We start from the raw sequence: 66073 nt of genomic DNA, 5'->3' as shown, positions 1-66073 counted from the left end.
GAAAATTTGATTTCTAAACTTAAGCCATATCAAACACAATCTTTTGAACGAATGGAGCGCGATGGAATAATAATTTTCAATATGAAGCAATAAGCTAAAGTATGTACTAATAATCATCAATAACCAATAAATACGAATAAATAATATAATACATATGTGGGCCATATTATCCAACACACATCATGCAAACACAAATATCAACATTCAAAAATCATAAGCATTAACAATCAACCCTAAAATACATATTAAAAGACAAGAGAAGGAATGATAATCAACAAATTACAAGCACAAAATTTTAAAATAAATTCATATGAATTCATAATGATTCAAAATAAAGTTAATAAAAGCAGACACTATATAAGTAATGCTTTTAAATACATTTTAGAAGAAAATCAAAATTTATAATCATACTAGTACACATATTAATTTAAATAAGTAATAGCTATAGAGAGAACAACTTGATATAAATAATATATATATAATAATAATAATAATAATTTGAAATAAATAAAATATATAATAAAGTAGGATTAAAAATATAAAACCTAAAATATATATAAAGTGATAAATTTAAATAATACCAATATACATTGAGTTTCAAAATAAGGATACATGATAAATCTAAAAAATAAGATATGTGATAAATTTATACTATTAATAATGATATATTATAGAATTTTAAATAAAGTAATAATACCTAAAATTTAAAAAACTTGAAACATTAATATATATAAAACATGAAACAATATTAGATAAAAATTTAATTGTAAAATAACATTAGATTTAAAATAATGGTATTAAAAATAAAGGAATATTAAATAATTAAATGAAACAAGACGCAACATTGGACCAAAACGAAACAAAAGCAAAATATGGCGCTCAATTGAAAAGAATAAAAAACGATTTAAAAAAACATCAAAAATATATGGACCGATCGCGCAAATATCCCTCTCCATGCCAGGACGCGCGGATCTAGCCGCATCTGGGTCGAGTCCTCGGGTTGTTGCCTAAACGGCGTCGTTTGGATGCTAGGAACCCTAGCCCAGAACGACGTCGTATGATATTATTATTTAAACAAAATTTTCTAAAGAAAACATTAGCAGCCTTGTTTTTAAAAAAGAATTTCTTCTTGTTTCCTCTGCTAGGGTTTCGACCCTAGCCTTCAGCGCCGTCAGGGACTCCGTCGATCCTCGCCGCAATTACACCGTCAACGGTGGTCGGAGCTGCACCCCTAGGGGCTTTTTAGCTCCTCCTGGCGCAGATCCGAAGGCATTACCAGGTAAGACCCTTTTTACCCTTTTTGTACACGATTAAAAAATAAAAAAAAGAAGAAAACGGTAATGAAAAACCGAATAAGAAAGAAAAGAAAAGATCACCTTCCAAACTCTTTGATTTTCTGCTGTTGTATTTTTTTTTTGTATTGATTTTTGTGTGTGTGTGTGTGTAACCCTTCACAAATTCTGGAAAAATGGCTTTTTATAGGCGAAAATACAAAATGAAATCAAAAGAAAATTACAAAAAAATCTTCACTATTTACTGTATTTTCTTGCTATCCTTTGCTGTTGTTTTGTCTACTTTTGTTTGTTGCAGGTATGGAGGCCAGCTGGAGTGTACGGAGGCTCGCGTGGATTTGGCGCGGAGGCGCTACACGCGTGCGGACGCAACATGCGCGAGGAGGAGGCCTGGTTCTGCTGCGGCGGCTGAGGCTGTTTCAGAAATTGCTAGGGTTTCTGCTTATGTTCTGGGCTCAGAATCGGGTCTAAGTTTAGGTATTGGGTTGAGATTTGGGCCATTGGGCTGGTGTTGGGTTTGTATTTCAGGTTAATTTGGGGCTTAATGAGTTTGTTGTATTTTGGGTTTGGGTAAATTAACTGGATCTGCTATTGTAACAAAACTGGACATTTATTTTTTCTATTTTATTTTATTATTTGTTTTTTTTATGAATATGGGCCGGGCATAAATTGTGTATTACAACCGCTCTATTTAAAAAAAAACATACAATTACAAATATTCTAATTATTCTAATTATTTTCAAAGTTAACATATTATTACAGAAAAAAATAAATTTTTAACACAATTCTAAAGTATTAATAATTATACTATAGAAAAGAAATACATATCTGTTTTTTGGACCATCCAAATATTTGTAATATATAAAAATCAAATATGCAAAATAATTAGCATTAATCATTTAACACAAATAATATACATTAATACTAAACTACTACTAATATAATTAATTATACTAAAAAATAAAACATATCTTTCTTTTTAGTATTAACCTTTTAATAAAATAACATACCTTATTACTGAACTAAAAAAAAATTAAATATATCTTTCGATTTGCGGGGGGACCTTCAGCAGCAGCTTCTGATTTTTTTTTTCTTTAGAGTGATATCTGTTGGGGGTTTGGGAGACCCCCTTTTATAATAATAATAATAATAATAATAATAATAATAATAATAATATTAATAATAATAATAATAATAATAATAATATGATTATTATAATTATTATAATAATTTTTATTAAAGGTGAATTTGAGTGGACGGTGCATTTACCTAATATTAGTGTAAAAATAACGGTAGTGGTGAGATTAGAAACTGTAATGATACTATAACGTGAGACAAAAAGTAAGCTAAACGCACCGCATCCCACCGTCCATCCAAACTCACTCTAAAGTTGAGATTGATGGGTCCGGATTCCAATACCCGATAAAATTTCAACTTTTTTTAAAGCTTAAAAAATATATTTCATGATAAAAATATTAGAGTACTGCTTGACACGTTGGCTGCACCAATAAAAAAAATATTTTTTCCGTTTTATCAATATAAAAATACCGTGTATTTTTTGGTATAAAATATTAGTCTTGCCTATTGCTCAGACGGTACCCAAAATTTTTAAAAAAAAATTTCATTATTGAAGCAATTAGTGGTGGTAGGGGAAAGGGGTGTCGCTGATTGCTCAGACGGCACCGATGGTGAACTATTCATTTTGCCTGCTAGATACGTAAAAAAGGTGGTGTTATCCTATTTCAATATTTATTTTATTATTTTATATTATTTGGGTGAAAAATTCCATCAATTTATTTTATATATTAAATAAATATAATTACTTGTGTATGTAATATGTAAATGTAAAATAATTTTATACTGATAATTATAAAAATGATTTGTGAAAATTAATTCAAATAAAAATTGTATGTATAAAATTACAGGTAAATTTTTTATATTAAAAATTGACTTTAAAAGAGTTGCCTCAATTATTGAACATTATCTCGAGTTTGTGCTTGGAAGCTTACGAACTAAATTTTAAACTGTACACACGTGAAAGTTAATGTATAATTGGTCACTTTGCAACTATAAAGAGATGATATCATAACAATGGAGTTTACACATTAAAGAAAGGGTTCTTTTGTTGAGAGCTATATATGATGAGTAGTCCTGCTCAGTCTTCGGTAGCCAAGAGGTAACATCTGTTTTTAATTTCCTTTTTCGATTCTAAATCTTATTTTTATCAATATAATATAAAATATTTTATTGAATCAAATGTTCAAACATGATTTCTTTTTGAAAATTATACTTTATCTATTTCATTAATATATTATTTTTGAAAGGAAACATTTCCATCTAATGCGTTAAAGTGATGAAAAGAAATTGGACTTACTGAAAAATCATATAATAAAGTTTCTTTTTGGTTTTTTTTACACTTCAAATTAACAAAATCTGTAATTATTAGATATAAATATTAGCTAATGAAATCTTGAATATATTCGCAAAGGGCTAAGATATGAATTTAACAAGTATTTAGCTTTGAGTTCTAATCTATAAAATTATGGTAGAAACAAATGCGAATTTAGAATAAATTTTTAGGAGCACGGAGTTAAGTTGTAGAATTTAATGAGGGCTATAATGTAATTTCATAATTTTAATAGTTTATATTTGTTGAGTGTTTTTTCTGTCTCCTTTAAGTAGTGGTATCTTTATATTTATATGATATAGATACTGTTTATTGACATGACATGCTAGGTAGACTTCATGCATACAGACACATATCCTACTCTAGATTCAACATGTGTTTATACAGTATTATGCACGTGTAACCTCGCAGGAGAGCAAGCTCGACTTATGAGCTTGGTCTATGAGCTCATCCTGCGAGCTCATTAGGATCCGGCCCAAATCCCAACTCCCAAATGTTGAGTGTTTTTCTCTATCTCCTCTAGGTAGTGTTGTCTGCATATTTATATTATATGAAAACTGTTCATTGACTTGACATGCTAAGTAGGGTTCATGCATATTAACACGTATCCTACTCTAGACTCAGCATGTGTTTATACAGTCTTATGCACATGTAACCTCGTAGGAGAGCGAGCTCGACCTGTGAGCTTAGTCTTCGAGCTCATCCGGTGAGCTCATTAGGATCTGGCTCAAACCCATTCGAATTTTGGGCCGATGATAGTAATTATCCTAACAATATCTTTATAATTTTTAAAAAATTAAATAAAAATTATTATTTTTAGCGGCTAAAATACAATTTAGATCAAAAATTGAATTTCTCGTTTTAAGAGAGCTGTGCCCAACCAATCCCCTTGCTGTTGCTGCCCTTGGGTTGGGGCCTCAACCCTTCCGCCTCGTATTACCCTCAAAAATTTCAATTTTCTTCTGATATTTTTTAACTTAAAAAAGTTTTTTTTAATCCTTTCACAATGTATAATTTTATCAATTTATATATTGCACAAATATAACTTTGTAGGCCTTGCCCCGTTTATTTCATATAAATTTTGATACGTTGATATCTTTAAGTCGTGTTGATACTATTTTTCTTATATCATTAATTACTTAATTCAATTTTAACTTTAAATTTGTTTAATATATATCATTGTTTGTGTATATATTATTAATAGGAGATGGATCCATCTACACCGTATAAAATTAAACTATTTTTACACCATTTTTATATTTTTATACTATAAATATTTTGATGATCCAACCGTTAAATTTATAAAAATAATTATATTTGTTATGCATGTAAATTTTTGAATTAGTCTAATATTTCCAATATATTGATCTAAAATATTTTTATATTAATATATATTTAATGGTTAAATCTTTTCACAAAAAAACGAATAGTTAATTTTTTTAATTTATGTCAAACTTGATATGCATGATTTACATGATTGGAGTATGAAATATGATGGCTAGGTTGTTAAAATATTAGCATATAAAAGTTACCGAAAGGTGTAAAACTACTTAAGTTTTAATCCAATATAAGTGAATCATTCCCTAATAATATATATGTTTTATGCAGAAAAGATTTCGATCTAATTGGTTTTTTTATCCATAATTAATATGTATATACGAGCCAAATGCTATTCAAATATATTCACAGTGATTGAGACAAAGAATTTATGTTTAAGTTCAATTAACACGGGTTTCAATTTGATCTCGGAACATGAATCCCTACTTCTTATAAGAAAGAAAAACACGAAAAAAATTGAGAAATTGTATTGCACGGAGGGACCCAAATGGCCAAAATCCATCGTAATGAACCCCATCTTCGCTTTAATGCAGGTTAGAAGGCAAGGTAGCATTGATAACTGGTGGTGCAAGTGGCATAGGAGAGAGCACAGCTAGGCTGTTTCTCAAGCATGGAGCCAAGGTTCTTATTGCTGATATCCAAGATGAATTAGGTCAATCTCTCTGCAAAGAGCTCGGAACCCCAGATATCATCAGCTACATCCATTGTGATGTGACGTGCGAAACCGATGTCCAAAACGCCGTGGACTTAGCGGTCTCTAGGTATGGTAAGCTTGATATCATGTTCAATAATGCCGGTATTGCAGGGGAGGATGAGGTGAGAGCCATTGCTTCAGAAGGAGATAACTTTAGGAAGGTCCTTGATGTCAATGTGGTTGGTGGTTTCTTGGGTGCCAAGCATGCTGCTCGAGTGATGGTTCCGGCCCAAAAGGGGTGCATTCTCTTCACCGCTAGCGTCGCTTCATTGCTTTACGTCGGCGTTCCTCATGCCTACATCACATCAAAGCATGCTGTGGTGGGATTGGCTAAGAGCTTGAGCGGGGAGTTAGGGGAGTATGGGATACGAGTCAATTGCATCTCACCTCACGGCATTGCGACTCCTATGTTGTTTAAAACGTTAAAGACATCGGATAAGAGAAAGGTAGAAGAGATAATTTTGAGAAACGGAGTGTTGAAAGGGACCATACTCGAAGCAGAAGATATTGCGCAGGCTGCCCTGTTTCTAGCTAGCGATGAGGCCAAATATGTGAGTGGTGTCAACTTGCCAGTCGATGGAGCCTATAGTATCAATAATCAAACATGGAAAAGGGTCTGATGGAAGACTGTATTGCTGAATAGATGCTGCCTTTTGCAATGGGGTTTTAGGGTTTAATGCTTCATCCATATATTTGACAACTCCAAAACACCTTGCCTTAGAATTAAATAAATGAATCGTAACATGTCTTAAATAAATGAGCTTTTGAATTTGGATGAAACTCAAATTTGTGGCAATGTTATGTTTATCGGCTCTAAATGAAAACAAGTTAAAAATTATTAACTCAAAATTAATATGAAATAAACAAGATCCGAATTAAATTATCTTGAATGGTTGAAGAGATCCAAAAAATCCATTCCAATCAATTTGAAACTATCCCTACAACATGACACAAACACCATCATACAATAACAAGACATGACTTGGTAAAAATACGATAATTAAAATAAATAAGATATTTTTTAATTTAATTCAATTTCATGTATAAGATAAACTTTATTTTTATTTTTCATATCAAAATTCTTTTTAATTGAATTATTTTAAGGAAAATTATGGCATTTGTGTATTTGTGTCAATTCATGTTATTTTCACTTTGTGCTTTAATTATTTTCTGGTGTTGTTTTCATAGCGTGTGTCGAAACCATTTTTTATGTATTTGAAAAATGGGAATCGATTTTGAAAAATGGAGTTGCCACCGATCCTTTATTGAGGTGTGATCGGCTCACCTTAAAAATGATTTTGGTCTGCGAAAATTTGAGAAAATAGGTTCGGGAGTTGATTACGCACGAGCAAGGGATAGCACCCTCGTAACGCCCAAAATTGGTACCGAATTGATTGTTTAATGTCTTAATGTCGAAATTTGAAAAGATTTTTAAATACGATCCCATGAAATGAAAGCCTAAATAATTGAATTAGCTAATAAGACGTACCCATTTCAAAGAAATAAACCGCCACACTTAGTGAGTTAGAGTGTAACAGTTCAACCATCGAAGTTAGATTTGTCTTTTAAAAAAAAAACATATGTTTTGAGAAGGATATTTGATTATTTAGGTCAATCGAGAAATCAGAATCCAAGTTAGGGTTTAATTTCTCGAAATTCCTAAACATCAAACATTGCCTTTATTTTAAAATCAAAATAACAAAATGTCATGTCCAGTAACTTAGGATCCAACATTTTGAAATCTTAAAAAACTTTAAAAAAAATTGTATGGTTTTAATAAAATGAACACTTGATTATCTAAATTCATCGAGAAGAATTGAAGCCCAGTAAGTTAGGGCACAATTCTCTCGAGAACTTATGAACACCAAGCTTTTTGAAAATTATGAAATTGAATGATTGTAGTGCTTTAATAAAATACAATTCTTACAAATGGAACATGATTGAATAGCAATATATAACGCAAAAGATAAATAGCAATCTAAATTTACACTAAGGAGCAATCAAGCATGTAATAAAAATACAAACAACGATTTTAATCATATTGTACAAACATCAATATTAATAATTAAGCATCTAATAAATTAATAATCAATTTTCTAATGATACTTTGATTAAAAATAAAATAACATAAAATAATTAATATGAAGATTTAAAACAATTTGATAATAAATAATCAAAATAAAGTAAATGAAATAAATAATTTCTAAGAAATAAAGTATTTATGTATAGAAAATATGTAAAATTTTATAATTCAAATTAATAATATATTTTATACACATAAATGTACACTAAAAATAGTTCCATATAAATTATATATACATATATAAAAGAATCATGTAATATTATTGTGAAAATAAAAATTTGAGTTATATTCTAAAATACGTTATTCAAAAATATAAAGTAACATATCAAATTTTTATAAAAATATATCAAGAATGATGGAACAAATAATAATATATCAAGTTGGGAAATAAAAGTGTACAATAAAAATTTTGAAATAATGTTTAATAAACTTAAAACATATTGATAATAATTTGAAAGAATTGTGTATTATATCTTAAAAATTGTATTAATAATAAATTTGAAAATAATATCAAGCTAAATATCAAAATAATGTTAAAAATAATGAATTGAGATAAGAATTAATTTATCTAAAAAAACTTTTAAAGACAAAATTAGATATGAAAAAAAACAATTTTGAAATTGATAACAATAATTATAATAATAACAATAAATTTAAAATGGAGCTTAAATAAAACTTGAAATAAAAGGAAACACAAAATTAAATAAATATATAATAAATTCAAAATATTAGTGTATAATGAATTTAAAAGTATCAAAACTAAAATAATAACTTATTATATTTTAAACTACAATAATAGTAAATTTAAAAACACTACCAAAATTAAATATTAAAATAATGTTAAATTTGATAATATGTAAAAATAGGACTAATTATATTTAAAAATATTATTGAATTGAAAATTTTTTTTTGTATTAAATTGAAATCTAATTCAATATTGAAGGACTAAATCGGCAATTAAATGCAAGCATTTGAATAGTTAAACACAATCGCAGAAAACGACACAGTTTAGGCTGGGACCCAAGTGAAAATAGAATCAAATATACAGTATAAATTAAGAAACATTAAAGGAAATCAGATTGAAACTAATCAAAACAAAGAGGGACCTGATGAGCAAATAGGGCATTTACTCCATCATGCGCGGATCCTACCCCGGACCGGGTCACCGCTCAGATCTGATCTTCAAAACGACGCTGTTTCAAAGCCATTATATTGGCTCTAAACGACGGCATTTTATCCCTGCGTTTAAAGGCTAAAAACCTAAAAAAATTCTTCACTTTTCAAAAAACCTAAAAAGAAACAGACGACCTTTGTGCCGTTTTGATGATTCGTCGTCCAGGAGCCCTCGATCCTCGCTTCAACTCCGATGACCGCGGAGAGAGCAAGAACTCGGCTACCAGGTACATTTACACTCCTTAATCTCTTTCTTTTATTCCTTTTCTACTCAAATAAAGAACTAAACACTCATAGGAACAAAAAACCGAAAGAAAAAAGAAAAGAAAACCAGATGCGAAGGAAAATTTCAATCACCTTTCGGACTTTTTCTTTGAGTGTTTTTTTTTTTTTGCTTTCAATATCTGCCTCTGTGTGTGTAAAAATTTACATTACTCGAATGGGTTTTTTATAGCCAGATTTAAAGAAAAATAAATAATAAAAGAAAAATTCCCCAAAATCCCCTCCGTTATTCTGTTATCTCCTTTTTGCTGCTTATTTTCGTGTGTATTTTGCAGGTTCTCAGCCAGTTGGAGGCGCACCCATGGGGAGAACGTTGCACGCACCTGGTGGTGATGCACGCGCGGGTCCGAATCTACGGTTGCGGCGCTAGCGAAAACCCTAGAAGCTTCTAGGGTACTCTACCGATTCGGGCTGAATTCTGAGGCTTGAGTTTAAGGTCTATCGGGTCTAGCTGATTCGGGTTTGGTATTGGGCTGTATTATTTGGGTATTTGTTCGGGTTTATGTAATGTATTTTGGGTTTGGGTAAAAGGTTTAAGCCATTATTGTAATTGGGTTAAACAAAATTGTAGCCAAACTTTATGGACTATTTTTATTAGACCTTTAATATTATTTTTTATTTCGCTTTATTTTTATTTATTTATTTATTTTTGAAATGTATGTGGGCCGGGCAAATTTGGGTTATTACAGCGTGTCTGAGTTCATTTCATATTATTATTATTTTCAATAGCTACCAATAAGTGTTGGATGCAATAGTAAGACACATCGCACTCTTAAAGAGAGAATGCAGATTCGAACCTTAAAGACAACATTGTTGAGAGGGACAACCATGAACCTCGAACATGGATTGTAAAATGGACATGAAAGATACAAAAAAAATTATTTTTAATAGCTTATTTACATAACTCAAGCTCCTTTAGGATGGGCGATGAAATTGACTTGAGTGAGATTAAATGTCACATCTCGAAATATAGGGGATTAATCATAATGAATAGATGGTAAATAAGATATAAGCTTAATGGTTAAGTGATATTGCATTCATTTTAGAAGTCCTAAGTTCAAACTTTATTCATCCCATTTTTTTTCTTTTATTTTGAGAACCAATGAGTAAAAGTTAAATAAGAAATAGGCCTTGGGCCTAATGGTTAGCTTGCTAGTTCCCTTCCTATTTACTCAAGTCCAAGCCACACCTTTCCCCTTCCATTCCTTTTTAATTTCGTTCAAATTTTTAAGTAAACTACTCTTGCTGCCCCTAAGGTTTACAAACCCTAGCTATTTAGTCCTTCCTACTCCTAATTTGACTAGAATAACTATCCTTTTCATAACTTTAGTAAAATTCCTCTACATCTTCTATTTATTTTCTTCTTCTTTTCTTTTCCTCCTCCTTCATTCAAACGTTTTTCTATCGGTTTCGTAATTTCCATCAATAGCATCCCGACCTTTTCCAAGAAACGATAAGTACATTTCGTTCTAAAGTTTAGACCCTAAATTTTAGTAGTATTTCTAATTAAAACTAATCGTTCATTCAATCTAATCAATCTTTCATGGATCTTGTTGAAACTTTTGACATCCTTGTTAAAATCTTGAAAATTAATCATTAACTCGTGTATAAATATCATTTGAAGGACCTGATTTAGGTGAATCAAACCAAAACCGAGTGTGAGGAGCATCGATTAAACCTCCAACGAAAGGTGTGTGCTCTTTTACAAGTAAATCTAGGCAAACGGTGTGTAGGTTTAGAGCCACACAGGCATGTAGACCATACGACCTCCCACACAACCATGTGCCCTGGAAACCCTAGGCTAGTTTATGAGCCACACGACCAGTACCTTTCCATATTGTCTGCCATACGGTAATGTCTCCACTGTAGGTTAATTTTTGCATATGTCACACGGTCACAGTCTATTACACGACCTAGCCACACGACCGTAACCCCTCCACACGATCTATAGCATCCTACACGGCCGTGTGACCTCTGTTTTACAGTTTTGACCAAAATTTTATGAATTGTTTTGCTTAGTCCTTGAATAGATCCCGAACTATTTTTAGTGTTTTATTTCATTCAATTAAGTCCCTAATAATATGAATAATGGAACCAATGAATTTGATTGACTGAATTATTACTATATATGCATGATATGAAAATATTACATGTTTACTGTCACTGTAATTCTGATGATTTAACAATTTTTTCCATACCACAGTGTTACTAATTTCATGACATACATGCCTACTACTATCGTTAACCGAAATACATGTTAAGTAAGTTTATTGGTACTGTCATAATTCGTTATAAGCATGATAATTGCTATTGTGTATATATTTGTTATAAGCATGTTATTGCTGCCGTATTGATCTATTATAGCATGTCATGTTGCATTGCATGGGGTGGGACGATTTGAACAAAGGAAGTAATCGGCAGTTTATCTGCTCGACTAGTGGTTTATTGATAACGTATTTTAGTCATAGTCATCTGCTCCACTAGTTGTTCATCCACAACGTATTAAGTAGCTTTTATCTGTACCCATGGATGGTTCATCCACCAATATTTTTAGTCAGCAGTTTATTTGCACCCATGGATGGTTCATCCACCAATTTTTAGTCAGCAGTTTATCTGCACGACCAGTGGTTCACCTACAACGCATTAGTAGCTTTTATCTGCAGAGACGAATGATTCATCCACCAATATTCTTATCATTAGCAGTTTGTCTGCAATGATCAGTGGTTTATCCATAACATGGTGTGAAGGTAAAGGAATTCTAGGGAACTCCAACTGTGGTGTGTAGCGGTGGGGTAGGACCTTTCTGATAAATTGAATTTGCATTGCATTGATAAGCATTTGCATAGATGTAAATATTGAGATATTATGGTGATGAGTTCATTCGAAATACCGAAATTCCAAATTACTTCAACTGTGGTCACTGTATGAGTTGATATTTTGTAGGATTTGTCTATTGTTTGCTTTGGTTTTCTTGGGATTGAACTCACATTGAGCTTCATAAGCCCACTCCTTTTATTTCCATCTTTATAAATAACTCACCAGGTTAGGACGCGGACTCGTTTTACAGAGGACTCGGCTCGGATTGATCTTTTTATTGAAAAGTATTTTATATTTACTATTTGAAATTTCAATTATTTTGGGAACCGTATTATTTTATTTGAATTGTGGCATGAAAATTCGATTTTGGGCTTGTTTAGCATGCATGGTAGTTATTTTGAATTTAGGATATTGATATATGAATTTAAAATTAATTATGCATAAAATTATCCTGATTCTACTTAATTAAAACAAAGATGAATTTCACATTTCTGTTGCTAGATTATAAGTAAATTTTGAATAATAAATAACTTGGAAATTAACTAAGTTTTCGAAAGTTGAAAGTTGTCACCGTTACAAAAAAAAACTAAATCGGTTTTTGTTAAGTTGTGAGTTTTCTGTAAATGTGCTAAGTTTTCTTTTAAGATAAACAAATGTTTTAATATGACTATTTTAAAAATTACGATAGCTTACTGGGCCATTTCGGTGGCCAATGTAAGTTTCCGAATTTGAGCCTAACGTCTAGGTCGGATTGAGGATGTTACATTAAAAATAGTGATGACATTGTGATTATTTATTATAACGATGAGTTTGAATATTGTAATAGTGGACTTAAAATTAGCACAAATAAATATATGTTTGGATGCAAACATGGTGATGAGATAAATTATAATGAAAAATTAAAAGGACTACTTGAGAGTAGAGACATTAAATTAAATTCATATAAAAAAAGTAAACTGTATTCGATAATTATATAAATTAAAATTTGATTAATCATAATTATAAATATATTTAATTAATATAAATTACTTATCCGACAAAGACTCAATATATAAGAAAAGAAGGAGATGGATATTCAATATATTGAAGAACAAGAAATGGTTCATCAATGAACAAAATTATTAACTATGGATGAATTGCGCCATATACTTATTAATAGTTATAAAAGTGTTTTTCAAGAAAATAAAATTATTGCTATTTAAATTAAATAGAATTTGATTATTACAATAATTTAGTTACAAATGAAATATAAGATAAAGGAAAAAATATATTTATATTTATTTAAACATTTCAACAGTAGTTTTTATACTTTAATTTTGAGACGTTAAGTTTGTATATTCTTTTTATTTAAAATTTTGGTTCCTCCGTCAGTTTTTCGATTAGAATTGTTGATTTGGTTGTTATAAAAAATGTAAAACAATTTTTAGCCCTTATTATTTATAATTTTGTGTCAATTTGGTCCTTATTATTATTATTTTAAATGTAACTAGTACAATTACAAGTACAAGTTTAAGTAATCACAAATAGACTATTTAAATAACCAATTACAGTACAAACAAATTAAGAAGTGATATAATCTAAACTAAAATTAACCAAACCAAAACGCCTACACAAGAGGAGACTTAGAGACGTATGCATACAAGAAAAAAAAAGAAGAAGTTTTCAAGCATCTATTACACTAGCTTTTTTTTTTCCAACGGAAAACGGTGGAATACCAAACACGTTACTTCACCTATTGTATAAAAGCCAAAATTGAATTTCCCATGGGTCAATCCATTCCAACTTGACTTGGGTTGGTTTTCAACAACCATTTTTTATACTCGAATTAGATCGGTTAAAATTTAAATTAAATATTTTTATTTAGATTTAATTATTAAAATATATAATTATGAATATTTTTAAATAGTAATATGCGTTTTTTAGCAGGTAAATTTCAAAGGTTGAAATATTTTAGAATTGTGCTTCGGACTAAAAGCTTATGAGCACCTCCGGACTAAATAAGTCATTATTAAATAAAAGAGTAGATGAATTAAATTCTTAAAACTAAAAATAATATAATAGATTTAGACAAAAACCATAGTTAGACAAAATTTAAATATCTATACTAAACATAAAACCCTTACTTAAATTAGTATTATAAAGTAATCGATATCAACTCAATTTAAAAAGAACTAAAAGTTATTCTTTTTACAAAATAAATTATATGATTATTTTTATATTTTTATATAAAATGAATAAAAATTTAGAGCATGAATTTTAGTCCCTCAACTTCAAAATGAACTTAGACAATTAGTTGTCTAGGCTCATCTGAACCCGGACAGCCATTTGCCTGAGTTTACTTGGGATTTTTTTAATACTTTTAAAAAAAGTGAGTATTTGGTACGTTGACAGTATATTTTTTTTATTCCACAAGCAATTTTAAAAAATTGGCATGTGTATCTTTTTTTTTAAATATTTAATTTTAATATTTTACTATACCCTTATAAAATACTTGTAAATCCTCTAACCTTGTGAATTTAAAAATCGCACTAGCAGTGTACAAGTATTTTTTTTCCTTTTAAAAAATATATTTTCTTATAAATTTTAGGGTAATTATTTGATATATCGCCATGGAGTTTTTAAATCCTACAAGCTGATTGAGGGTCCGATAAGAGTTATATTTATGTAATTAATTTTTATTGTTTACTACACCCTATAATACATTTGTCAAACCCTTAACCTATTTGTGGAGTCTAAAAATTCCATGTAATAGTGTATCAAATAATTTTCTTAAATTTTAATAGTTTTAAATAATTTTCTATAATATTTTATAATTATTTAAAAAATCATGTCCAGATGACCTAGACACCATGATGTGGTTTTAAATAATTATTAAAAAATATTTATTTGGCATAATGACTTATTTGACCCTCCAACTCTACAAAAAAAAGTCATTTTAGCTCTTCATTTAAAATTTTGCCCTTTTAGCCCTTAAATTTCCTTTTTTTTGTCAAATTACCCCAAAATAGATGAAAAAGTTAACTTTTTTTTACTTTGCATATGTGTCATACATATGGATTGCCACATGGATGGCACACCAATATTTAATTATTTTTTTGAAATTTAAAAAATTAAAAAATAGTTATAAAAATATTTTTAAAAATTAAAAATCATTAAAATTATAAAAAAAGTATAAAAATATAAAAAATTAATGAAATGCTAACATGTCATCGACATGGCAATTCATGTGTATACCAGATCAGCAATGTTAACAAATGTTAACTTTTCAATCCATTTTAGGGTGATTTGACAAAAAAAAAACTGCAAGTTCAAGGGCTAAAAGAAACAAAAAATTAAATGGATGGCTAAAATGAAATTTTTTGTAAAGTTGAAGGGTCAAAACAATCATTATACATATTTATTTTTAGTTTTGAATTTTAAATATTTATTGATGTAACAAAATAGCTATATGAGCATGAAGTACACGTGGCACATCATGTAATCCTATCTAGTTGCTCTGTTAGTCACATCCTCGCTTAAAAGTAGAAATGAATGAAACTTTTAATAAAATGACTAGTTTACTTTTTAATTTAAAGTACATGAACTAATTTGCCCATTTTTTAGTGGAGATGGCAAAATCTAATCAGACTTCTAGTGTCACAGGGCTAGAGTTTTCTCTTGCGATCCGTACGGCCTTAGGCGATCTGTTCGTCCAAACTCGCCTAAGTCAACCTTAACTCAAGTGAGGATTCCTTAAGAACTCCTCCAAGGCACCAAATTGAAGAGCGGAAGCGATTTATGCCAAAAGAAGAACAACAAAGAACAACAGAAAGAACGCTCGCAAAGTGTTTGAGTAAATGCTCTCTATTCCCTTATTCACAAAGAATAATGAAACAATGAATGGAGTGAGTACAACTGAGGGGGAGGCTCTCTATTTATAGTTGAGCTCCCCCAAAACCGACGGTCAAGATACATTTACATCGACGGACGAGATTAGCCATATCCCTTTATTTTAGGGATTTACAAGATATGCCATATCAAATCTAATCTAATCTTTACAAGATATGATTCCCTCTATCTTCTAAGATTAGTTACCATATTGGCCTAAGTTGCCATTTCTTCCTTATCTGGCCAACCAGGCTTTAATCAGACAGGCTTTTTCAATAGCTCTCTGAATCGGGCCAGTTCTCGTGGGCTAAATGTTCCCCATCTAATCGATAGACCTCCATGGGACGCTTCTTGTGCCATGGTCATGGGCTTTGCACTTTGGCCCGTGACACTAGTACTAAGACCTAATCCTACCATCATTTAATTCCATGTCACTTACATTAAAAAACTTCAAAAAAAAAAAATCCAAATCATCATTTAACAACACATATGAATGAAAATTTTAATGGAATAATCCAATTGACAACTTTTTCTAATGTACAAGGGTTAATTTACCGAAAAAATTTTAGTAGAGAAAGCAAAATGCAATCCGTCTTCTAATATAGGAAGGTTTTATATTTGGTTCAATCGAAATTCAAATTAAATATTCTTATTTAAATTTAATTATTAAAATATATAAATATAAATATAAATATAAATATAAAATAATATATATTATTATTTTGTTTTTAAATAGTAATATGCGCTTTTGAGTAGGTCAAGCTTGAGTTTAAATAATTTTAAAATCGGATTTCAACTAAGTATTATTGAATAGAAAGAGTTAATGGATTAAATTTTTAAAAGTAAAAAAATAAATTTAAAATGCAAAAAAAAGCATAAATGGACAAAAGTTTAATTTTTTTAATATCCATGCTAAATCTAAAACTCTTGATTGAATTAATATTACAAATCACATCAATTAAAAATATGTAAAATGTGGCTTCAAGCTTGCAGTTTTATACACAAATTGACAAAACATGCAGATCTAAGGCGTTAAAGTGATGAGAAGATAATTGGACTTACTGAAAAATCATATAATCTGAAGTTTTTTTTTTTTTTACTTCAAATTAACAAAATCAATAATTATTAGATATAAATAGTAGCTAAAGTGATCTTAAATATGTTGGCAAAGGGCTAAGACCCGAACTTAAAGCATTCAGGTTTGAGTTCTAACCTAAAAAAATTATGGCTGGGGGTAAAGACGAAGCTAGAATATTTTACTGCAGAGAGGGGAGGCGAAATTAAGTTATAAAATTTTATGTGAATTAAAATGTAATTTTATAATTTTAATGATTTATATCTTTATAACTTTTTAAAGGATTAAATAAAATTTTATCAATTTAGAGAATAAAATATAATTTTATCATATACTAACATAAAATTTTATAATTTTTAAAAGATTAAAAATTAAATTTTTTATTTTAGGAAGATGAAGCCCCAACCAACCCCTTTGCCACCACCCCTGAGTCGAGGTCTCAACCTTAAAGTCGAGGTGTCAACCCCCTTCTCTTTCATATTTCCTTCAAAAAAATCTTTCTACTCGTTCCAAAATTTATAATTTTATCAATTTATACCTTGTCTCAATATAACTTTTCAAGCTTTGTCCGGTTTATTTCATATAAAATTTAATATGTTTATATGTTGATGCCATGACATGTTTTTAATACTTCAATTTTGCTTTAAATTTATTTATTTAAAAAAAGTATGTATATTATATTGTGTATATATTACTAATATATATATATGTTTTGTCTAGAAAAGATTTCGGTTTAATTACAATTTTTTATCCAAAATTGATATATATTATTGAACCAAATGTTTATTAAAATATATTCACCGTTTCTAGCAAAAAAAAGAAAATATTCACCGGAGTTAAAGTGATTGAATTGTTAGTAAAGTGACAAAGAATTTATGTTTAAACCGTCAATTGCCATTTTGATATTAGAACATGTACCCCTGCTTCTTATAAGAACAAAAAAAAAAATTTGAGAAATTGTATTTGGTTTAGGAGTTCTGGCTAAGTCGAAAGCGTTACATTCGATCACCGAAGTGATTTTGTAAGCTTCTCTTTAAATTTGTGAAGAGTTTATCTAAATCTTTATGTATTAAAAATAAAACAATGGAAATCATTTATTAAAACTGATAGTTTTCTAAACCGAAATAGCATGCAATATATCTCAGAGTATTAATTAAATATTATGCTTTAAAAATAACTAAGCTAAACATAATGAAAGTAGCTTGCTAATCCGAGGGTCCTCCGATGCCATTTCGCGTCCTAATTTTTTGTGCTACCTAAGAGGTAAAGAAAGGGAGAGTGAACTTACAATGGCTCAATGTGAGTCTAAATTACAACGCATCGTATATAATTGTTAAAAAAAGAGTAAAGTATATAATTTAAAGCATAGTAACGAACTAAGCATTCTTCATGGTACTCACAATAGATGTACAATCAATTTACATGTGATGCAATACAATTTATGGATTAAAAATCCCACCGGTCGATCCTATCTGCCCTTAAGCATTACTCGACGCTCCAATACACATCACAATAACTGTCCATCTCGAATTTGATTTCTAGTGGTAATGGTTGTTCATTTTTCATTTGTGACGATAATTTTTACTACAATAACTTACCATCCCAGTTGTCCGGTTCTTTGATGGCTTTTTAAACCATCATCCCGGTTTATCCGGTTTTAATGATATTGCCGCCTACTTCATTGAGTACTGACTTTTGGTGTGGATTTAAATTTCCATTGTCTCTTACGGAACTCCTTCATTCTCCTTACTCATTTTCATGCAATTATGCACATATACTTAGCATGTAATGCTTTTTATCTTCAATTAATGTTACACTCAACATTTCATACTGGCATTTTAATGGCATGTTTTCATGCATCCATTTATATCAATTTCACATATACATATATAATTTGTGCGAGTAAAAAAACAATGTCATGTGTACAGGATTTTCATGTGAATTAATAGGCCTAGTTCTCTATCACATATATGGGTTCACGTGTAGGGTTCGCAAGTAAGGGTTCACAATTTAAGGTTCGCATGTTATAGGTTTGTATACTGTTATCACTGGGTTTGCATAGTAAACATGTTGGGTTTACATGATATGGCTCTCACAACAACATACATATGGTTCGCATATCATGTCCTAGGGTTTCACATGTAAATCACAGGGGGTTCACATGTCATAAACAATTAGGGTTTGCATACGTAGGGGTTTGCATGTAATATTCTGACTCGCATGTATTGCTCAAATGTAATGACAATATGACTCGCATAGATAATGGTTTGCATGTAATATTCTGACTCACATGCACCACAATATAGGGTTCAAACATATTAATCAAAGGTTTGCATATTTTTTATATAGGGTTTGCATGGATTTACTGGGGGTTCACATAAGCAATCCTATATGTTTATGCATGTGGGGTCACAGTAGGGTTTTACATACAAAAGGTTCGCATAAGCATGGTTTGCAGATAGCAACATGAAGGGTTCGCATGTTACTCGTCTAGGGTTCGCATGTACATATATATAAATATAGGGTTCGCATGCACATATATATAAATATAGGGTTTGCATAAATAATCATGTAGGGTTTGCAGGAATAACACTTAGGTTCGTATGTATAGTAGTTTAGGGTTTGCAAATGATAACCTAGGGGTTAACATGTTTATTCAATGAGCTTGCATACCTAATCCTATAAAGTTTTGCACATGGGTTTGCAACTAAGGTGTTCGCCCATAAGGGGTCCAATACAAGGGCTAGCCTAAAAGGGGTTCACACATGTTCTCACACATGACTTACACATACAGGGGCTCACACATTCAAGGGCTTGCTTCATATAGAAGGTTCACCTATACTAGGGGGTTCACATCTGGTAATTTTCTCTGCTTCTTAATATTTTCAACTATACACAAAGATTTAGGTTTAGATCCTACACCTAATTTGAGAAAGCATAAAAAACCTTAGTTGGTAGAGGAGGTTGACGATCCACTTGAGGGAGAGAGATGATTTTGAAAACTTTGATTCCTTATGATATCGTTAAATTGAGGGAGGCGTATCTATTGTATCTGTATTTTTGAATTGTTCGTACAACATGCTTATGATATCAATAAATTGGATCCTTGAAAAGCACATGTTTTGGCTACTATTTCGATTAGTTGAGAGTATATTTATTAGTGCCACTCTCGATCTGTTATAAGCATGTTATCCATTTCCATTTTATTGTATTATAAGTATATCGTATTTTTATTGTATGGGATGTTTTTGAAATGAGGTAGTTCTGGCAGAATATTAATCTACAATTCTGGTGGTTCATCCATATATCATCTGGGAACTTTTATCTACAATTAAGTTGTGTAACCATCTGGCAGCGTATTAACCTGCAACACTGGCCCATTATCTAGAAGCTCTCATATGCATTTATGTTGTGTGTAATACCCAATTTGCCCGGTCCAATTTTAGAAAATAAATAAAACCAATAGAAAACAAAAAAACCAAAGTACAAATGTCCATTACATTGACCCAATTTAAAAACCCAAAATTACATACCCAAAACCCACTAAACAGAGGCCCAGTACACCTAGCCCACTAACCTAAACCTAATGGCCCAATGGCCCAACACCTAGCCTAACCGAGACTGAAACCCTAGCAGCATTCGGCTCCCATAGCAGACAACGAACCAGCCTCCTTCCTCGACACCTTCACGTCTTTGCACCACGCCACGTCACCGTCTGCACGCTTTTGCAACAACCCGCAACAAACACACAGCAACAAACAATAACAGAAAACACAGCAGAAAAGAGAAAATTTTTGGGATTTTTTTGAATTTTTCTTTTTTATTGTTATTTTTGGCTATAAAAAGCCAATATAAACACTGTAAATTTTTACGCATTGAGAATACAAAAAAAATACCAAAAGGTGATTTCTGGTTGTTTTCTTTTTCTCATTCGCAGTTTTTTTCCTTTATTTTCTTTACCGTTTTATACTTATTGATTGTTTATTAAAGAAACCGTAAATAGTAAAGGGAAGAGCTATGTACCTGGTAGCCGAATCCTTGCTCTCTCCGCCATTGGAGTTGAAGCGAGGTTCGAGGGCTCCTGGTCTCCGTTCGCTCCGTCGCAATCGGGGTCGGACGAGGCTGAGGGTCCCCTGAGCAGTCGATCCACAGATGCGGCGAGGGGGTCTATCTATGTTAGTTTTTTTTTCTTCTTCTTTTCTTTTTAAAAAGAAGGAGTCTGCTTAGGCTAGGGTTTGGCTTTTGACCTTTGCGGGATGTATGAAACGACGCCGTTTGGAGTCTGATTAGTGGCTCCAAAACGGCGCCTCATTTATCCAGATCCGTGCGCGACCCGACCAGTTCCATGGAGGATCCGCGCGCCCTGTTAGTTAGGTTATTTGCCACCCCGATCCCTCCGCCTTTTATGATTTCGCGATTAGACTATTTTTTATTTTTTATTTCGCCCTGAAATTTTTGTATTGTTTTATTTTGGTCCTTTTCGAAACGCTGCGCATAGAAAGACGGGCTATTCTTGTTTAGATCCTGCTTCTTGGCGTGTTGTAATATAGTCCTCGAGGCTTTAACCGAATATAAAGTTAATCCTTTTATTTTTATTTATGTTTATGCCTATTAAATTTTGTTTTACTTCAATTTAATTTTGTTCCATTATTTTATTTTATTTTGTTTATTTTTTCTTTTAACTTTGTTTCAATTCTAATTTAGTTTTTATTACTTTAATTTTAAATCTAATTAGTTATTATTTTGACATATTTATTCTCAAATATAGTATTATTTTAGTATTTAATCTTAACATTGCTTTAAATTTCACATTAGTATTGTTTTAATATATAATATACTATTATTTTAAATTACCATTAATATTATTTAAATTTATAATGCATCATAGTTTAAAATTTATCATATACTATAGTTTTATACTTATCATGGATCGTTATTTTAGATGCATTATGTATTCATATTCTTAAGTTATCGTATGCTATTATTTTAAAATTACTATGTATTTATTACTTAAAGATATCACATTCTTTTTTTATGTTTTGTAAATTCAATATAAGTTGTATATTTTAGGGTTTTATTTTATACTGTATTTGGAAATTTACTTTTATGTATTTCTTTGTTTTAAAAGACCTATATAATAATATATATGTTTTTACAATGTTATATTATATATACCTATATAATTTCCCTTCCTTCATGTTATTTTTTTACTTTTCAAAACTTGTTGCATTTTTGTTGTATTAATTTGCTTGGAGCTTCGTTTAAGATTAGTTTTAAGTTCACTAGCTTTCGAATATTAAAGTTATTATTTGTATATAATGTGAGATAACTGCTCTTACGTGTATTGTATTGCTTGCTCGTATCTAACGATTCTTTTCCGTTCATTAGCATACATTTTAATTTACGAATCACCATTTCACGTTGTACATTTTTACTTGTTCAAAAGATTCTGTTTAATATCACTTAAGTATCAAAATCATTTTATACAAAAGTCTTTCAAAATAACGCGACACTCGGAATTTGGGATTCTCGAAAAGATTGTGTCCTAACTCACTGGATTCCAATCTTTCTCGGGATCTAAAAAACCGAATATCCTTTTTAATTAGAACATAAATAAAAAGCTCATTCTCGGGAATTCGACACGTTGTGTCCTAACGCATTGGATATGACAGGTTGTTTTCTCGAAACGAGGATTTTTCTAATAAATGAAAATAAAGGCAATATTTGATATTTAGGAATTTTGTCACTACACCAAAACAGGTTTTTAGCGGCGTATTTTGTGGCGTTTGGACAACAAACGCCGCTACAAATTGAACATTAGCGGCGCATTAACGAAAACGCCGTTAATAATAAGCAATAGCGGCGATTCACAAAAAGCGCCGCAAAAAACATAAGGCCAACGACGCCGTTTACTGAGTTTTTGGGCCATTAGCGGCGTTTTTATAAAAACGCCGCTAATGCTCGGGGGACTTTGCGGCAATTTCTAAAAAGCGCCGCAAAAAACCTAATGCCAACGACGTCGTTTCCGAGTTTTTGTCCCTTTTGCGGCGCTTTTTGAAAAGCGCCGGTAATGCTCCTGTCTTTAGCGGCGTTTTCTGAGAAGTGCCGCAAAAAACCTAAGGGCAACGATGCCGTTTTCTTTGTTTTTGGGCCTTTAGCGGTGTTTTGTTAAAAGCACCGCTAATGATTTGTTCTTTAGCGGCGTTTTTGTGGAAGCGCCGCTAATAGTAATAAAAAACCATTCCAATTATCTCATGATTTGATATATATTTTTATTATAAGATGAATATTTCGTTGTATTTATTATATATTGGTCAAATTTACATTTAAATGATAACAAATTATATTAATGTTTAATACAAAATGTTTTTATTAATTAAAGAGAAGTCCTAATTAAGTCCTAACTATTTATTATTATTTTTCAATCACAGTTTAATTAAACTACTTTAGTAGAAAAATATATATAAAATTATGAGTAAAATAAAATATAATAAAACTTAAATTGTTGTGTTGTAAAGAATAAAAAATAGAAAAAATTTTGATATATAGTTCGACTAAATTAATATATAAATCAAACAAAGTAATATAAAACACCAAATTAATATCGCGATTGATAATATTATATATTATTTAATTAGTTGGGTTAGTACGGATAATGATGAATAATTATGATAATATGCATGGGACATGGCATATAGCTTCCTAAAACGATGTGGAGTGGGCACCAAACTCTAATAATTTTGTAGTCCATGCCCCAGTAAAATGGGTTGAAACATCGATCTTTTTCTCTGGATAATGATATGCAAAGTGAGATGCTTAGGGGTTAGGGGTCTAGAGGTTAGACGTTAGGCTTTAAGACTTAGGGTTTAGGGGTTTAGGGTTATAGGGGTCGGGTTAGGGTTTAGGGTCTAGATTAATTTTTTTAATTTATATTTTAAATATATGATCTTTATGTACGTAATTGTAAAAGAGATAATAATAAATTTAATAAACTGAAATTATGAGTATATATATAGTTGAAATTATGGCTTAAGAGATATATATTAATATATGTTATATTTAATTACTGAGATTCATACCATTTGATATTATAAGAATCTAAAATATTTGTTTTGTACTACAATAATATTATGATTGGGATTCTTGGTTTTTGAGTTTGGGGTTTAGTTTTTGGGGGTAAGGGTTTGGGGTTTAGGATTTGGTTTGTGAGTTTAGAGTTTAATGTTTGGGGTTAGGGGTTTGGAAATTTAAGGGTCGGTTGGGGTTTAGGGTTTAAAGATAAGTTATGATATAATATTTGATTTTGGGGTTTGTTTATGGTTGTTTCTAGTTTTTGGGTTCAGGTACGGTGTTTCACTAACTTGAATTCATGGTCATGAGTTTTAGGGTTTAAATGTGGATATTTTACAATATAATTCGAATTAAATTAAATTTAAATTATCAATTTAATAAATATATATATGAAAAAGGATTAAATCCCAGAAGCTTACAAAAATTAGATGGTTTTAGGGTTTAAATTGTATTAATTGAAAACGACGTTATTTCTAGTGGATTTGCATTAGAATTAGTGGCGCTAAACAGGAAACGCCGTAATAGATGAAATAATACCGTTTATTATAAAAGGTAGTAAAATATCAGAAGTTGTGAAGAAAAGCGTACCGTTTTCTTATTACATTTAGTGGCGTTTTAGATAAAACGCCGCAAGTATGTTTTCTTTGTTACGGAAACGGCGTCGTTTTCCATTGTTATTAGTGGCGTTACACCCAAAACGCCGCAAATATATTTTAAAGATTACAGGAGTTTGCGTTAAACGACTGCGTTTGACCTTATATTTAGTGTCACTTATATATAAACGCCGCAAAATCGAAATGGTGTTACGAAAAACGGCGCCGTTTTCTTATTACATTTAGTGGCGTTTTAGATAAAACGCCGCAAGTATGTTTTCTTTGTTACGGAAACGGCGTCGTTTTCCATTGTTATTAGTGGCGTTACACCCAAAACGTCGTTTAATTTGGAATATTATATAAATTTATTGCTTTTGGCTGGTTTAGATCTGTTTGCTTTTGATTTGTTGCTACAGGAGGGCTGAAAAAATGAAAAATTTAATATAGAAAATCCTAAAAATAGTGGCGTTTTTGTGAAAAAGCGCCACTAAAGACCATGTTCTTTAGCGGCGCTTACAAACAAAAACGCCGCTAAAGACCATGCTCTTTAGCGGCGCTTTGAAAAAAAGCGCCACTAAAGACCATGTTCTTTAGCGGCGCTTAAAAAAAACGCCGCTAAAGAACATGGTCTTTAGTGGCGTTTCTTTCGAAGCGCCGTTAAAGAACATGGTCTTTAGCGGCGATTTTCTTCTAAGCGTCGCTAAAGAACATGGTCTTTAGCGGCGTTTTTTTCTGAGCGTCGCTAAAGAACATGTGCTTTAGCGGCGTTTTTTTCTAAGCGCCGCTAAAGAACATGGTCTTTAGCGGCGTTTTTTGTTTGTAAACGCCGCAAAAGTTTGCGTCGTTTTCGTTAGCGGCCTTTTTTGCGGCGCTTGTGGAAGCGCCGCAAATACCTTTAGTGGCGTTAAAAAGCGCCGCTAAAGGCCTAAAAAAACGCCGCTAAAGACATGTTTTGGTGTAGTGTGTGAAATCAAGCCCTAACTTACTGGGTTTTGATTTTCTCATTGACCCAAAGAATCAGATATCGTTCTCAAAATGCATGAATTTTAGAAATTTAAAAAAGGACAAACCTAATTTCGAAGATTGAACTGTCGCACTCTAACTTACTAAGTGTGGCAATTTATCTCCTCGAAATAAGTGAGTCTTATCATCCAATTCATTTTATTCGAATTTTCTTTTTAAAGGATCGTATTTTAAAATCTTTTCAAAATTTCGACATTAAGACATTAAACAATCAATTCGGTACCAATTTTGGGCGTCATGAGGGTGCTAACCCTTCCTCGTGCGTAACCGACTCCCGAGCCTATTTTCTCAAAATTCGCAGACATAAAATTATTTTCAAGGTGATCCGATCACACCTCAATAAAAGATCGGTGGCAACTCCAATTTTCATTTTTAAGTCGACAATAAAATTTTTGTTTTTAAAAAATGGTTTCGACATTGTGTATTTACAACCATCTGTCGGCATATTAACTTGCAACTTTGTGGTTTATCCACAGCCCAATGTGTAAGTATGGACGAGTTCTGGGGAACTCTTATTATGGTGTGTAGCGGTGGGATAGGATATTTTCTATTAAATCTGTATCTATGTTGAATTCAAAAAAGTATGTATAAATGATTTCGAGAATTTTGAGATGATATATATATGTATATATATGAGTTTGATGATGATCTATAAATCTGATATTCCAAATCTATTGTTACGAATTACTATATTGGATGTGATTTCGTATGCTAATTGGTTGCACTGATTATCTTGTGATGGAACTCACACTGAGCTTTATAGCTCACTCCTTTTTATTTTCCATCTTTTCAGAAAACCCACTAGGTTAGGACGTGGGCACGACATCCGGCGAGTCTCGGCTTAGTTTTTATTTATAAAATTTCTTTAGGCTCATTATTTGATTTATTTAAATTATTATTATTCAAAGTCTGTGTTATGATTTTATTTCAAATTGTGGCTTGGGACTTAGGATTTGAGTTTGTTTTCATATTGCATGAATTTTAATTTGAATTTTAGGACATCAAGTTACGTTTAATAATTAGTTATGCATAAACCCGCTTTTTATTAAAAAAATAAATATATAATGTCTTTTCCCGCTGCTAAACTATAATTAAAAATGTTAGTAATAAATAATCAATATTTAAATCAAGTTTTCTACTAAACTAAACAAATGTATTAAAATGACTGTTTTAAAACTCCGATAAGCTTACTCGATCACTTTAGTAGCTAATGTAATTTATTGAATTCGAGTCTAATGTCTAGGCCGAATTGGAGAGATTAGATGAGAGGCTCTATTGATTTAATCTTAGTCACAAATAGCTCAATTGAGAGCAAATTTGCCACAAGAACTTATTGATTTTACAATTGTTTTCTAAAAACATTTTTAACCCTTTAGTCCTAACATAATTATTATAAATATTTTTTAAAAATAATTTAATTTTACTGTAGATATTTCGTAAAGATGTCGACAAACATTATGCACACAAACTTCCTAATATCTGGCTGCTAATGGTGGTCAAGCTTTCCAAGTCACTTATGACTAACTTCAGCAACCCTATTTGAACAATTAAATTTAAGCAAAGACAAAGATAGCGCAGTCTAAAGCAACTACTCAAGTGTATTAAAAATGTTAATTGAATATATGAGTGTTATTAATTTACAAAAAAGTGTTTCTATTTCACACATGGTGTGTATATATATATATATATTACAATAAACTTGAGTCAGACATTTCATTATTTTTTAAATAAATATAAGTAAATTAAAATAATTATTAAAATGAGATCACATTGAATTCACTGTAATGCATTTAAACAAGTTCTTATTTTATATCACAGGCGACGAAAAGTGAGGCTATGATGACGGAGCGTATTTTGAAATATTTCTCGTGCTTAACAGTGTAGATGACGGTCAAGCTTAGTTTATTATTTTCATTTTATAAAAAAAATAGAGTTAGCCAACTTTGAATTCAATTATTTTATGATCTTTTGGAGTTATATTTTAGAATTTAAAATTCAATAAACTCAAGTTTAAATATTCCTTTAACTTTTTTCCCAATAACAATAAAATTATATGTTTTAAAAAGAATAATATGATGTCAATTTAATTTACAAAAATATTTATTTAGTCCTTTAATTTTATAAAATGTCAAGCTAGCTCTCAAGTTAATTTTTATCTCTTCTAGTTTAGAAATTACATTATTCGTTAAATCACATTCAAATAGATGAAAAAGTTAATATATGTTAACTTTGTTGATGTGGCATACACTTAGGTTTCCACGTCAACAATTAATTAATTTTGTATATTAAAAATTCAAAAGTTATTAATTAAATTATTAAAACATTTTTTAAAATGTATAAAAATATAAAACAATTTCAATTTTTTTAAAAAAGAATTATTTAATTATTGACGTGACATACTTGTGGATGTCATGTTAGCAGAGTTAAGATTAGAGGTGATCATGGGCCGGGCCGGGCCGGGTTCGGGTCGGGCTTGGATAAAATTTTAGACCCATATTTTGGGTCGGGCCTAGAAAATGGGCCTAAAATTTTTGTTTAAGCCCGGCCCGAAAGAAAATTGGTAAGCCTGAGCTCGGCTCGGCCGGCCCATATTATTTTTTATAGTTTATTTCATTAAATAAAAAATTTTAAAACAAATATTAAAACAAAAAAAAAAGAGATTAAAACAATTCTTAAAACAATACACAAATTAAAAATATAATAAAAAATGGTTATATTAAAATTGAATCAAATTAGAACTAAAATAATAGCCAAATTAATAATAAAATAAAAATATATTTGATTAAAAATAAAAATATATATTTAATATATAATTCGAGCCGGGCCGGGCCCGAGCCAAAAAAGTTTTACCCAAACCCATATTTCGGGTCTAAATTTTTACCCGAAGCCTCCCATTTTTCGAGCGGACCGTCGAGTCGGGCCGGGTAGCCCAACCCATGATCACCTCTAGTTAAGATACATTAACTTTTCCATCTATTTTGAGGTGATTTTTAATAAAGAATGCAAATTTAATAGGCAAAAGAGGCGAAAAATTAGATGGAGGGCTAAAATAACTTTTTTTTTTATAAATTTGGAGGGCCAAATAAATTGTCACGCCCCAAAATGTAGGGGGTTAATTGAAATAAATAATCAATAAATTGAATAGGCTTTATGGTTATGTAGTTAGCACGCTCTTTAGAGATCTTAGGTTCAAATCACTCCACTCTTTTCCCATTTCTTTTCTTTTTATTTTCAGCAAACTAGGATGAAAACCACACTAAAACAAATATTGTTGGGAGTGAAAACTTAACAAGAAATGGGCAGCAACTCAATGGTTAAGCATTTGTCCCTCCCCTTAATTAAACCAGTTTTGGGCCACCCCATTCTCATGTCCCTTTTTTTTTTTTTTACGGCAGGCTAAGGGAAATTTCCATGCCGCCCCCTAGGTTCTCAAAACCTAGCTATTTAGTCTAATTTTTTTTCCAATTAGACATGGATTTTGTTTTCTCTTCAAAACCCAATTAGAATTTTTCTTCTTCCTTCCTATTTCTTCTCATCTTTTCTTTTCTTTCCTCTCTTTTACATTAAATCTTACATCATTCTATTGTTAAATATTTTTGCTCTCTCAAATTAAATCATTTCCTGATACTCGATTTCTTACCAAAATTGAAATTGTCGCTTAATAACGTCCTTAGTCTTTGCCAAAGAATCGGTTAGAACATCTCAATCTTGATGTTTAATCTTGGATTTCTGTAGAATTTCTATCCACACTAACCATAAGATTGATTAAACGATCTTTTATGAATCTTGCCAAAGTCTTTGTTAATCTTGTTAAATCTTGATACCCAATTTTAATTCGTGCAAATATGTCATTTGAAGGACCTGTTTTAGGTGCGCCAGATCAAGTATGATCGCGAGGAATGTCAATCAGACTTCAAGTAAAAGGTGTGTGTTCTTTTACAAGCGAATTGAGAGTAAATAGTGCCTAAAATTAGGGCACAAGGTTTTCTACATGAGCGTGTGGACCACACGACCCCTCATAAAGCCATGTGTCTCAGGAACCCTAGGATAGTTTGAATCTCACACAGTCAAGAACCCTTCACACGGCTTACCACATGCCTGTGTCGCTCCTGTAGGATAATTTTACAAATGTCACACAACTATAGTTTGTTACAGGACCGTGTAACCTCACCACATGGCTTCAACCCTCTCACACGATCGTGTGACCCTTATTTTTCATATTTTATAGTTTTTTCCAGACTTTTATAATTTATTCAGTTTACTCCCTAAATAGCCCCCGAACTATTTTTAGAGTTTTATTTCTTTTAATTGAACCCTTGATAATATTAGTACTGGAGTGCATGATCTGAATGACCAGATTATTATTGTATATGCATGATATGTGAATAATATATGCATATTGCATCTGTATTCCTGATTGTATGTCATATGGCCACAGTCTGTTAAACGACTTGGTGACATGGCTGTGTGGCATCTATTTTTTAGATTTTATAATTTTTCCCAGAATTTTATAACTTGTTCAGTTTAGTCTCTAAATAGTCCCTAAACTATTATTAGAGTTTTATTTCTTTCAATTGAACCCCTGATAATATGAGTATTGGAATGCATGATCTGAATGACCGAATTATTATTGTATATGCTTGATATATGAATAATATATGCTTGTTGCATCCGTATTACTGATTGTATGTTCAGCATGTCATATGATACCGTTAAATCGAATACATGACAAGCATGTCTTTTCCTGGTGTATTAATGTGCTATAAGCATATTAGTTACATTCATTTTGATATGTATAAGCACATTAATCACTACCGTACAGATCTGTTATAATCAAGTCATATTGTATTGCATGGGGTGGGACGATATTTACGGAGGAAGATTGAAGGTTTATCTACAAATTTGTTGTGCAAACCACATCCATTGACAGTCTATCTTCAAACTTGTTATGTAGCCACAACTAGTGGCAGTAATTTTAGACTATAGAGGCTGTATGATCGAGTTCTGAGGTAGTTGGGAAGAACATTTACCCCTAGTAGAATTTGCTTATAACAAAAACTTTCAATCGAGTATACAAATGGCACCCTATGAAGCCTTATATGGTCAAAGGTGCCGAACACCACTGTGTAAAACCGAACTAAGTGAAAGGAAAATTTTGGGTCTAAAAGTGGTGCAGAAATCTGATGGTAAAATTAAATTGATTCAGAATAGATTGAAAGTGACTTCTGATAGGCAAAAGTCGTATCCAGAATTAAAGAGGAAAGACATTGAGTACAGTGTCAGAAATCAAATCTCCCAAAAAGTGTCCCTATAACGAAAAGTGTTGAGGTTCAGATGAAAAGACAAATTAAGTCCTAGGTTAATTGGACCATATAGAATCCTTAAAAGAGTCGATCCAGTAGCGTATCAACTAAAATTACCTCCAGAGTTGGATCGAATTCATGACATCTTCCATGTCTCCATGTTGAGATGATATCGACCAACTCTTTCTATCTCGTACCAATAGAAGAGATTGAGGGGAGACCGGAATTGTCCTTTAAGGAAGAACTCGTACAAATTCTATATCATGATTAAAAGTTCTGAGTAGGAAAAGGATCCATGTGTGAGGAACAAATCGGGGTGATAAAGGTTGCGAAATTACCGAATGTTTATTCTGAGTAGACAGTGACGCCTTAACAACGAGTAGTCTGATCTGCTGTCAAACCTAGCCGCAATCTATCTGACCCTGGCCTCTACATAATCCACCCAGTTGGATATGAATGGAAGGAATCCTCAAAACAGTTTTGGAAAAAGAATTTTCTTTGACGGCTGCTAGAGCTAAATCAAAGAAAAACGGGATTTTTATACACCTTTTTTAAGGGTTTCTATAAATTAAATAAATATAATAATATTTAAAACCAAAAATTATAATTACATTAATTATAATATAATTTCGGTAAACTATATATATTTATTTGAATTTATATACTAACCAAATTCATGTTCTCATTATGCGTACAACAACCTTGTACATAATGTGTTCGATATTTGATTACCCAATTAAATTAATTCTATAATTAATTTAATTCAAGCGACAACCAAAAGCAACACCAACTATGTTTTATTCCGTTCATTTCAACTATAGGGTGTGACCCTATAGGTTCCTATAACGTTAGCAGTAATACTAGAATGATTCCAATGTTACAAACAATGAGTGGCATCTAGCAATGCATCATTGCTACCTAAGTCACAAAAAATCATGATTCGACATAACCTTTTATGATTAACCTTTTATGCAATAATTCTTAAGTCCTTTATCTCTGGATTGGACACAAGTCATGTAATAGTCACACTTGCATAGTCCATTCCATGTTCCTTGATATCTTAAGTAGACTACGGTATACAAATAAGTATGACATCTCATATCAACTTATTTGAGCATGGCCATGCATTTCTAGTCTCACTCAATCAAGTGGCCTAAGATATTACTCCCATTATGTAGGAGGGGCTTATCCTATCTCGATTAACTATATCCCTCTACATAGATTGTGATATATCCAACATCAGCCTTTATAGAACAACCAGTTACGGTGTACGTTTGACTGTATCAAAATATACAACTCACGATGTTGGGATTATGATGATCTCAAGTCTAAGGATCATATACATATTAATCACTATGACTAATGTTGTGACAATTACATAATAATCCAAGAAACATACTCATAACGGGTTAGTCCAATATGTTGTTCTCTAACACACATATTCATGCATTGATTTTGACATTCCATATCAATGACAACTCTTTATCATCAATCAACTACATGTTAGTCTTAATGCATTATTGTCGTCCTTTCCAACATTAATACTTAACTAAGGACCTTCTAAGAATAATCATATTATTCTCAGGACATTATTATAAAATAGTTTATTTATACACACAGAAAAGAAACTGAAATAATAATGGTAACGTCTTATATTAATAAACATGATAAATAAAATATGTTGTTACAACCATCTCATGATTGATCTTTGGGCATACTCTAACACAAATTAAGTCCTAGGTTAATTGGACCATATAGAATCCTTAAAAGAGTCGGTCCGGTAGTGTATCAACTAGAATTACCTCCAAAGTTGGATTGAATTCATGACATCTTCCATGTCTTCATGTTGAGATGATATCGACCAACTCTTTCAATATCGTACCAATAGAAGAGATTGAGGGGAGATCGGATTTGTCCTTTGAGGAAGAACTCATGCAAATTCTATATCATGATGTAAAAGTTCTGAGTAGGAAAAAGATCCCACTTGTCAAGGTTTTACGGCAGAACCATGGCACTGAAGAGGCCACATGGGAACCAGAAGATGTGTTTCGTCAACAGTTTCCTCATTTGTTTGAATCAAGTAAATTTCGAGGATGAAATTTATTTAATGAGAAAATAGTTGTCACGCCCCAAAATATAGGGGTTAATTGAAACAAATAACCAAGAAATTGAATAGGCTTGATAGTTAAGTAGTTAGCACACTCCTTAGAGATTCTAGGTTCAAACCACTCCTCTCCCATTTCTTTTCTTTTCATTTTAAGCAAACTAAGATGAAAACCATGCTAAAACAAATATTATTGAAAGTGAAAACCTAGCAAGAAATGGGCATCAACCTAATAGTTAAGCATTTGTCCTCCCCTTAATTAAACCAGGCTTAACCCACCCCATTCTCATGTCTCTTATATTTTTTTCGGTAGGCAAGGAGAAATTGCCATGCCGCCCCTAGGGTTCTCAAAACCGAACTATTTAGTCCATTTTTTTACCAATCAAACATGGATTTTGTTTCTCTTCAAAACCTAATTAGAAATTTTCTTTCCCCTTCCTATTTATTCTCATATTTTCTTTACTCTCGTTTACATAAAATCTTACATCTTTCTACTGTCAAATATTTTTCTCTCTCAAATTAAATTGTTTCCCGATACTTATTTTTCCACCGGAATCGTAATTGCCACCTAATAACGTCCTTAGTCTTTGCCAAAGAATTAGTAAGAAAATCTCAATCCCAATGTTTAATCTTAGTTTTTTGTAGAATTTCTATCTACGCTAATCGTAAGACCCATTTAAACGATCTTTTTTGAATCTTGCAAAAATCTTTGTTAATCTTGTTAAATCTTGATACCCAATGTTAATTTGTGCAAATATGTTGTTTGAATGACCTGTTTTAGGTGTGTTAAATTAAATTTGATCGTGAAAAACGTTGATTGGACTCCCGGTGAAAAGTGTGTTCTTTTACAAGAAAATGGGGCAAACTGTGCCTAGGATTAGGGCTACATAGTCTATCACATAAGCGTGTGGACCACACGACTGCTGACACGGCCTGCCATACGGTTGTGTCCTTTATGTAGGATAGTTTTGGAAGTGTCACATGGTCATAGCCTGTTACATGGTCGTGTGACCTCGGTTTTTTTGATTTTACAAATTTTCCCAGAATTTTATAACTTATTTGGTTTAGTCTCTAATTAGTCCCTAAACTATTTTTAGAGTTTTATTTCTTTCAATTGAACCCCTGATAATATGAGTATTGGAATGCATGATCTGAATGATCGAATTATTATTGTATAAGCTTGATATGTGAATAATATATGCTTGTTGCATCCGTATTACTGATTGTATGTTCAGCATGTCGTATGATACCGTTAAATCGAACACATAGACAAGCATGTATTTTCCTGGTGTATTAATTTGCTATAAGCATATTAATTACATTCATTTTGATATGTATAAACACATTAATCACTACCGTACTGATCTGTTATAAGCATATTAGTTTCTAGCGTTTTGATCTGTTATAAGCATGTCATATTTTATTACATGGGGTGGGACGATATGTACGAAGGAAGATTGACGGTTTATCTACAAATTTGTTGTGCAAACCACAACCATTGATAGTCTATCTTCAAACTCGCGGTATAGCCACAACCATTGGCAGTGTTTATCCTAATAACTGCAAACATTTTGTGCATCTACAGTCAGTGGCAGATTTTATCTGCATTGTTTTGTTGTGCATCCACAACCTAGTGGTATTTCTCATCTGCAAACCATTGGTGGTTAAACCAAAACCCGATGTATAAGATTGTTGGAGTTCAGGGGGAACTCCCATTGTGGTGTGTAGCAGAGTTGGGTAGAACTTTTATTTTGATATATTGAAATTGTATTGCCATACACAAGCACATGCATACATAAACTGTGAACTCAGAATTGTTAATTGATGGTGCCCTTTTTAGGCATCGTTATTTAGCAGGTTTTATGCACTGTTTGCATTGAGTTTCTTGCGATGGAACTCACACTGAGCTTCATAGCTCAGTCCCATTTTATTTCCATCCTTACAAGTAACCTACCAAGTTAGGAAGCGGACAAAACATTTGGAGGGACTTGACGGATTTGTTTTTTTCAAATATCTTGGATTTATCGTTTGATATTCTTATCATATCAAATACTATATTTTTTTATTTTTGAATTATGCCATGATATTGAGGATTTAAGTTTTTTTTTTTTATGTATATAGCATGCATGACACTCAATTTGATATTAGGATGGTGAGAACATGAATTTTAATCTATGTATGAAATATGGTTTTTATTAAAACTAGGTTAGATATCACTTTTCCGCTGCTAAAAATATAATTAAAATTTTGAATGTAAATTTACCTTAAAAACTTATTGATTTTACAATTATTTTCTAAAGACATTTTCAAAGCCTTAATATAATTATTTTAAATGTTTTCTTTAAATAATTTAATTTTAGTCTAGATATTTTGTAAAGATGTCAACAACCATAATGCACGGAAACTTCCTAAATCTGGCTGCTAATTAGTTTATCCGAATCACGGTGGTCAAGCTTTCACAGCTCCTCATGACTAATTTGAATAACCTTGCGGTCAAAATACATAGTAACTTTTATTTAAAATTAGATTGTATTTTGTTCTATAATTAAAAAAATAGATAAATTAATGTATGCATGTTAAATAAAAAACTAAATCGGTCTTTTTTGTTAAAATTTTCATCTATTTGCACTGTTAAAAATTGACATGATTGCTGAGATAACCAGACAATGACACGTGGCATGTAAATTATGCTGATGTACATGCATCAATTTTTAGTAGTAAATTTGGATGAAATTTTTAAAAGACAGACTAACTTACTCTTTTATCTAATATATAAAAATTAATTTATTAATTTTTAAAATAAAAAATATAATCCAATTCCTAATATAATTGAATTCATAATACTTTTACCGTAAACTTTTAGACACAATCCTATTTGCTATAACTAATAAATTTAAGCGAAGACAAAGATAGCAGTCTAAAGCAACTACTCAAATGTATTAAAATGTTAATTAAATATAAGAGTGTTATTAATTTTAAAAACTGTTTGTATTTTACACATGATGTATAAATTTATATATTTTTGACAGTAAATCGTTAACTTTTCTTTAAAAATATATGAATAATTAATAATTTTAATTAATAATTAATATTATTAAAATGACTTCACATTTAATTCACTATAATGCATTTAAAAAGTTCCTTATTTTATATCAAAGCCGACGATAAGTGGGGCTATGGCGACAGGCTTATTTTGAAATGTTTTTCGTCCTTAATTGAGTAGGTAAAGGTTAAGCCTGGTTTTTAATTTTCATTTTATAAAAAATTTAGGGTTAGCCTTTGAATTAAATTATTCTATGATCTTTTGAAATTATATTTTAGAATTTAATATTCAATATTTAAATCCATGTTTAATATTCCTTTGACTTTTTCCAATAACAATAAAAATATGTTAAAAAAGAACAGGTTAAAATATTGCATAAGTCCATATATTTTTAGAATTTTGAAATTTAATTAATTCCTATACTTTAATATTTAAGAATTTAATCTCTTTATTTTTCAGATTGAAAATTAAGGTCCATTTGTTAATACTATCAATATTTTTGATTCAATTTGTTGGTGTGATATTTGAAATAAAAAAATACTCACTTAATATCCGTGTAAGTAAAAATAATTATGTTCTAATGAATTTAAATTTAACAAAAATTAACAGTGTTAACTATTGATTCTAAACTTTAAAATTTGAAAAGAAAATAAATTAAAATTCTAAAATAAAAATACAATAAGATATTTTAAATTCTACACACATGTAGTAAAATATATTATAAAAGTTACGCCCATACTGACAAGTCCCGACATATTATAAGTCAAAGCAAAAATAATGGAAAAATATTTTGTCCAATAGACTTGAAAGTAGCAAACATGGATATTATTGTTTATAGTAAATATATTATTTTTAAAATGAAAGCATACAAACAAAGTCGACGCCATTTTTGATCTTTCAGAACAATCCCTAAAGTTATAAAGAGCAGAATAACAGGACGTGAAACCACAGCATCCCAAGCATTGCAATCAAAAGAAAAAAGCAAAGGCGAGGGTCTATTTTCTTCACAAACTACAATGGATTCCGAGTCTTTAGTAACCAAGAGGTAACTAAATCCTTGCATTCCATAAATTCATATTTCACTATATTGGATTTAGATATTTCAATTCCGCAAGTCGAGTTGATTTTACATCCTGTCAATGTTGATAAGGAGGATTCAAGTTTAATTGAGTTCATGTATATCTTATAGGTTTGGGTCTGAATTTTAGTATATAAACTGTTTTTCTACTTTGTTTGATACAGGCTAGATGGTAAGGTGGCACTGATAACTGGTGGTGCCAGTGGCTTAGGAGAGTGTTCAGCCAGGCTATTTCTCAAACATGGAGCCAAGGTTCTGATTGCTGATATTCAAGACGAATTGGGCCACTCCCTTTGCAAAGAGCTTGGAACTGAAAACTTCAGCTATGTCCATTGTGATGTAACATGCGAATCTGATGTCGAAAATGCCGTAAACTTAGCGGTCTCCAAGTATGGAAAACTCGATATCATGTTCAACAATGCAGGCCTTATTGGTGATGGTGAAGTCAGAGTGACAGACGCCAGCACTGACAACTTCAAGAGAGTGTTCGATATCAATGTCTTGGGTGGATTCTTGGGAGCCAAGTATGCAGCCAAGGTCATGGTTCCGGCCAAGAAAGGTTGCATTCTCTTCTCGTCGAGTATTTCTTCAAAAATCAGCATCGGTCTGCCCCATGCATACAAGGCATCGAAGCATGGCGTCGTAGGGTTGACGAAGAGCTTGGCCGTGGAGTTAGGTGAGCATGGAATTAGAGTTAATTGCATTTCACCTCACGCAACTGTGACCCCATTGTTCCAAACAACACTGGGGTTGTTCGATAAGAAGAGGGGAGAGGAGATGATTGCGGCTTCAGCTGTGTTGAAAGGCACCGTATTGGAACCTGAAGATTTTGCACATGCAGCACTGTATTTGGCAAGCGATGAGGCTAAATTTATCAGTGGTGTTAACGTGCCTGTCGATGGAGGGTATAATCTCAGCAATCAGTCATGGAAGATGGGATTTGCAGCACTTTTTGGATAAACCAACAAGTCCTCTATTTTAATCTTTGAACAATATTTTCTATAGGAAAATAAAAATTACCCAAAATTACAGTAGTTGTTATAAATTGTTTTGTCGATCGGTCTGTGATGTATGCTTTCTTCATCAATATGCAATTATAGCAGGTGTTAGCTGCAGTCTCTGAGGAAAACAAGACGTGCTAATTTGAATTTTCAAACTCTAGTAGCCTTAATCAAGATATGAAATCCTTCGGAAAGTTCATTTTCATCCATCTTTATAAATTATAAGACTAATAAAGAATCTTAAATGTGTCTTAATTGTTTTCTTATATAAAAAAGAATTTTGTTTTGAATGCTGAGGATTTTATTGAAAATGAATCCTAATGATTTTCGGGGAGGATGGCGGAACAAACCAGAGATTCTGAGAGGTCATGAGTCAACTCGACAATTGAATTAGAAAAAGAGTACATATTTACCAGCGAAAATTTGAGTTTAATTTTATTTAATTGTTCAATTTTTGTCGATCTGAATCTGATATGAATATGATAAAAAACAAAATAAAGATTCGTTATAACATTACAACAAAACCAAGATCATATTAAGAAACCTAGTTTTGGGGTCCATTATCATTAGAGACCTAGTTTTGAGGTCTATTCTCGATCAGTGAAGTCAATTTACATTTAGAAACCCAATTTACTTGCCTATTTAGAGGCTTGGTTGTGAGGTTCAATTTTTACACTAACTGCAAGTAAACCACCGCCCATCCAATCCCATCCTTAGTTTTTTCAAAGTTTTGAGCTCCATCCATTCTTCTTTTTCACAAAAAATCCTACTAATAGATTCCTTCACTTTTTAAGACCTTATTTTGTTTGGTTGGTTTTTTTTTTTAAGTAAAAAATAATTATGAGTCTTCATCTTTGCATTTTCCTTACTAGCAAGCAACATGCAAAGAGGGGTGACTGTAAACACCTAACTTTGTTTGTGCTTTTCAGCATGGAATTTGTTGGACATTTATTTTATTGAAATAAGGGCTTATGTGGTTTTAAGTTAAATTGACCTATTAATCTAATTCTAGTGTCACGAGCTGCAGTTCAAAACCTGTTACCATTGCACAAAATGCATCCCATTGAAGTCTATCGGTTAGATGGAGATCAGTCGACCCATGATACAAATATGAGAAATTAGGCTACCTTGGTAAATAAGGAAACTAATCTTAGAAGATTGAGTAGTATAATATTTAATAAGATTAGATTAGATTTGATTATGTAATCTTATAAATCCCTTAATTGTAGGGATAGACTTTATCTCGTCTGTCGATGTAAATTTAGCTAGACCATTGGATTTGGGGGAACTCAACTGTAAATAGGTAGTCTCCCCCTCAGTTGTAAATCATCCATTGTATCCTAAATTCTTAGAGTAATAGAATTTTCTGATAGCATCTGCTCAAACACCTCTCATGCATTGTTTTTTGTAGTTATTCTGTTCTTTTGAACATTCTTTTGACTTGAGTTGCTTCCGCTATATAAATTGGTGCCTTGGAGGAATTCTGCGAGAATCCTCACTTTGTGAAAGTTAGACTGACTTCGGCACATTTGAAACGATAGAATCGCCTAAGGCTGCACGAATTACGAGACTGAAAGTCTAGTCTTATGACACTAGAACTAAGTTAAATTTTAATTTGATTTTAGAACTAAGGTTTAAAATTTGGTTTCAAGTCAGGGGCTAAACTGAATGTCATCAAAATTTTTGGAGAATAAAACAAAAATTTTAAACTTTGAAGTATGGGGCCAAATTGGACCTCATTTCAAATTTCCATGCCTCCGTCGCCTCTTTCCATGATATCTTCTTTTGATTTTGAAAATCGGAATATGATAGCTATTCATTAACAATTTTTCTCCTGAAGATTTTGGTTTTGGAAAATTGTTCTTACTCTTTTTACCTCTACCTTTTTTCTTTGCTCCTCAATTTCAAAAACTGATCTAACTTTTGGAAATTTTAACACTTTAGCCCTTTGATCCGCCTTCTCACAATAACCAAAAGTCTCATATGAAAAAATATGATTAGAATCAAAAGTATGAATTACCACATATACCTTATCAGTTGTGAAAGAATTACTAACAATATCTTATGTAACCATTGCGAAGAGCTAAAGAGGCGTAGAGCATTTTTCCCAGCATGTAAGTTGTAACTCATCTTCGTTGGAGTTCATCACACCAAGCAGGCCTGAGAACAAACCCTTTACAACACCCTTATCATCCCTCTGCACTCTACTACATCCCGCTAGCCCTGGTTTACCTCGTTCTGATCCATGGCATGCATGCTACATGCATACGTTTTAAATCATTTTTATAAGAATATAATGATTTCTATAATAATTTTATAATTTTAACCTAGCAAGGCACATCAACATTCATTATACATGCTACATGCCACAGCATTATTTCATTGTCGATAAAGGCTCAATTTGATGAAAAAATTCAATAAAAAATTACTTGATTTTTGATGAGGTTTATTCTTTTTTTACTTTTAAACTTTTTATAATTATTTTTAATTTAATTTTTTCTGATATAAAAAATTCAAAATAAACCATGAAATAAATAAACATAAACTTGACAATATATAACAAAGTCCCTACTTCTATGTGGCGCTAATTGATTAATGGCTCTTTGAGTTACGTTGAAATGCAGTTCAATTATTGGTGTTGTGCTTACGTACTTTAAATCAATATCATTTAATTTATGAAACCTAACCGAGTCAAAATACTTGGCTAATTAATGATAAAATATATGCTTCATATGCATGGATATGGTAATAAACATTTGTATTTTAAAAAAATGTAATTAGGTTGGAGAGTCCCGACATATTCCGAGTCAAGGGTGATTAATTAGAAAAGTCATAATCGAGACTTCAACTTTGTTTTTATTCTTTTTGGATCATTGACTTCAAAGTTATAAAATATAGTATTTTTATAATGAAGGTGTACAAACTAGGAGGATGCCATTGTTGATTTTTTGGAACATTGTTACCCTCCCTGAAGCTATAAAAGACCATAATAACATCCAATTGAAACACACCATCCCAAGCATTCCAATCAAAAGCGAGGGTTTATTTTCTTGTCACCTACTATGAGTTCCGAATATTCAGTAATCAAGAGGTAATTTCTATTAAGGGGGTTGGGTTGGTTTCTAATTGTGTTAATTGTGGAAACCCTTTTGAAATCGATTTTTTATTTTAAAAAACGAAAATGGCATCGTCACAAATCACTTTCATGAGGTGTGATCGGATCACCTCGTAATTTTAATAAAATGTTTGATTTATTAAAACAATTTTCAATCTACAAAATCTAAGAAATGAGTTCGGGAGTCGGTTACGCACGAGGAAAGATTAGCACCCTCATGACGCCCAAAATTGGTACCTAATTGATTATTCGATGTCTTAATGTCGAAAATTGAAAATTGAAAATTTGAAGAGAATTTAAAACACGATCCCACCTTGTATAATGATATTTTAACTTAAAATCACTTAAGTAAGTTAAAACATATGTAAAAGGCCTTCTTATCTCGAGGTAAACAAAAAGGTCACGTCCCATAAGTTAGGACACAACATCTCAAATCCTCAAAGTCAAGTTTGCTCATTATTCGATTATTAATTAAATCTCATGTGTTTTAATTTTAAAAGGGATGTTCAGTTATCTAGGTTCAAGGAGAAAGTTGAACCCCGTAAGTTAGGGCATGACTTCTCGAATCTCCAAATACGGGATATTGCCTTAATTTTAAAATTTTCTTCATTGAGTAATAACAAATGTAACATTTAAAATAATGTGTATTTATCTTTTGGATATAATATAAAAATGGACAATTATATTTAAACATAATGTATAATATAGCGATAATGGAATAATATAAAATGGCTTTATAGGTAGAATATTAGAATGATATATAATAAATAAATAAAAGAATACTATAATAATACTAATTTAATAATAATAATAATAATAATAATAATAATAATAATAATAATAATAATAATAAGAACATAATACTAAAATAAATAAGGTAACTTAAAATAAAAATAAAAATGGAAAATGCATGATTAAAAGATAAATAAACATGACATGAAAGTACCAAAATAATAAAAGAAATAATAAAATAACAAGAAAAATAATAATAATAAAAATAAAAATAATAACGACAATAATAATAAATGAATAAAAATGCACAAATAAAAGAGTATAAACAATCTAATTTTTAAGTGTAAAAAAATAAGAAGTAATAAATAAATAAATAACAGTTTGTAGAAAGGTTGAAATGAAATAAGCAGAGGATTTAATTGAAATTTAAATGAAATTAGGGGTATAAATTGTAAATAATAAAAAATAAACAAAATAAAAGACCAAAATGAGATGCGCGAAATGAAACATGGACTAAATGAGAAATTATTCCAAGCCATGGGACACGTGTCATCCCCTAAATAGGTCCACAGTGGTCCAAGGACTAAATTGCACAAAAAACAAAACAAAAGGGGCGAAAATAACAAAATAATAAATAGTAGGACTAAATTGAAGAGTAGTAAAAAGGTGGAAGGACCAAAGCAGCAAGTAGACCCCTTTTAAAAAAACACGCAGATCTTGATAGGGTTGGGTTGGGTTCGCGGGTCGACTTCAAAACGATGTCGTTTTGGGACTTACAAACACAGGTCAAAACGGCGTCGTTTAACCCAGCCTATATAAACCAAAATTTTTAAAAAAAATTCATCCTGCTTATCGTTTTTTTTTTAAACTTTGAAAACCATTTTTTTTTCCTTTGAAAGAGGCCTCCAAGTCCGGCCATAGGAACAACGGACCTCCATCGTGGCCGAAAAATTGCCTAAAAAACCCATTTTAACCCATCTTATGTGTAGAACTCCAATTTGGAGTCGAAAATACCAAACTAAAGCCGAAGCTCCCAAAAAAGGAAGAACACCTTTCGGTTCCCGATGTTCTCTGTCGCGGCCTTGGCCGAATCTCCAAGGATTCGACGGCCTCTCATACCGAAGGAGACACCGACGGTGGCGCGAAGACCAAACGACAGGTGATAGTTTTTATTTTTATTTATTACTTAAAAAGGAAAAGTAAAAAAGAGAGTTAATCACATTTTAATATTTGTATATGATTTCTATTTCAAAATCTCTATTTTTTTTTGTAAGTGGTTATGGCATTTATAGCCATATGTTACATATTATTTTTTTGCATTTTCCCTGTTGCTTTTGCGGTTTCCACTATTTTTTGTTGTTGTTTCTTTGTTGTTCCTACGTTGTCCTTTTTGCTTTCTCTTTGTAGGTGGCAGTGGAGGGTCAATAACAGGGCAAGACCCTTGCCTTCGCCGTTTTGGTGCAAGGGCGGCAGATGAGGCGTCAGGCTTTGGGGCGCGAGCATGCTGACGTGGCCAAGGGCAGCAGCACAGGGGGCACTAAGGTTTCTGTTTTACTGAAAAAATGTTTAGGCTATTGGGCCACTGGGCCTTAGGGTTTATTGTTTAGGCTTTCGGGACTTGTAAATGGACTAGCATATTTTGTAAATGGACTTGGGTTTTACTATTTATTTTTTGGTTTTTATTTTTTTGTTTATTTATTTTTGGTTTCGGGTCGGACAAAATTGGGCCTTTACAGCTGCCCCTTTTTGCTCGTTGTCGTGTAACGGGAATAGAGAAAAGACTTCTTTGGTGCTCCTCTTTTTCAAGTAGCTTCATTTTAGCCCACTACAACTTCAAGGGTAATTTCAATCTACTCCGCTGCAACTTCAGGGAGATGAGATTCGTAGCTTTAATCTGCTCCACTGCAACTTCAGGGAAATCAGACTCGCTATGGTAGATTTAATTCGACCCACTGCAACTCTAGAGAGATAAGGTTTGTAACTTTAATCTGCTTTATATGGTAGATTTAATCCGACCCTACAACTTTAGGGATATAGGAATTGTAGCTTCATCTTCTCCATTGCAACTTTAGGGAGATAAGATTTGCCACTGTAGTTTTAATCAATCCACTGCAACTTTAGGGGTATGGAATTTGTAGCTTCATCTTGCTCCACTGCAACTTCAGAGAGATAAGATTCGCTATGGTAGATTCAATCTGACCCACTGCAACTTCAGGGAGATAAGATTCACTATGGTAGATCTAATCTGACCTACTGCAACTTTAGGGGTATAGGATTTTTAGCTTCAATCTGCTCCACTGCAACTTCTGGGAGATAAGATTCACTATGGTAGATCCCACCCACTGCAATTTCAGGGGTGCAGGATTTGTAGCTTAGATCTGCTCCACTGCAACTTTAGGGAGATAAGATTTATTGTGGTGATTTCAATCTGACCCACTGCAACTTTAGGGGTATAGGATTTGTGGTTTCACTGATCTGTTACACTGTTCTTTGGGAAACATGACCTGTAGAATCCATTTCATGAGCCTTTTTATGCCAAGCGATTAGGATGTTATGACCAGAATGAATCAAATGCTCCTAACTAGATGTATATGAATGATATTTGCGTGCATGCAGAATGTCATGATTCCCTTTTTAATGCTTAAGTTGACATGGGTCGTTGTTCGTCAAGGTTCTATCACTGACGTGTTACCCTGCTTTCTTGTTCAAATTTGGCATCTTTGACAGGAAATTCGAAGAAATAAACACAATTCAAACTATTCGTTCTCAAATATTTCCAACCCTTAGATTTGGTTAGTTTTGACTATTGGTCATGTTTCAGGTCCTTACACTATTTAGAAAACCTTTTAGAGCAATAGGAAGAAATCCTTTTACTTGAACATTTTTAGTCCATTAATTGTTATTTCAATGTAAAAATGCTTGAAAAATGTTGTAACAATGGACAAGATCGAAATTTATTGGGAGCAATGCTCGAAATGAATAGATAAATCAAAATAGCAAACGTTGCTGAAATACAAAATGAGTAAAATGAAAATAGGTGCCCGACATATCATAGCATAAGCTTCTCCGCACAAACTTCTCGAGTACCATTTTGAGCTTGATATGTGTTTAGAAAATCTAGAGTACTTTGTTGATGCCTCAAGATGTAACGTTTCTTCTTCTGAGAGGATGCGACTACCACATGTTCAATCTTCGATTTAAATTTGAGTTGCCATTTCCTAGGTTTTCAACTCAAAATCCCTTTGGTCTCACAATACGCCCTGTTGCGAGTTTTCGCCTTGGCCTCTCCCTTTTTTTTTAGGTGAAGTATTTCTTGACTGAATCCGAATTCACAGGGTCAGGCAGGTTTTTGCCATCCATCTTGGTCAAAATCAACACTCCTCCAGAAAACGCCTTCTTTACCACATAAGGTCTTTCCCAGCTTTGCATCCACTTTCCTCTGAAGTTCTTTTGTATGGGAAGGATCTTTTTCAATACCAGGTCCCCCTCATGGAATTCTCTAGAGCGAACCTTTTTGTCATAAGCTCGCATCATTCGTTTTAGATACATCTGACCATGACGGATAGCTTTCAACCTCTTCTCTTCAATCAAGTAAAAATAATTACGTTCTAATAAACTTAAATTTAACAAAAAAATTAACACTGTTAACGATTGATTCTAAACTTTAAATTTTGAAAAAGTAAATAAATTAAAATTCTAAAAATAAAAATACAATGAAATATTTTAAATTCTACACACATGTAGTAAAATATATTATAAAATGTTACGCCCATACTGACAAGTCCCGACATATTCTAAGTCAAAGCAAAAATAATGGAAAAATATTTTTTCCAGTAGACTAGAAAGTAGTAAACGTGGAGGAGTTCAATTTTTGGACGCAATATTATTGTTTATAGTAAATATATTATTTTTAAAATGAAAGCATACAAACGTGGACGACGCCATTTTTGATCTTTCAGAACAATCCCTGAAGTTATAAAGAGCAGAATAACAGGACGTGAAACCACAGCATCCCAAGCATTGCAATCAAAAGAAAAAGCAAAGGCGAGGGTCTATTTTCTTCACAAACTACAATGGGTTCCGAGTCTTTAGTAACCAAGAGGTAACTAAATCCTTGCATTCCATAAATTCTTATTTCACTATATTGGATTTAGATATTTCAATTCCGCTAGTCGAGTTGATTTTACATCCTGTCAATGTTGATAAGGAGGATTCAAGTTTAATTGAGTTCATGTAATTAGTCCCTTAACATATGATATCTTATAGGTTTGGTTCTGAATTTTAGTATATAAACTTTTTTTCTACTTTGTTTGATACAGGCTAGATGGTAAGGTGGCACTGATAACTGGTGGTGCCAGTGGTTTAGGAGAGTGTTCAGCCAGGGTATTTCTCAAACATGGAGCCAAGGTTCTGATTGCTGATATTCAAGACGAATTGGGCCACTCCCTTTGCAAAGAGCTTGGAACTGAAAACTTCAGCTATGTCCATTGTGATGTAACATGCGAATCTGATGTCGAAAATGCCGTAAACTTAGCGGTCTCCAAGTATGGAAAACTCGATATCATGTTCAACAATGCAGGCCTTATTGGTGATGGTGAAGTCAGAGTGACAGACGCCAGCACTGACAACTTCAAGAGAGTGTTCGATATCAATGTCTTGGGTGGATTCTTGGGAGCCAAGTATGCAGCCAAGGTCATGGTTCCGGCCAAGAAAGGTTGCATTCTCTTCTCGTCGAGTATTTCTTCAAAAATCAGCATCGGTCTGCCCCATGCATACAAGGCATCGAAGCATGGCGTCGTAGGGTTGACGAAGAGCTTGGCCGTGGAGTTAGGTGAGCATGGAATTAGAGTTAATTGCATTTCACCTCACGCAACTGTGACCCCATTGTTCCAAACAACACTGGGGTTGCTCGATAAGAAGAAGGGAGAGGAGATGATTGCGGCTTCAGCTGTGTTGAAAGGCACCGTATTGGAACCTGAAGATTTTGCACATGCAGCACTGTATTTGGCAAGCGATGAGGCTAAATTTATCAGTGGTGTTAACGTGCCTGTCGATGGAGGGTATAATCTCAGCAATCAGTCATGGAAGATGGGATTTGCAGCACTTTTTGGATAAATCAACAAGTCCTCTATTTTAAGCTTTGAACAATATTTTCTTCAATAGGGAAAATAAAAATTACCCAAAATTAAAGTACCTGTAATAAATTGTATTGTCGGTCGGTCTGTGATGTATGCTTTCTTCATCAATATGCAATTATAGCATGTGTTAGCTGCAGTCTCTGAGGAAAACAAGACGTGCTAATTTGAATTTTCAAACTCTAGTAGCCGTAATCAAGATATGAAATTCTTCGGAAAATTGGTCTTCATTTTCGGGCAATTTACCTAAAAAAGCCGTTTTTTTCAAAATTTACCGAAATGGACTAATTTTTTTATTTTTTACCGGAATGGTCTATTTTCCGAGAAATCGCGTCCGCGTCCTTGAGGGCGCGATTTCCTTCCACGTCGCCAGTCGCTACGACGTGGACGCTGATGTCCCAGCGTGAACAGTACTTAACGGTCCAATTTTTGACCGTTGCCCCCTCCCAACTGTCAAAAATAAAAAAACTATAAACCCCCCCCCACCCATTTTATTTTTCACAAACAAATCCTATCTCAATTTCCTTCCAAAATCCTCTCAATTTCCTTCCAAAATTCTCTTAAACTCTCAATTTCCTTTCAAAATCCTCTCAATTTCATTCCAAAATCTCTCAAATCCATATTAAATTTCAATTTCCCTCAATTTCATTTTTTTAAATAATTTCAAAATTTTTTTTATATTTTTTAAAAATAATTTTAAATTTTTTTTATATTTTCATCAATGGCCGGATCATTGATTCGTCTTGATAGGAATTACGTATCGGTGGAGCAAATGAAAATGGTAAGTATTAAATTTAAATTTTAAATATTATTTAAGATATTTTTATTTATGTATTTTTAGAAAATTATTAATTTATTATTTGTTATAAAAGTCTGAAGATCGGGTATTGAAATGCACTATCTGGAATATGCATGGTCCTCCATTACCGTTAGTAGAGAACTACCTGCGGGAAGTGGGTTTTTGGCACGTGGCGACGGTAGGCCGGGGATGCAAGTTGGAGCCAAAACTGATCAGTGCGTTGATCGAGAGGTGGAGACCCGAGACGCACACATTTCATCTTCCATGTGGTGAGTGCACTATCACTCTAGAAGATGTCCATCTGCAATTGGGATTGCTTGGTGGGCGGGCACCCGATCACGGGTCCGCCCAATCTAGCAATTGGGAGGCGGTGTGCTCTGAGCTTTTGGTACTGTTAGGATAAAATGGATGGAGGTAATGTGGAGATGGGCTAGTTACGTGCCACCTTCCCCGATCCGAATGCAAATTCAATCGAAATTGAAAGAATCCGATATGCTCGATCATACATTCTTCAAATCATTGGAGGTTATCTGATGCCCGACACGTCACGGAGCCGTGTACATCTAAGGTGGCTGCTAAAACTCGTTGATTTTAGAGGAGCCGGTGAATTTAGTTGGGGGTCTGCCGTCTTGGCAACATTATATCGGGAGATGTGCGGGGCGACGCGACCGAGGAGAGCAAACATTGGAGGTTGTCTGTCACTATTGCAATCATGGGCACGGTTTCGCTTTCCATTTCTATGTCCTCGAGTGAACCACCCACATACATTCCCACTCGTAACGAGGTAAATTTTATATTACATTTTGGAATTGTTATGTAGATTTTGTAAGAATAAAAGTATGCTAAAAAATTATTTAATTAGGTGGAACCATCCGGCAAGTTATCGTGGATTACCGTCTGAACTTGAAGATATGCGGCTTCTATTGGAGCAACGGTCGGAAGCAGAAGTAAGTATTATTGCAAATAGATATTTCCATACATTCGCTAGTGGGACCGTTATATAGTATTTAGTATTTAGTATTATGTATGTAACTGATATTTCTATCATGTTCATGTAGTTTCAATGGACACCATACGAGGATCCGACAATCCGGGCCGTAATCCCGGAAGAGTTTTTACAAAATCCGAACGCTTGGCACGCGAAAGTGGTGTTGATCAACTATGCAACCGTGGAGCCCCACAAGACAGACAGAGTCCTACGACAGTTTGGATGTAGACAACCGATTCCTACGGACCCTGAGGTGTTTGACGATGACCACAAAATCGACCTTCGGCTATTAGGTACGGATTGGCCTAGATACTGGTCAGAGTACACGGAAATGTGGGAAAATCGGCATGAATATCTACCTACTCGGGAAGAAATCATCATTCCGGAGTTAGCGTACGATCTAGAATACATGTCATGGTTTAGGATCCATGGGAAGCCGTATTTACTTACGCCAGAGGAGAGGCAACGACAATTACGTCTCAGAAGGGGAAGGTGCGGGCCTTTAAACCCTAACCTTAACCTAATTTAATTAAAAACCCTAACCCTACCCTAATTTAATTAAAAACCCTAACCTTAACGTAATTTAATTAAAAACCCTAACCCTACCCTAATTTAATTAAAAACCCTAACCTTAACCTAATTTAATTAAAAACCCCAACCTTAACCTAATTTAATTAAAAACCCTAACCCTACCCTAATTTAATTAAAAACCCTAACCTTAACCCAATTTAATTAAAAACCCTAACCCTACCCTAATTTAATTAAAAACCCTAACTTTAACCTAATTTAATTAAAAACCCTAACCCTACCCTAATTTAATTAAAACCCTAATCTTAACCTAATTTAATTAAAAACCTTAACCTTAACCTAATTTAATTAAAGACCCTAACCCTACCCTAATTTAATTTAAAACCCTAACCTTAACCTAATTTAATTAAAAACCTAACCTTAACCTAATTTAATTAAAAACCCTAACCTTAACCTAATCTAATTAAAAACCCTAACCTTAACCTAATCTAATTAAAACCCTAACCCTACCCTAATTTAATTAAAACCCTAACCTTAACCTAATTTAAATAAAAACCCTAACCTAATTTATTTAAAACCATAACATAATTTAGTTAAAAACCATAACATAATTTTACCTAATTTGGTAAAATGTTTTGACTGGTACTAACAATTAAGAAATTAAAGTAATTTGATAATTTTACTAACAATTATCACAATTATCAATTAATAATTGAATAAAAATATAATTTTTTCTACAATTACATTCAACTATTGCGATTAGGGCATGATCGACTTGTATGGCCTGGGTTCCTACACCATCCGCACAACTTCTGTTGACTGGTTCGCTTACGGATATCCATATTGTTCCGTATTCTAGTGGAGCAAGGTCGACCCTTCGGCGTGCGACGCAATTCTCTATCCGGTAACAGCTTAAAAGGAGCAAAAGATACGGGTGGCCACTTACGTTCATCTGGAACCGGTGGGAAAACGTGTCTCCATACCTTATACATGTTTTCTAATTTGTACGCTTCGTCCACATAACTCAGCGGATCCAGACGGAGTTTCTGACAAGCTGCAATAACATGAGCGCATGGATAACGAAGTGCATCAAACTTCCCACAGTCACACATTCTGTTTCGCAAGTGTACACGATATTGCCCGCCAACAACACCTTGGTGCGGTCTGTCAAACTCCGTCACGTGAAACCATAAATTGTCTCGATCGTGCAACACTGTGTGCATGATGTTTGCCCTCGCCTTCGCCTTGTTAATTTCTTGAACTACCTTACTGCACCATACATGGCCACCACATCGCTCGCATAAGTTCTTTGCGCTTTGGAAATAAGCGCCAAATGCGAAATATGTCTCACACACAACTGATGTTATAGGTAGATGGCGCGTTCCTTTAAGAACAGAATTTATGCATTATGCCAGGTTCGACGTCATATGGCCATATTGTAGGCCTCCGTCGTATGCTTGTGCCCACTATTCGAAACGTATGTTACAAAGGTAGTCCGCCCCTTTTTCGTTTTGGGATCGTAAAATTGCCAACATCTCGTGAAAGCGATCTTTATTTATTTCATACCCTGGCAATATAAGTTCATAGCGAATATTTTATACCACTTCTACCAATTAAACTAAGGTAAATTGACAAACAAAATAATTCAGTTATAGAGTAAATACCCATGTTGGTCACTTATCGTCGTTCGCTCTTAGATGGATATTGCCTGTAGTAGTTCGAAGCAACGTGTCTTAGGCAATATCTATGGTGTGTGCGCTACCAAAAGCTTCCCTCTCGATCAAATGCAGCTAGTATACCAGCGCCCCGGTCTGAAATAATGCAAATATCAGGTTGGGGGCACACATGCCTCCTTAACCTAGAGAGGAAGAAATCCCAATCATCAGACGACTCCCCCGGTGTTATTGCAAATGCAATTGGAAGAATTCTCCCACCACTGTCTTGTGCCACTGCAACCAATAGCCGATGAGTATACCTACCAAACATGAAGGTACCGTCAATTTGTACCAACGGCTTGTAGTATGGAAATGCGTCTCGACATTGCTTAAAGGTCCAAAATAGGCGTTTGAACACTTGGCATCCACGTAGCAATCGGTCGTTGTAGTACGCATGTTCCGTTTCAAGGTCTGTGATGGCACCTGGGACGTATCTCTCTAGAACCTGACACCACTGCCATATTTCATTATATGAGGCGTCCCACCCACTATGCATCTTCTCCAACGCCTTTTGCTTAGCTATCCACGCCTTGCGGTAAGAGGGCGTGTACTCCATTTGGCTACGGATATTGGCAATTATCACCGGCACTGAAGTCCTAGGATCTGCTTTTATCGTGGGCAGTATCAAGCTAGCCAACATAGCTGAATCCATTTTGGGATGATCTTGTGAAACACCTACAGAGGGAGTACATTAAATAATGCAACATGGAAAAATAAAATTATTATTCAGATACATTCAATACTGTACCTGCAGCACATGTATGTGAACCTTTGTACTTTTTTATCTCCCACAACCCTGTCCTTTTCCTTAACGAGGCGACGATTTTCCATGAATATGTGCCATCTTGCGCCGCACACTTCGCCTCAAACTTATCAGATTTTGATTTAACGACGTGGTAATTAACGCCGTTTTTGATGCTATGCTATTTCAAAGCACCAATAAAACAATCCTTATCGGTAAACTGATTACCAACTTCAAGTTCACCGAAATCTACCCCTGAACTTGTACGATCGCACAACCGGTGTGGTAGATCTGGAAACTCTAACGCATCATCTGCTGCCAGATCGACATTATGCATGTGGGCTGGAGGTGAGTATGCTCTGAATCGTGGATTTTCTTCATCATCTGAACTCCTTTCACCATCTTCACCTTCTGTTGGAATAGTCTCCGGTTCAGAAAATAATCCCACCTCTGCACCATCCAGCCCGGGCTCTCGATGTGGATCCATATCGGAGTCATCTTCTAACCCACAATCATCTGCAGCGTACGACGTCCCCACACCGGTTGATGTCGTAGGTAGTACGTCATCCCTTCTTCTTGGCATTTGATAACGTCCCCAATTGGATATAGATTGCCATCCACTAGAACTTGATGCAGTTTCCCAGTACGTATTTCCAGCGTCAAATGTCGAGCCACCGACGTACATGTCCCATCCACCGACAGAGTGCCTTGCAGGGCATGTGCATTCGACACCGCTACTGAACATGGGCTGTTCCGTATTTCGTAACCCGCTAACTGAGTGTCGGCCAGGGGTCGTGTATACATCTCGAACACCGGACGGAAGTACATCAGTTGGCGACGTAAATTGTACATATAACTCAATATAAGTTGCTCCACTAGCAAGATGAGTCTGCACCATTGCCTCCAAGCTACGAGCACCTTTTATGTCGAACGAGTCATATGTCACAGGATCAACACAAGAACAAAATCGATCGTGATTGATGAACTTTCATTGGCGTCGTTCAAAGATTTTACGCCTAATTCTTTTACGAAGTTCTGTCAAATTTATGTTCTGGTTAAATGACAGTCGCACCGTATTCTCCGACAAAAAAAAAACACCATTCTTGGTGTGGCAAACCTCACCATCGTAGTAAATAACAGCACTAATACGTTCACTCATTTTGAAACTCTTACTTTCTTAGCCTCTCTAAAATGTTCTACTATGACTTATGCATTCTAAGAACATTTTCTGCCTAATTTATAGCCTCAGCCAAAACTTGCTACTGTAGCAAAATCGCGTCCATGAGGGCGCGATTTTATACTATTTGCTGAGAAACGTCAAAAAAATTTATTTCTTACATGACCAACTGTAGCGAAATCGCGTCCATGAGGGCACGATTTCACAATTTTTTCTCAATTAGCATCCTCGAGGGCGTGATTTTATACTATTTGACCAGAAACGTCAACTCGAAATAATTTATTTCGGGACCCCTAAACCCTAAAAAGCCTGCACCCTAAACCCTAAAAGCCAAAAAATGGAAACGTGAAATCAACGTTAAAATCGCGTCCCCGAGAACGCGCTACGTGGCAGGACATCGCGTCCACGTCAGCAGGTCCCGCTGATGTGGACGCGATGTCCTGACACATACCCTGACATCGCGCTGACGTGGACGCGACTTCCCAAAAAATGGACCATTCCGGTAAATAATAAAAAAATCGGCCCATTTCGGTAAATTTTCAAAAAAAAGGCTTTTTTAGGTAAAATAGCCTTCATTTTCATCCATCTTTATATATTATAACACTAATGAAGAATCTTAAATAATGAAAACTAAAATAACTAATAAATTGATCAAGGAAAGTATACCTATCAATTTATATTAGTTATGGTGAACACGTATATCATTCCCTTGAGAACTACAATTACTAGTAATGATTAAGTTTTTATTATTTAACCTAATAATTTAAAGGATTGATTAAAATTAAATTAAATTATGTAAATTAACTAATGAATGCACCAAAGAATAAAACACAAAGACAATCCAGTATTAATCAAGTGACAAAATAATACCTAGATAAGAATCTATCTGGATTTCATCTATAATTCTCAATCTAATTTATGCAACTTATTTTTATTAGAAGTGGTAAGATAGAGGAATCTATTAGGACGAAGGCCGAATACTCTGACTGTCAAACACAGAGTTGAAATATAGAGCATTTTTGACCGCATATAACTTAGCTTCGTTGGAGTCCATCACTCCAAGCGGGCCTGAGAACAAACCCTTATCATCCCTCAGTACTCCATTACATCTTACTGGCTCAAGTTTACCATGTGCCAATCCATAGTATGCTACACGGCAAAAGTTTTCAATAACTTTTATAATAGTATAACAATTTCTGAAAAATTTATTTAATTTTTGATGAGGTTATTTTTTTCTTTTTTACTTTTAAACTTTTTATACTTATTTTTAATTTAATATTTTTTCCAATATAAAAAAATAGATCAAAATAAACTAACAAACTGAAATAAATAAATATAAACTTGACAATATATAACCAAGTCCCTACTCCTACGTCGCATTGATTGATTAATGGCGCCTTGAGTTACGTTGAAATGCAATTCAATTATTGGTGTTGTGTGTAACAAGCCAATTTTGCACGGCACACTAAACAAAGTAATATAATAAACAAAACTAAATGAATAAACAGTCCAATAAACAGTCCAATCCATTTATAAAATGTCAGACCCAAATTGCATCAAGTCCAAATATTCCAAATTAACAAAAAAACCTTAATGGTTCAATGGCCTGTTAGCCTAACTTTTCAGGAGAAACCCTAGCCTCGCCATCACTCCTATGCTTTGGCCATGTCAGCGCTGCACCCTAGCCTCTGCCACCATCAACCACCATTTGCAAGGACAGAAACCAAACACTCAATAGATAGAAACAGTGGCAAGAACAGTAAAAAAAATATAAAAATGGTATGAAATGGCTATAAAAGCCATTGAACAAATTTGTTTGAGAGGATTTTTTCTTTAAAAAAAAGCAATCGAAATACAAAATCGAAAAACTTCAAAAGGTGATTATTTTTCTTTTTTTGAATCTGTTATTACATACATATATATATATATAAAACAAAAAAGAAAACTCACCTAGCATTCGGTCTGCTGCCGTCGTGGGTGGGCTCCGATGCGAAGGACCACCGAATCCCTAAAAGATCCGTTGATGGCTGTATCGGAGAAAAGAAAACCGAAGGGTCTTCTCATTTTCTTTTTGGAACTTTGGCTTTGATTTTGGTAGTTTCAACTCCAAATTGGAGTTCTACGCAAAGAAATACGCAAAAGGGGGCATTTTGGGTTTTTTTGGCCACCGGAGGTGGTAGTTGCCGTCATCGATGGCCGGTGGCCACTGCAGACATGCGACGGCGCACGTGGCCGGAGCAAAAGGGGATTTCAAAGAAAAAAGAAAGGTTTTTCAGATTTAAAAAAAAAACTAAGGCTGAAATGATTTTTTTCTAGAAAATTTTAACCTAAATAGAGGTTCAAAATAACGTCGTTTTGGCTTAGGTCCATAAGCCTCAAAAAGGCGTCGTTTTGAAAATCGACCCGCCGGCCTTAAGATCTGTGTCTTTTTTAAAAAATAGTCTATTTTCGCCTTTGGTCCTTTCGCCTCTTTTAAATTTGGTCCTAATTTCTTTTTTTCCCTTTGTTAGATCACACCACTTAATTTTAAATTTCTTTCAATTTGGTCCTCAAACCGCTGACCCTTGAGGGAAGGACGCATGTATTTTTGGATTAATTTCTTCAAAGCCCTCGAAACTTTGCATCCCATTTTAATTTAGTCATTTATTTTTTTAATTCAGACCTTAGATTTCAATGGACATTCAATTTAGTCCTTATTTTCCCTTTTCCTTTATTATTTTCCAATTTATAATTTTAGTTTTATTTAAATTTCAATTTAACTCATTATTTATATAATTTAAGCTCTTTATTATTTTTTGTTATTATTTACTTATTTATTTATTATGACAATTTCAGCCTTTCATGATTTTTTATTTGCTTATTTATTTATTTATTTATTTATTATTGCCTTGCTTTTTATTTTAAAATTTGTATTGTTTATTTTTGTACATTTTTGTCATATTGTCATCATTACCTCATTTTTTTTATTTTATTACTTCTTTTATTTTTAGTACTTTCATGCCTCGTCTTATCTTCCGTTTATTTTTATTTCAAATAATCTCATATATTTTATTATGATGATTACATTATTTAATTTATTTATATTTTATCATTCTAATATCCTACTCATGTAGCCATTTTATTTTATTTTAGCAAACTACTATATTATTTTTACATGTTATTCTATTTTATCCTTGTCATTATCATTTTACTTACTTATATTATTAATATGATAATAACTTCTCTGTGATTAGTACCATTATTATAAAATCGATATTATTATAAAATTGATATTATTATTATATAATTGGTATTATAAAATTGGTATTCTCATTATTATTGTAGTTGTATTACTATCATCATTTCATATATTATATCACAACATATTCATTCATTTTTTGTAAAAAATAATACATATGTTTTAAAAAAAAATAAGGATGTTATCTTCGTTTTATATAACGTTCAAAACCTAGGTAAAGTTCATTATTTTGGAATTAGAAAAGTCGTGTTCTTAACTTACGAAATATGGCTTCTTTCTAAAATCGAGATAGTCGAATATCTACTTTAAAATAAATAAATAAAACAAGGTTTTGGTAGTTGTTCTCGTTTTCGAGGATTTAAGGCATTGTGTCCCAACTTACGGAAAGATGATCATTTCTTCTTGATTAACTTGAAATAAGCCCTTTTTACGACAATTACTTTAGTTATGTAATGCCTTAATACAAAAAGGAATCGTGTTTTAAACTCTTTTCAAGATTTCAATTCTCGACACTAAGACATCAATTAATCAACTAGGTGTCATTTTTGGGCGTTACGAGAGTGCTAACCTTTCCTCGTGCGTAACTGACTCCCGAACCCATTTCCTGGATTTTGTAAACCAAAATCATCATTTTAATAAATTTAAAATTTTATTAAAATGATTAAATTACAAGGTGATCCAATCATACCTAAATAAAAAGGAATTGTGGCGACTCCCATTTTCATTTTAAAATAAAAAGTCGATAAAAAAAGTGGTTTCGACAACTTGGTGACTCCGCTGGGGACAAAATAAGAGGGTCAACCCGCGAGTTGACTACTTTTGGTCTTCTTAGCGAAAATTGATAATTTGGTTTAAATTTACGATCCCTTTTATTGCATTTCATTCTTCATATATTGTCCTTGATTTCTCGGGCTATATAGCGATCTAGTATATTTGTTTTATTACTTCAGAAGTTTTTTTTGTGTTTTCCTCATAGTGCATTGCATAATCATTTGATTTTGCCCGTCTTAAGTGTGAGTGAGAAGCTATTCCTTTGTGAGGTCTTCACCTCCGTATAGGATAGTGGATCGCTTTCGGGATACATTCGTACCTATGTCTTCGTGAAATCTTTATCTCCGTATAACCATTGGGAAATGTGTTCCCTTGAATCGAACTTAGTCTGTATGAGCTTATAATGGGCGAGGATCGAGGAATCTGTTGGTCCAGATACCCTTACTTTAGAACCGAACCACATATAATGAGCCTTAAGAACCTACCCTAAATAAAACCATACTGAATTTCTAAATGTTCTATTTATTATTTCTTGCTTTGTATGAAATGTACTGACTTGTTTCATTTTATTTTGGTTGTGTCTGCATTGCATTTTCATCATAGAAAATGGTGTTGATTCACGTTCAGTTGCTAAATAGAGAGCTTGTCATGGAAAAGAGATTTCTTGATAAAGTGGAAGATAATGCAGCCGTCTGGATATGGCCTGAGAAGACACAACAAGAGAAGGGTGACAGCCTAACAGAGGGGTACATGTTAGAATTATGAGATTTTACTCGCATCAATGTGACTCAAAATAATCTCCAATAGTTGAAAGAGGTATGGGACCAATGGGATGACGAAACCAAGTAGTTATTCTACTGTAACTATGGTGATTTACCTTATCTACTCGATGTCAAAGTGGATAAGCACTTATTTCGAGCTCTGGCCCAGTATTAGAATCCTGTCTATAGCTGTTTCACTTTTGGGAAGATAGACTTGGTGCCCACCGTAAAAGAATACACAACTCTACTCCGATGCCCGAGGATTCAAGCCGACAAAGCTTATTCTAGAGAAGCTAATGTCCCGACTTTCTTAAAAACCTAATGAGCATCAGGGGGATGAGCGAGCAATGAGTTACGGCCTAGATAAAACAAAAGGGAGATAGTAAATGCATCCCTTAGAAAAGTTTACGGGATCTGATCTTGGCACATCCAGATACAAAGAAAAGAGTTAACGTCTTCGCCTTGAGTATCTATAGGTTGATCATTTTCCTCAAAGATGAGGCAGTTTTAGATTTATTTGACCGGCTTGACAAAAGGGTCACACCCGTCCCGACAATTTTGGCCAAAACTTTCAGATCTTTGAGTACATGCCTGGAGAACGGGTGAAGGAAGATTTATCGTGTGTGCACAACTCTTACTAATCTAGTTTCACAGCCACTTTTAGAAGGTACAAAATGTTTCTTATTGAGTATTCTCAGAGAACTACTCTCTGTTGAAAGAATTCGTGGCTACGCCAAAGCGAGATGATATTTCAGAGGAAAAATGTATGGCAACTCTCCAGAGTCTCCAAGAAGAAGACGTTGAACGGAGGGCTCATTAGATGACCCTTAATAAGATTTTGAACCGATGTGCAGACTTCGACTGGGTCCCTTTACTCGAGATATAGAGAGCTATTAGATACGCCTTTCTACTTGTATTGAGACTGTATAGATTGAGGCAGTTCATACCGGTAATGCAAGGGTTGGCATGGTGCAAGTTTGTATACAAGCGAGATATTACAAGAAAAAGGTTCGTGAAATATCTAACACTTAGAACCAAACCCACAAAATGAAAAGATTTACTGCAAATCCCATGACAACCCTCGAATATGATTGGTGGTGGGGTAAAATAGTCAATGACTATGTCCTTATGTCAAGTTAAGAAAACACTCGACCAATAGAAGAACACTTACAAGTAAACCCGTCTGAGTTGGAAATCATAAAGCAAGACTTTGAAAATAGGAGTTCGTAGCTGGAGAAAAAGATAGAACAGTTGGAAAAGGAAAAGATGTAGCTAAGATTAGACGTCAACGTCCAAAAGTTAGAGCCTAGAAAATGAGAAAAGGAAAGAATAAAGCTGAAGAAGACTTAGACAGTCTAAAAATAGATTATAAGAAGCTGTGCTTATTGATAATGACTATCAGGTTAGGTAAAACATCAGAACAATGGCGGTAAGAGATCAAAGAAGGAAATATTAGAGTTGATCAGTGGGAAAAGAAATTTCAAGATGCTCAAGTTCGAAAAGATGCTCTAGAAAAGGATTTGTTAGAAAGCCGAAATGAAAAATGTTGGATTAAGGGCTCGGGTAGCAAGATTAGAAAGGACACTGCGTCAATATTGTAGTCGCAACTCCGTAATTGAGTTGAAAGCAAGCCTAAATAAGATTGAAGATTTGAAGAGAAAAATAAAAGAGCTCGAGATTACACTGCCAAATTGTGAACTTCGAGTTAAACTTTTAGAAACGAACAATGAACACTGGAAAAAGTAATTTCAATGCTCTCAAGGTCAGATTAGAGATAAAGATCACATCATGGACGAAGCTGTGACTTAAGTATAGGATGTAGCCGACCATTTGCAAACCCTAATGATTCAAGTTGACATGCTGAGTTTAAAATACGAATCAAAATTAGATCGGGGCTGAGAATTAGCTTGGCTTCTTAGGAAAGTCAAGGCTTTGAGTATTTGGACAAGGTCGTATATGTAAAATGTATCCGTTTTTTGTAAAGAGATTCATTTTCTAGTAAAGTTATTCTAATAGAATTGAATCAGAATCAACACCTCTTTTTGCATTCATTTTTCATTCATCAGCATTACATTTCATCACATGCATTAAGTTTCATAAAAAGACCCTAATTAATCAAAATTATGACAATTACCCTGGAAACCAACAAGAATTTGCCAACCGAATATTGTTATGGTACCTGAGGTAAAACCAGAGCCATGGATCAAAAGTTAGTGAGATTGGAACAAATTCAGAAGGATATGCAAGATCAGTTGCAAGGCTAGCTGCAGGAAAAATTAGCTAAGGTACAACAAAACATGAGGGATTAAATACAAAAGTCCCAACGAAGCATGATAAGCCTGTTAACTTAGTTGTTGGCCGGAGGGACTGAAAAGGGGAAAAGTACTGTAAATAACTCTGAGGATGATAATAAAGACCCTATATACCCCCAGGCTTTACCCCAGTAAATGCCCAAGCCCAACCAGATACATATCCATGAAGGGTACCCGTTACCATAAGACCTCAATAGTATCAAGCTAGTACTTTAGTACCGGTGAATTACCTAACAGGTTCAGGTTCCAACCTCGGGGATAATCCGACCAACCCAGTTGTTCCCAATTTGAAAAAAATGGCCGAAATGGATAGAGCAAATGTAGAACTACCAAAAAAACTAGAAGGTTGGTGTAAGTGGTTGGAAGAGAAATTTAGAGCTATAGAGAATGCCGATTACCTTTACGGGGTTAATGCTAGGGAGCTGAGCTTAGTGCCAGATCTAGTGCTTTGACCAAAATTTAAAACTCTAAAATTCGAAAAATATAATGAGACTAGTTGTCTTGAAACCCATATCACAATGTTCTATCGAAGAATGACATGATACGTCAATAACGACCAATTGTTAATTCACTGCTTCCAAGATAGTTTGACCGAGTGGGCCGCTAAGTGGTACAACTAGCTCAACCATGCCAAAATTAACTCATGGAAAGACCTGACGTAGGCTTTTATGAATCAATGCAGCCATGTAACTGGCATGTGAAAGCTTTAGGTAGTATGCTTAGAGATGGAGAGAGGTGGCGACACAAGTCCAACCACCTATTCTGGAGAAGAAGATAACAATGCTTTTCATAAACACTCTAAAAACCCCGTTCATTAACCATATGTTGGGAAGTGCTACCAAGAGCTTCTCGGATATAGTAATGTTTGGAGAGATGATTGAAAATGTAGTAAGGAGTGGGAAAATAGATACGAGGGAAAACGTTAAAAGATCACCCCGAGAAAGAAGAAAAATGAAGTGAACTCCGCAAGTGTGTATAAAGGTTATTCAAAATAGGACATTGTAGGCCAACCAAGGACCGTAACAACCAGGCATCAGGGTCCCTCAAGGCAAGAATCTAACTCAAGACCAAATATAGAAAAAATCCAGTTTACATTCATTCCGATCACATATAGGAAGTTATATCAGAATTCGTTCAATGCGCATGTGGTATCCCCATTTTACTTAGAACTCATGCAACCTCCGTTCCCAAAATGGTATGATGCAAATGCTCAATACGAGTACCACGTAGGAATACTGAGACATTTAATTGAAAACTGCACTGCATTCAAAAATTTGACTGAAAGGTTCATCAAGATGAGAATCGTAAGGTTCGATGATCCGTGGGAACCTAATATGGCAGAAAATCTGTTACCTAGTCATTCAAATCAAGGGGTAAACATGATAATAGAAAGTGGAGGAAAGAGGACCAAAACTGATGTGGCAAAAGTAAAAACCCTACTACAATGGATTTGGAAAAAAATAATAGACGTGGGATTAATGATTCAAGATTCGGAAGAGATACCTAAAGGGATTATGAGCTACTGTGAGTTCCACACTGAAGAAGGTCATGAGATCCAATAGTGCACTGAATTCAGAGCTCTAGTGTAAAGTTTGATGGATAACAAGAAGCTAAAATTCTTTGAAGATGTCAAAGGCTCGAAAAGAGGAGACATCTGCGCCTCAGAGGAAGGATGAACAGAGAAGGTCCACAAAGTCAATCACTCGGTGTTGATTATTTCATAGTCAAGAAATAATAAAGCAGGAACATAAGCTGTGCCAAGAGTCATAATTAAAAAACCTGTGGTTTTTTCCTACAATGACAACAAAAAGGTTCCATGGAATTATGAATGCAATGTGATGGTTACAGGAGAGAAGAGCTCGGTGGGCGCTTCAGAAGACGACCAGGATATCAGTTTCTACACGCACAGTAGGGGGCGCTATAACCTTGCAAGTGCGAGAACCGAGCCCGTTAAAGGAAAAATATTGGCAGTTGAACATAAGAAAGAAATGACGATTAGGTTTGAATCTCCTGTTAACGAGCTAGTAAAGAAGAACGAGGCTAAAGAATTCTTGAAACTCTTGAAGCATAGCAAGTATAGTGTTGTAGAATAGCTACACAAACAACCAGCTCACATATCAGTACTAACCTTGCTCTTGAGCTCAGAGACACATCGTAGCACGTTAATGAAGGTGTTAAATGAAACTTATGTCACTAATGATATTTCTGTGAATAAGATAGACCTACTGGTTAACAATATAAGTGTCGACAACTTAATCTTTTTCGATGATGATGAAATACCTCCGAGGGGCATGGAATCCACGAAGGCCCTACATATCACTACCAGCTGTAAAAGATATACATTGCCAGTGGTATTAATAAAAAAATAGATCTGCATTGAACGTCTTGCCTCTATCATCATTAAACAGATTACTAGTGGATAGCTCTTATAAAGACATGTCAAAATATAGTGAGAGCATTCGATGGTATAGAAAGGAGGGTGATGGGAAGGATTGAAATACCTCTCCTAATTGGTCCGAACATATATGAGGTAGACTTTTTAGTGATGGATATCAAACCTTCTTATAATAGCTTGTTGGGTAGGCCTTGGATTCACTCGGCTAGGGTAGTGTCATCGTCACTACACCAAAAACTGAAGTTGTTAACGGAGGGTCGACTGGTGACGATAAACGCTGAAGAGGATGTCATTACATCCGTAACTAGTGACATACTATACATAAGAGCAGATGATGAGGTAATAAAATGTTCTTTTCGACCACTGAAATTTGTTAATGCATCTTTCATTGTTGCAAGAAACAAGATCCCAGTACGAAGAATATCCAAAACCACAAAGATGGACATGTAATTGATGGTTGGGAAAAAAGCCTTACCTGAAAAAGAACTCAGAAAATACATTCGAAAGAGAGTCGAGGCACCAATGCTGATGGACAAATGAGACCGTTTTGGCTTAGGATACAAGCCAAATGCGAAGCAAAAAAAGAGAGAGTTGGATAAGAAACAAGAAAGAAGAAAAGTGAGACTGAGTGGCGGAGAAGTCAAATAGGAACAGATAACTTTTCCCCATATATCTAAAACATTTGTGTCAGGAGAAATCATTTATCCTAAATGAAGAATGGTAGAAAAAGAGAGTTCAAAAGGAATGTTGGAAAGCTTAAGCATCAATGTTATATCCAAAGAAGGAATTGGGGAAAACCTATCAGGCATTCGTCCTTATATCTCCAGAAGTGTTCTGAACAATTAGACTGTGGAAGAGATCCCTGTAATGTTTAGAACTGATTCAGAGTAATGTTCAAAACACACTTATTGCTCTAAGCCTGAGAGCAATAAGAATCTTTTAGTGAAAAAGGTATATGTCCATTATTTTTATTTCAATAAAATGCATCTTTGTGTCTCATTTTGGCAAATGTTCTTTTATTCTTTCCATTTCATTCATACTAATACCACACAGATAATTATTTTTAGATTTATTTGTTCTTTGGGTCTTCCTTTGTTCCTATAATAGGTCTCCAGATATAAATGATATGAGCAATGCTGCTACTGACTTAGAATCTCCTTTTGAGCTAGATATGTGTCTATAGGAACCTCAGGACTTTGAAGAGGATTGAATTTATAACCTATCTCCTGATTTGTTAAGGATGGTAGAACAAGATGAAAAACAAATTCTACCTTACAAATAGTCAGTAGAAGTTGTGAGTTTAGAAGACAAACAAGAAAAGAAAGAGGTGAATATTGGAACTTGCATCACAGTAGAGACAAAACGAGGCCCCATCGAGTTACTCCAAGAATTCAAAGATGTCTTTACATAGTCGTATCAAGACATGCCTGGGCTAAGTACTGATATTGTGGTACACCAGCTCCCCATAAAGGAGGAATGAAAGCCAGTTCAATAGAAACTCCAAAGGATGAGGCCCGACATCCTGCTGAAAATAAAAAAAAGAGGTCAAGAATCAATTTGACGCTGGTTTTTTACAAGTGGTTAAATCTTTGAAGTGGGTAGCTAATATAGTTTTCGTCCCTAAGAAACATGGGAAAGTACGAATGTGTGTAGACTATAAGAATTTAAACAAAGCCATCCCAAAGGATAATTTGCCGTTGCCTCACATCGACTTCTTAATTGATAACAAGCCAGGTTACTCATTGTTCTCCTTCATGGATGGCTTCTCTGGATACAACCAGATTAAGATGCATTCTGAAGATACAGAAAAGACTACATTCGTAATTGTGAGGGGTATATTTTTCTATAACGTAATGCCATTCGGACTGAAAAATACGAGAGCGACATATTAAAGAGCCATGGTAACTTTTTTACATAATATGATACACAAAGAAATCGAGGTTTATGTCGACGATATGATTGCAAAATCCTGAATAGAAGAAGAGTATATACAAGTCCTGAGGAAATTATTCTTCAGATTGAGGAAATTTCAACTAAAGCTCAATTTGGTAAAATGTACCTTTGGGGCTAGGTCGGGAAAATTCCTAGGATTCATAGTCAGTAAAAAGGGGATCGAGATCGACCCAGATAAAGTCAAGGCTATACAAGAGTTGCCTCTATCGCGCACTTAAAAAGAGGTTTGGGGTTTCTTAGGGAGATTAAATTACATCGCCCGGTTCATTTCACAGCTAGCAGAGAAATTTGACCTCATATTCGATCTCCTTAAAAAATAAAATCCAGGTGTGTAGGACGAAGAATGCCAGAAAACTTTTGACAAGGTCAAACATTACCTGTCTAATGCTCTAATACTGATGCCACCTAGTCTAGATAAGCGACTGATACTGTACTTGGCAGTTTTTGGGAATTCTATGGGATGCGTGCTTGGCCAACAGGATGAGTCAGGAAGAAAAGAAATGGCAATATACTAACTCAGTAAGAAATTCATTGAATGTGGGACAAGATATCCGCCAATTGAGAAGTTGTGTTGCGCCTTAATCTAAACAACCTGGAGACTGAAATAGTACATGCTGTACTGCACAACTTGGCTAATCTAAAAAATAAACCTTCTAAAGTATGTGATGGAGTTGACTGCTCTGAATGGAAGAATTGCCCGATGGCAAATTCTGCTTTCTGAGTTTGATATAATCTATGTGAACCAGAAAACAATAAAAAAGGGTGCAATAGTAGACTTCCTAGCCAATATAGCTCTAGAAGATTACGAGCCTTTGAACTTTGATTTTCTGAATGAAGATTTGATGTATATTCCAACCACTGAAAAAGATGCTTAAGAAGGGGATCCTTGGAAGCTAAATTTTGACGGAGCTTTAAACGCTATGGGTAATGAAATCGGGGTAGTCCTTGTATCCCCAAACGGGGATCATTATCCCTTTACTTGGAAATTGGATTTTGATTGCATGAACAATATGACAGAATACAAAGCATGCATCATGGGTATCCATGCAGCCATAAAACGCAAGGTTAAAATACTAGAGGTATATGGGGATTCTGCACTAGTGATTTATCAACTCAAAGGTGAATGGAAGACAAGAGATCCTAAGTTGATCGAGTATAGAAGGCTTGTTCTAGAGTTAATTAAATAGTTTGATGACATCACCTTCTGCTACCTTCCGCGAGATGAAAATTTGATAGCTGATGCCCTAGCTACCTTAGCTTCCATGGTCAAAATGAACAAACAAGAGGATGTAAAACCTATCCAGGTGAGTATTTATGAGGCTCCGGCTCATTGCTACAATATCGAGGAAGAGGAAAAGGATGATCACCCTTGGTACCATGATATATTACAATATGTAAAGAATCGTGAATACCCTAATCAGGCGACCGAGAATGATAAAAGGACGCTGAATATATTGGCCAATGACTA

The 66073-nt window shown here is 33.4% G+C and overlaps 3 protein-coding genes across 5 annotated transcripts; all 3 read left to right on the top strand.

Moving 5' to 3' along the window:
- Positions 1-3303: 3303 nt before the first annotated feature.
- Positions 3304-6511, top strand: LOC105786317 (short chain aldehyde dehydrogenase 1). Its single transcript, XM_012612693.2, has 2 exons — positions 3304-3468; positions 5571-6511. The coding sequence occupies exons 1-2, from the start codon at positions 3431-3433 to the stop codon at positions 6349-6351; spliced, it is 819 nt and encodes a 272-aa protein (XP_012468147.1). The 5' UTR covers positions 3304-3430; the 3' UTR covers positions 6352-6511.
- A 30532-nt stretch (positions 6512-37043) lies between these two features.
- Positions 37044-47365, top strand: LOC105786315 (short chain aldehyde dehydrogenase 1). 3 transcript variants are annotated; one of them, XM_012612692.2, is made up of 2 exons: positions 37044-37210; positions 37408-38375. In XM_012612692.2, the coding sequence occupies exons 1-2, from the start codon at positions 37182-37184 to the stop codon at positions 38201-38203; spliced, it is 825 nt and encodes a 274-aa protein (XP_012468146.1). In that variant the 5' UTR covers positions 37044-37181; the 3' UTR covers positions 38204-38375. The 3 variants fall into 3 exon arrangements, with proteins under 3 accessions (XP_012468146.1, XP_052491241.1, XP_012468145.1); XM_052635281.1 differs by lacking the exon at positions 37408-38375 and adding an exon at positions 46411-47365 and having other exon boundaries at positions 37060-37210; XM_012612691.2 differs by lacking the exons at positions 37044-37210; positions 37408-38375 and adding exons at positions 46026-46193; positions 46411-47365.
- Positions 47366-62095: 14730 nt separating this feature from the next.
- Positions 62096-65480, top strand: LOC105787107 (uncharacterized). The gene is made up of 5 exons (XM_012613553.1): positions 62096-62331; positions 62666-62722; positions 62829-62991; positions 64248-64472; positions 65352-65480. Exons 1-5 carry the CDS (start codon positions 62096-62098, stop codon positions 65478-65480), a joined length of 810 nt encoding a protein of 269 aa, XP_012469007.1.
- Positions 65481-66073: the final 593 nt, after the last annotated feature.

This window comes from Gossypium raimondii, chromosome 1 (assembly GCF_025698545.1).
Source record: "Gossypium raimondii isolate GPD5lz chromosome 1, ASM2569854v1, whole genome shotgun sequence".
NCBI classification, from domain to species: Eukaryota; Viridiplantae; Streptophyta; class Magnoliopsida; order Malvales; family Malvaceae; genus Gossypium; species Gossypium raimondii.
Note: the sequence above shows the minus strand (reverse complement) of the source record. Positions and strands in the feature narration are given on the sequence as shown.

Bases quoted from the DNA above. Each gene is read 5' to 3' on its own strand.
- LOC105787107 (XM_012613553.1), top strand. From the start codon at position 62,096: ATGGTTACAGGAGAGAAGAGCTCGGTGGGCGCTTCAGAAGACGACCAG. The intron at 62,332-62,665 runs GTATAGTGTTGT...ATCATTAAACAG, and splicing joins AAACTCTTGAAGCATAGCAA to ATTACTAGTGGATAGCTCTT. The intron at 62,723-62,828 runs GTATAGAAAGGA...TTCTTATAATAG, and splicing joins TATAGTGAGAGCATTCGATG to CTTGTTGGGTAGGCCTTGGA.
- LOC105786315 (XM_052635281.1), top strand. From the start codon at position 37,182: ATGGATTCCGAGTCTTTAGTAACCAAGAG. The intron at 37,211-46,410 runs GTAACTAAATCC...TGTTTGATACAG, and splicing joins GAGTCTTTAGTAACCAAGAG to GCTAGATGGTAAGGTGGCAC.
- LOC105786317 (XM_012612693.2), top strand. From the start codon at position 3,431: ATGATGAGTAGTCCTGCTCAGTCTTCGGTAGCCAAGAG. The intron at 3,469-5,570 runs GTAACATCTGTT...GCTTTAATGCAG, and splicing joins CAGTCTTCGGTAGCCAAGAG to GTTAGAAGGCAAGGTAGCAT.